The sequence below is a fragment of the Aethalodelphis obliquidens genome, unplaced genomic scaffold (genome assembly GCF_003676395.1).
Source record: "Aethalodelphis obliquidens isolate GAN/ISIS:26980383/991018 unplaced genomic scaffold, ASM367639v1 scaffold6, whole genome shotgun sequence".
Taxonomy (NCBI): Eukaryota; Metazoa; Chordata; class Mammalia; order Artiodactyla; family Delphinidae; genus Aethalodelphis; species Aethalodelphis obliquidens.
Genome location: NW_020837950.1, coordinates 16,077,373 through 16,149,461, shown reverse-complemented (window position 1 = coordinate 16,149,461; position 72,089 = coordinate 16,077,373). Strand labels below are relative to the sequence as shown.

At 34.4% G+C, this 72,089-nt stretch overlaps 1 long non-coding RNA gene across 1 annotated transcript; it reads left to right on the top strand.

Annotated features, from left to right (window-relative positions):
• The first annotated feature begins 38,718 nt into the window (after positions 1-38,718).
• LOC113618686 (uncharacterized) lies at positions 38,719-64,456 on the top strand. Its single transcript, XR_003432087.1, has 4 exons — positions 38,719-38,875; positions 48,698-48,702; positions 59,445-59,449; positions 64,444-64,456. It is a non-coding gene; the product is annotated as an uncharacterized LOC113618686 (long non-coding RNA).
• The last annotated feature ends 7,633 nt before the right edge of the window (positions 64,457-72,089 follow it).

Below are 72,089 nucleotides of genomic sequence, written 5' to 3'. Positions count from 1 at the left end.
AGAGATATGTACAACTGCCTCCCTTGAAGTATCAGAAAATGTTCACAGAAAAACTGGTGTTTGTGTTGAATCTTAAAGGCAATTCATGGATTTTATGACTGAGTTTAAAAAGAAAATTATTTCAGGTTAGAGGAAGTACCATGTGAAGTAGAATGGTGGAAAGATATAGGCTAAGATCACTGTAATCAAACAGTTGGTTCATGAAGAAACAGTGGAGATCTTTAATCAAGAGTTGACAAGATCAAATCTCTTTTGGTAAAAGGTAACATGGAGAGCATTAAAGAAGAGTTTGTAGAGAAATAGGAGTTTCTGGCAAAAACAAACAAAAAACAAAGAAAACAAAATAAGATAAAATGTTAAAAGGATGCTGCATTGACCTGTCAGAATTGAACCTACTGAGAAAGTGGCATGAAGTGTACAGAAGGTTGAAGGATTTAATGATCATCTAGATTTTAAGAACTAAGGAGATGGATGAGTTGTGATTAACTGTGCAGATGGCAATGCTATCAACTAATGAAACAAACCAAAATAGTAATGATGATAATAATAATGATAATGAAAACTATGAGTCTGAAAGGGAAAATTATAAATTGGAATTTGTGTGTATGCTAGGAATTTCTGAGATGCATCCATTCAATAATTTCAAAAGTGTATGTCTATTAAACACGTATTGTATGCTAGGTGCTGGTTTTTTTATTTATGAATAAAACAGGCAAGATGAGATATTATAGGTTAGTGGATGAAGTAGGTAGTAAGCAGATTAACAAACAAATACACAGATAGCTGGAACTTGGAGCATTTTCTATGAAGAAAATTAATGGGATGCCATCATAGAAGAACTGAACTGATTTATTTAGATAAGGATGTCTTATCTCTGAGCAGGGAACAGCTGAAAACACAGGCATAGGCCTTGGAAGCTAGGTCTGAACTGAACATACAGATTGGAAGATCATCAACATATAGCTGGTAATTGAAATTGGAAAGGCTTCTAAGAGACAGTGTGACAAAGTAGAAAAAGCCATTTAGCTAATGATAAACTGAACTGATTAACTGGCCATATTTATTTGTTTCAACAATACTGTAAAGAAACTGAGGCTACATTTATAGGCTTTTAGAAGGGATTATGTCATAGTAGGGTTTATGAAAATGGATCTATATAAAGAGAAAAATGAGTATTCCCAAGCCAGCCAGTAAATTGACATCATAGACAGCATAAAATATTGAGGTTCCTTTTTCTGGTTCATTCTTTATGACATAAATCTAAAATTAAATAATGTTCGTAAGATATAGTATAACTGTAAATGGTAACAATTTACTGGCATATGTAAACATGACTGTACATTCTAGGAAATAAAATTTTAATGCTAAAAATAAATTCCTTGGGAGTAGCTTATTTCTCACTAATGAGTAAAGGTAAACCCAAACTAATGCAATGATTTCATCTTCATTTTTGTTGATAACATTAAACTCATTATTAGAGAAAGAAGTAGCATATTGTGAAATGAAGTCTTCAAATGATATACTCAAATAAAAATATGTTTATTCATATGGATAGGAGTTGGTTCTAAAACTCTAAATATTTTAATTATAACAGTACTTTAATCATATAAACATACAAGAACTTGTTCTTGTTACTGAATATAATACTCATTTTATTCAAGCAATCAAATGTGTTTTTTCATCTACTTACATATTGATGTAATAGCTGAGGTAATACCTTTCTTCTAAATATTCTTATGTTTGATGCAAAGAAAACAAAAACAAACAAAAAACTCTTATTTAAGGTCAGTTGTAAGTGAGGTTGCCTGTCGATTAAAAAGAAAAATCAATTCAGGCTATGTCAAACCAAAAATGAATAAGTTTTTGTACAGACCAAGACAAACCTGAAGAAGAGATTGAAACTAGTCACTAACCACTATTTTTAAAAAGCTATGTTAAGAAATCTAATTTGATCAGTTAGCAAGTGTTAGTGCCAATTTGAGTTAGTGCCCATGGAGAGAGTGGTTTGTTCATATTCAACTGCAGAGAATACTACTAACTGGTAATGAGATGTTATATAACCATAGAATAGGATGTGTACACTATACTACACTACAGAGCAGCATGTTTAACCTTCCTGCCAATTGTGTTGCAGAAATAAAACTATATGATGCATACATTAAAGATTTAAAACATGACTACCTATGAAATATAATCATTAATCTTTTTTTATTAGTCATTCTAATTTTCAGATATTTTAGGAAGTGTTTTGAAAGCAATGATCTCAACAGTTTCAGTACAATGAACTAAGACAATATGTGTCACATAAAATGCACTATCTGTTGGAAAATATAAAATAGTATGTTTCTGAAAATTACCTTTCCCCAGTGAAATATAGTTGTATTTTAAAGTTTTTATTTCAGTGTGTATTCAAAGTCTCTAAGAAATTAAATTCAAAATATATATTTACCTTAAAAATATGTTAGAATGGAAAAATTATTAGTTTACCTAATTACTATTAGTCAGTGTTTTAGTCTTCCTAGACTTTATAATTCTCCACCCAAGAAAAAAATTGAAAATACAAAAGAAAGGACTTTCATGATATTAGTCCAGGGAATGTAAGGCACCATGATTGACTAAAGAGAAGAATTTGGTTGGAAGAGATCACCAGTGTCCTTTGAGCTATAGTGTTTTGTATACAGTGACATTAAGTGGGATTTAGAGATGGTTAGATAGGTGAACTATTTGGTTGGCCAATTAACTCTGAAGACTTTTCAAAAATTAAGATCCTAAAACTCTACATGGGTTTCATCTGTTTTTAAGGCTATATTTTTTTCATTTTCTTTCTTTCTTTTTTCATTTTTTTACCCATCCAGAGGAAGAGGGGGACTGTATGTTGTTTTCAAAAGAAACCGATGTAGTAGTTGTCCAACTAAAACATGATTTTACTTCAATGCTGGCCAATACCCTTAATGGCCACTTATTTTTCCTACATTTCAGAATTATTTTGAGTAGTCAGGGAGGGAAGTAGAGTGCATGTAATTCCTTCCTACTCCTCAGTTTCTTATATAATTCAACATCCAGCAGTGGCTCTATTGTCTCTGGAGTCTTTGTTGGGCTAAAGATGCCACTTCCTTCGGTTCATGTTCCTTATTATAGAAAATATTTTAATTGCTGAAAGATAGCTATCCAATTACAGCATTTTTTATTCACTTAATCAAAAATTTCATCCAAGCCACCTGCGATTGCCCTGCTACACGTCTTTTCTACATCATTCCATATCTTACAGTTGAGGCACAACAGGTCTTCAGTTCTTTCAGTCTTTCTCTGGCTCATGATATGTTTATCGTGTTCATAAAATCCTCTCCAGAATGACCATAATGATATGCTCTCCTGAAACAGGAGAGAAGAGTGAGGTTCACTCCCTCCCCTCTGCCTAGCTTTGGGTATCCAGAGAAGATAGAAAACATCTTTCAGTGACTTACTTCTCACCACCCCTCACCCTATCATTCCTCAATATCTCTTCCCCAGGCAAGCACTGGTTAGATTACACAATGACCAGTCTTAGCAGTGCATAGGATCAGCTGCCTGAAATGCAAGGTGAGATAACTTTGAAATGCACCTCCCTATCCTCTCTACCAATCCCACTCAGACCTGAAGTCATCTTCTTTACTACAATTAACTGAAGTGATCCACAGTTGGTTCTTTTTCCTTAATTAGCAATTAGTAGGAACTGTAAGAAAGTAGGTGTGTATAACTAGCAACCCTAAATCTCCAACACCCCTTATCATTTCTAATACAAATGCAAGGCATGTACTCTTAACACCAGATACTTAAAAAAAAAAAAAAAAAAAGATAGAAGAATACAGACATCTCTGTTATCTTATTTATCCCCAAAGTGGAGAATATGAAAAACAGAAAGTTAATCAATATTTAAAATCATTGGGAAATAATTAGAAATCTTAATCATAATATGTTGTAAGCAAAATGTCTAGCATAAACATTGAAGTCAGGATTAAAATGACAATACATGTAGTAGCACCAATATTATTTAAAATGTTTTCTGGCTAGTTAATAAAATTAGTTAAGAGAAAGTTGTGAACAATTACAATTGAAAAGAAGAAATTTAATCATTTCTAGATGCTATAATTTACCTGAAGATACAAGAAAATATATTAAAACACTAATCCAAGATAATATATGAAAACACTATCCTAAACAAAATGAGGATTAAGGAAAGCTATGAAAGCAAGAACTTTCTTATAGTTTCCCCTATATAAAGAGCTACAGTTGTAAAATGTAAGGGGAAAAAAAATTGCATTTGCTACTGCATTAAAAGTATAAAATATCTAGGAATAACATAATATGAAATATACAAAGGCATATAAAGTACTCAGGACAAACACTCAGAGACATTGATGTTTAGAGTATAAATTGGAGCAATTTCTTTTGGGAACAATGTGACAATACATAGTACTTTTGAAACATACTTTTTTTTTTCCCCAGAATTTCTACTTATGGTAATTTATCCTACAGACATACATATGTGCAAAAAAAGTATGACAAGTTTATCCATTACAGCACTATTTTTTATGGTAAAAGACTAAAAACAAATTAATTGCTTGTAAGTTAGGGGAAAGTAAAATAATTAATGGTACTTTTTAAAAATGAAATAAATCCATTAAAAAACCAGTCCTTTAGGGCTTCCCTGGTGGTGCAGTGGTTGAGAGTCCGCCTGCCGATGCAGGGGACACAGGTTCGTGCCCCGGGCCCGGAAGATCCCACATGCTGCGCAGCAGCTGGGCCCGTGAGCCATGGCCACTGAGCCTGTGCGTCCGGAGCCCGGGCTCCAAAATAAAAAAAAAAAAAAAAAAACGCAGAAAAACTAAAAAAAAAAAAAAAAAAAAAAAAAAAAACAGAAAACAGTCATTTAGGTTACCTGATAAGGAATGACCCAAATATAGATTTTGGATGTCAAAGATTTAGAGTAGCTAGGAGTAGAGCATACTTGTAATTTTAAAAGGTGTACAACCACACATGCACACAAACACATGCATTCATATATATGCATAGATCCTCACTTGCATACATGCTTGTATATGCATTAGATTCTTATGGATAGTTATCCCTGAAATGAAAATTGCCTACCCAAGAAGAGGCTGGGTGAATGTATAAGCACCACAGTATTTTTAAAGTGGGACTCTTTGTAAAGAACTAATCACTGGTGTCCTAACATATCCATGCATGCAAAAAATTAATCTCATAACTTTTTTTTTTTTTTTTTTTTTGCGGTACGCGGGCCTCTCACTGTTGTGGCCTCTCCCGTTGCGGAGCACAGGCTCCGGACGCGCAGGCTCAGCGGCCATGGCTCACGGGCCCAGCCGCTCCGCGGCATGTGGGATCTTCCCGGACCGGGGCACGAACCCGTGTCCCCTGCATCGGCAGGCGGACTCTCAACCACTGCGCCACCAGGGAAGCCCAATCTCATGACTTTTAATCTACAATGACTAGTTTTGTACCATCCTAAGGAGAAATGAGAAAATAAGTACTCCAATTACATTCTCTGCTCTGTGATTCAATGAAGAAGTCTGATTTAGAAGGCTAGAATGTATGAGAGGGATATTTAAATTATATATCATTTGATACTGTTTGATTTTTTAACACTTGAATATATTTATTCTTTTTACAATTTCTATTTTGTGGTCTAAATACTGTGTTTAGTGAACAAAGAAGTAATCTCATCCAAAGAACTGCTTCTACAACCCAGAATCTTTTCACAGATGTCCCTACACGGCTTAATGACTTTTAGCAAGTCCACACAACCAATTTCTTGGCCCACAGTCAACTGGGTCATGGTTATAAAGCAGTTCTGATTATAGATCTTGCCTCTGTGATGAACACTGAAATGGTGGATGTGTCCTAGAATTTCTTTTTGCACATGGATTCTGAATAATGAACAATGGACCATTTTCCTTCGCTCCTTCTTCACTTTGAAGCTGAATGTAACTAACACAATTTAAATCCTAAAGTGGAAATAATGTTGAGATAATTGACAAATGAATGACAACTATAGTTCTTCACATTACAAAATAGTACATTAAACAAATTTCTCTTGTGAATTCCTTTATTCTTTAGTCATATTTGATCTCTCTTCTTTGTCCTTGGATCTTTAAATCTTAAAGGCAGTTACAATACTTGACCTAGTAATAATGATAGTTCATGTTCTTCAGTCAAATACTGGGTCTATCCTACTGGTAAGGGCAATACTTTGATGGTTTCTTTTGGAAAACATACAGTTAAATCGGAGTGCAAGAAAGCATTAAACTTTAGAATCAAAATCTACCCTGAATTTCTCCCTAGCTTGTGCTTTATTAAAACTTTCCTTGATTATAAGCATTATTACATTTGTTGTACAAGCAGACTAACACAATATTCATATCCATTCTATGCCATGATTTAAGACCATTTCTTATAAAAATGGATGCCCACTTTTCCTATCAAGTCAAAAAATTTGATCAAAAAATACATAAATGTTTAAAGGGGAAAAATGATAAAACTTCATGAATATCATTTAAGTTACTTATTTAAGCACATATTTAATTAGCATGTGTTAACTTAGAAAACCTGCTTTTGTACTTTACCTTTCATAAAATAATTTTATTAAAATCATTTATATATATGATGCCTTCAGTATCACGCAAACATTTTTTGGTGTCATCCCACAGTTTTTAGCGTGCATTATCCTCAAAATGTCTTAACATGAGATACAGCACTTGTGGAAATCATATATTATGCTGTCACTGAAAATATATTCCAAATCCATAAGTACCATTAATAGCACGGTTTTATTTTTTCATTCCTCATATATATATATATATATATATATATATATATATATATGATCTCAAAAATGTCAACACTGACTATTTTTTTATAAATAATCTTTTAAGATTTGTTTATAATATTACACTACAATAAATGTGTGGTCACATGCCCCAGGAACATCACTATGTCTTTGCTAATTCCTTTGCCTTCTATTTTACCTATTTCACTGGTTAACCTTTTTAAACATCCAGGATTGCTTGAGCTTATTTTAGTATCTTCTAAATCCAGGATATTTTAGTCTAATGTAAATTCTGGGCAATATGAAATCCCTTATACTTAAAAAAACAAGGCACATTATTCCTCTCTGAAAGGTAATTTTTAGGAGGAAAATATATATTTGCATTATATTTTTAAATATAGTGAAGTTATTTATTCACTGCTACACTGAAAAATCAAGCAAGAGTATGATGTTTCAATCATATTTTTATTAGTCACAACAATTAATAAATATCTGAGAGGAGACAACTTTTACTACTGTTTCATTTTGTTTCGTTGTATTTAATTTTTTATATTGCCTTTATGACTTTTACTAATTGGAAATGTCAAAAAAGATATAGGATTGCAGCTAAGAAGTTACGCTGCACCATATTTTAAAGTTTTCTTAAGAAGCTCCAGTACTGTCTCATTGCTCCCCAGTGTTTAGGGTCTAATGCTTTCTGCTTTGTGTAGTTCAGTTGATGAGAGATGAGAGATAAGAGATGAGAGAGAGAGGGAGATTGAGATTAAACTACTTCTAACACTTTTTATCACTGATTAAATGGTTTCCAGTCAACTATGAAGAGTTGAAGAGTTGGGTTGTTAACAGAAACTTTAGATTGCAACTAAAGTTGCAGTGAGAAGCTGGATAAGAGATAATCTAGCCTTGTGGAATACCTGGAAAATAACCCTGTTTCAAACATATCACTTCCCAGAGGAAGAAAGGAAAAGGAAGGTGGCTTGGGAACATAGAAACAAAAAACAATATATTGCCCTTTTAAATGGCAAAGAACTAAGCAAAGGCAGCATCTCTTACTTCTTACCCACAGCACTATTCACAAATTAATTTTAGTTTAAATATATAAGCAGAGAAAGACCCTACACATGGGAAGCAATCAACCATTTATATCACAGGGTCCAGCACTGGTGCATAGTGAAACAATGGATTCTTATTTTTGAATACAAGTAATTATTTTTGCTTTACATTCCTATGCTTGATGAAAAGCAATGGCAAAGATTTTCCCCCAAATTCTAATAGTTTCTGAAATGTGGCACTTAATTTTATATAAGGAAATAAAAACCTTTGATAATATAATACAGTTGTCTAGACAGATAGACATATAAAATTTTTTTAGTAGAGTTTTGGATTTACCAAAAAAAAAAAAAAATGCAAAAAAAGACAGTCTTGTCATATTATGCATTTCTCCCTGGGGTGCCCTGAGCTCCTAAATGATGTTTTTTAATTTGCATACATTAAGGCTCACTCTTTGTGCTGTAACTGTCTATAGGTTTTGACAAATGCATACTGTCATGTATTCACAATTACTGTGTCAAAGAGAATAGTTTCACTGCCCTAAAATTCCCCTGTGCTTCACCTATTCAATTGCCTTCCCCTTCCACCAAACTTCAAGCAACCACTGATCTTTTTACTGTCATTATAGTTTTGCCTTTTCTAAAATGTCATATAACTGGATTCATACAGTATGTGGCATTTTCAGAATGAGTTCTTTCACTTAGCAACAATATTTAAAATTTATCCATGTCTTTTTGTGAATTTATAGCTTATTTTTTGTCACCAAAAATTATTCCATTGTATGAGAGTAATGCAGTTTGTTTATACATTCATCTATTCAAGGACATCTAGGTTGCCTTCAGGTTTTGGCAATTAATAAAACTTCTGTGAACATGTGGGTGCAGATTTTTGTGTGAACATGTTTCCAAATCCATTAGGTAAATTCCTAGGACCATGATTCTTGGAGTATATGATAATACAACATTTACCTTTGTAAAAAAACAAACTGTCTTCCAAAATAGCTGTACTATTTTGCATTTCTACCAGCAATAAATGAGAGTTCTTGTTTCATTTGATGCTATCCAATTTTTTAGATTTTAACTATTCTAATAAGTCTGTAGTGGTATCACACAATTTTGAGATGCCCTAATAACAAATGAGGTGAAGCATGTTTTCACGTGCTTAATTGCTATCGGTTCATCATTTTTGGTGAAGTGTCTGCTCAGATATTATGTTCAGTTTTTAACTGGTTGTTTGCTTTCTCATATTGGAGTCTTAAGAATTCTTTATATATTATACTTTGAACACAAGTGCTTTATCTTTTATGTGTTTAGCAAATATGTTCTCCCAGTTAGTAGCTTATTTTTTGTACAGCAGAAGTTTTAGCTTTAATAGAGTCCAGCTTATCAAATTTTTTTCTTTCTTGGCTTGTTCTTTTGGTGTTGTATCTAAAAATCAACCACCAGAAGACATCACTTAGATTTTCTTCTATATTTTCTTCTAAAAGTTTTATACTTTTGTGTTTTTTACTTAAGTCTATGCTCCATTGTGAACTAATTTTTGCAAAAGGTATAAGGTCTTCATCTAGGTGATGTTTTGCTTATAGATGTCTAATTGATCCATAACATTTGTTGAAAAGAATATTCTTTCTCCAAAGTATTGCCTTTGCATTTTTGTCAAAGATCAGTTGACTATATTTATGTGGGTCTATTTCTGGACTTTCACTTCTGTTCCATTGATCTATCTATTCAATTACTATTCATTCTGGATTACTGTATCTTTACTGTAAGTTTTGAAATGGGGTAGTGTGAGTCCTACAACTTTGTTCATTAGTTACAGTATTGGGTTATTTATTCTAGGTCCTGTGCCTTTCCCTAGGAACTTCAGAATAAATTTGTTGATGTCTTGACTTGAGGCTACAGAATTCTGCATCCATTTTCACATGGCTTCTTTGTTTCAGTCCTTTCTTTCTCTTCTCTTCTAAGGACATTGTCATTTGACTTAAGGTCCACTTTAACCCAAGATGATATAACCTCTAGATCTTTAAAATAATTACATCTTCAAAGACCCTTTTTCCAAATAACATCACATTTCAATCTTTTTTGGGAGCTACCACTCAACCCACTAAAGGAAATATTCCCTCTCCTTCTGTGTTTTGCAAAACATTGTAGAGAATTGGTTTCACTTTACCTTAAATGTTTAGTGAAATCCATTAGTGAAACCACCTTGAACTAGTGCTTTGTGTTTTGGAAAATTATTAATTATTGTTTCAATACCTTTAAAAGATAAAGGCTTATTGGAGCAGGAGGGAGGGGCTGGGTGGGGGCGGAGTCTGCAGGGCAGAGCCGGCAGAGGCTCTGCCCTGGGGCCAGAGGAGCAAGGACACTACAGAGGAGGTATGTGCCACCAATGCAGCTGCTGCTGCTGCCACTGCTTGCTCTTCTCCAGAGCCGCCACTGCTGCCACCATTGGCATGGGGACCCTGGTGACATGGGCTCAGCAGAGGGGTGGAGGGAGGGAGGGCCCAATTAAAAACAAAAAGATAAAAGCCTATTTTTTTTTTCCTTGTGCAAATTTTAGAATTTCACGACTAAAGAGTTGGTTAATTTCATAAAAGAACCTGAATAGCCAAAGCAATCTTAAGAAAGAAGACCAAAGCTAAAAGTATCATGCTTCCTGACCTCAAACTATACTATAAAGCTATAGTTATCAAAATAGTATGGTAGTGGCACAAAAACAGATATATATATCAATATCAATGGAACAGAATAGAGAGCCCCAAAATAAACCAATGCTTATATGGTCAATTAATCTATGACAAAGGAGGCAAGAATATATAATTGTGAAAACATAGTTTTTTCAATAAATGGTGTTGGAAAAACTGGACAGCTACAGGCAAAAAAAAAAAGAAAACAGACCACTTTCTTACACCATACACAAAAATAAACTAAAAAATAAAGTCTTAAATATAAGACCTGAAGCCAGGTCTAACAGGCACATGAAAAGATTCTCAACATTGCTAATTAGCAGAGAAATGCAAGTCAAAACCACAATGAGATATCACCTCACATCTCTCGGCATTAGTATTGTCAAAAAACAATAAATAACAAGTATTGGCAAGGATGTGGAGAAAATGAACTCCCTTGCACTGTTGGAAGGAATGTAAATTGGTACAACCACTATGGAGAATAGTATGGAGGTTCTTTAAAAAATGAAAACACTAAACCAAAAGGTATAAGTGCCCCAATGTTCACAGCAGCATTATTTATAATAGTCAAGCTATGAAAGCCACCTGTGTCCATGTATAGACAGATAGATAAAGAAGATATATAATACATATAATATATATGTAATGAATAGTAGTCATTAAAAAAACAATTAAATCTTGTCACTCATGACAACATGGATGGACATAGAGGGTATTATGCTCAGTGAAATAAGTCAGAGAAAGAAAAATACTGTATATTTTCACTTATACGTGGAATCTAAAAAACAAAACAAATGAACAAATATAACAAAACAGAAACACACTCACAGATACATTGAACAAACTAGTGGTTGCCAAATGGGATGTGGTAGGGGATGGATGAAATAAGTGAAGAAGATTAAGAGGTACAAATTATCAGTTATAAAATAAGTCACAAGGATATAATTTACATCACAGGGACTACAGTCAATAATACTGTAATAACTTTGTATGGTGCATAATCTATAAAAATACTGAGTCACTATGTTGTACACTTGAAACTATTATAATGTTGTAAGTCAACTATACTTCAATTAAAAGGAGATTGGTTCATTTAATCTAAGTTATCAAAAATGTGCTTATAGAATTGTTCATAGTGCTTCTTTATTACCATTAAAAAAAAAATTTCCATGTAATCAGTACTGATTATCTCTCTTTCATTTCAGATTTATATTTATTTATTTTTTTGTCTTTTTTTTTTTTTTTTACGTGGGCCTCGCTGCAGAGCACAGGCTCCGGACACGCAGGCTCAGCGGCCATGGCTCACGGGCTCAGCCGCTCCGCGGCATGTGGGATCTTCCCGGACCGAGGTACGAAGCTGCGTCCCCTGCATCGGCAGGTGGACTCCCAACCACTGCGCCAGCAGGGAAGCCCCATTTCAGATTTAGTTCATTATTTTCTCTGTTGAGAAACTGCTTTTTCAATTTCATTGATTTCTGCTCTGAATTTTATTTTTCTTCTGGTTGTTTTAAGTTTAAATTGTTTTTCTCTCTCTAGTATGCTAAGCTGGTCATTTAGATTAATGATTTTAGATATTTTTCATTTTCTAATATACACATGTAGTTTGCCTCTAAGTATTGCTCTTGATGCATCACAAAATTTTTGATAAGATGTATTATTATTTTTAGTTAGTTCAAAATAATTTATAATTTCCCTTGAGGCTTCTTTGTCCCTTTTGTTAATTTGAGGTATATTATGCAGTTCCCTCAAATTTGGGGATTTTCTTTCTCTCTTTGTACTGTTAATTTCTCACTTAATTCCAGTGTAGTTTGAAAATATGCCTTGTAATATTTCAGTTAAAAATGCTAACGTGTGTTTTATAGCCTGTAATGTGTTCTGTCTTTGTGAATGTTTTACACAGGCTTAAGAAGAATATATATTTTGCTGTTTCTAATAGAATATTGAACAAATCTTAATTTGATCAAATTGATTATTAGTGCTGTTCAGGCCAACTATGTCCTTACTTATTTTCTGTTTGATCTATCAATTAATAAAACAGAAGTGTTGTAGTCTCCAACTGTAATATTGGACTCTCTGTTTATCATTATGGTCATATTAATTCTTCATGTATTTTGATTCTCTGTTGTTAGACATACATACATTAAGTATTGTTACGTCTTTGTGGAGAACTGACCTCCATATCATTACATAAAGCCACTCTTTATCCCTAATAATTTTTTTTATTCTGAAGTCTGCTTTGCCTGAAATTGATATAGCTACTCCAGCTTTCTTTTGATTTTAGTGTCGGAATGGCATATCTTTCTCTATCCCTTTAGTTGTAACCTGACTACTTATGTATAAAGTGGGCTTCTTATAGATATAAATATATACAGTAGAGTCTGTTTTTCAAATCTACTGACAATCTCTGTTTTTAAATTGCTGTATATGAAGTATTTACATTTATGTGATATGGACATAGTTGAGTTAATCCATCACAGTTGTAACTGTTTTCCATTCATTGCATTTTTTGTTCTTTCTTTTTTATTTTCCCTCATTTTTCTTAACATTATAGTATTTAGTGGGTATTGGAGTTATCTTGTAACAGAATATTTCCAATTATTCCCTCCCATACCATATGTCATTGCTGTTATTCATTTCATTTATGTATATGTTATAATCATCCAATACATTGTTACTGCTATTAATTTACATAAACAGTTGTATTTTAGATCACTTAAGAATAACAACAATGACAAAAAAAGATTTCATTTTCCCTTCTTTTATCCCTTCTTTGAATCTCTCCCTTTATGTTGATCTGAGTTTCTGGCCCATATAATTTTCCCTTTTCATGAAGAATTTTTTTTTTTTAAACATTTCTCACAGGAAAGAATCTGCCAACAATGCATTTTCTGTTTTTGCTTGTCTGAGAAAATTTTTATTTCTCATTCACTTTAGAAGGAGATATCACTGGATAGAGAATTTCAAGCTACAGGTTTTACTGTTTAACATTGAAAAGATTTCATCCTCCTCACTAATTGCTTGCATTGTGTCAAACATGAAATCTACCTTAATCCTTATCTTTTGTTCTTCTATAGGTAAGGTGTTTCTTTCTCTGATTTCTTTCAAGATTGTCTCTTTGTCCTTAGTTTTCTAGAATATGGAAATGATATGCTTAGATACACATTTCTGGGGGTATTTGTCTTGCTTAGAGTTCTCTCAGCTTTCTTAATTTATAGTCTTATGTGTCATTTATTTTAGACAATTCTCAGCCATTATTACTCCAATTATTTCTTTGCATACTTCCAGGACTCGTATATGCCAGAGAAAAAAACTGGAAGTTTAAAATAGACACTTGGGGCTCTAGTAAATCACAGTAAGCTCATGTCTAAGTTCTAAATGATTTGTCTTTTCTTCATTACACTATATCAAAAGACATTAATTCTTTAGACCTAAGATTAAGGTTAAGTTTCTTCAGTTAGTAACATAATGGTAGTATTTAAAAGTTCTGTTCAGTACATCAAGCACTAATTTCATGTTGGAACTATCTAACCCACCTACCTCAACAAATTTAAATTCAATATTTTAAAAACAACCAAAAGGTAAATATATTCTGTTTGAAGGCTTTATCTTAGTGTATAAGTATTTATTATATTTTTCTTTCATGGACATTGATGAAATGATTGAAAGAAATCTTTAGAAATATGATATCATAGCATTAATATATTTTCCTCTTATATAATAAATAGCTGCAGAATGGATTAAATTCACCAGTTTACTTACTTCATAATACCTTTATTGAAAGTAAATCAGAAAACCAGATTGCAAAAACAATTTAACTTGAAAACCTTGTTTTCTCTGTTTTCTGGCCAACAGCTATATCTAAACAAATTAAAATTGAAACTGGTTTAAATACTCATTTTTCTATTTTTCTTTATGCTTTTGATTTGAGAAGTTCTTTTATTAGTTCCCTGATTAATGACTCTAACTTAAAGAATCAATGTGTGCCATTGGAAGTGCTGTTGTATAATTGGTTCATTTTTCAAAGATGGCCAGATCCTTGTTTTTTCCCTCCTCCCTCTCCTCTAGGAGGAAGGAAAATAAGCATTCTCTCTTTTTAAATTTATTTTTTCCAAATACTTACTTATGTATGGATATTCAAGGCACATTTATGCTCAGACAATCAAATTAATTTTATCTATTGTCAAGTCACATTAGTAGCTTCTCAATATCCAAAATAGGTATGAGACTGTTGCTCTTCAGATACAGAATATTTGCATTTAAAGTGACCATATGTCAAGTGCATATATTAAGCAGAAATGATCAAGAATGGAATTAAAATAATTACTTAAAGAGGAAAATCACAATGATGCTTCTAGTTTGGGAATTTCCATTGCTTAGACATCTGTTTATTGTACCACACCCAAATGAATAGAACTTATATGCTATGTCATTATTCTTAATGTAGTATCCTCTCACCTAGACAACTGTTTTCCAAATATTACAGGAGGTTAAACCAATTTAGTTCACTTAAGTGCACATTTCCTACCAGTTAATTTAAAAAAGACTTGGTTTGTATTAACCCATTATCATAAAAAGTACAAAGGTTTAAAATTTTTTTAAAAATCAGAATTTTTACAGAATTCATTCTTAAAGTGTTTGGAAAGATATGAGAAATCTCTGTACTTTCCACTCAATTTTGTTGTGACCCTAAAACTTCTATGAACAATAAAGTCCATTAAAAAAAACAATTTTCTGATTCTTAAAATAGCTATTTAAAACTTATGCCAGAATAGTACTTGGAAAACATAAAAATATATTTTAAATGTCATATGTAAATTGCAACTGTATGCAAATTGCATTGGTAAACTAGTTATGAATCCCCAAGATAAATAATTCAAACTTAAAACCTTATACTTTATTATAAATTCACATGTATAAAAGGCCTATTTCAGTTATAATTGTGTGTATGCATGTTTTAATTTTTTGAAAATATATTTTTAACTTCTGCAAAGTATTTATTTAGTTTACAAAAAAATTATACTGTGTTTAGGGATTACTTTTAGGTTCTAGACATTTTTTTTGTCCATGCATGAAACCACATGAGCTTTTTAAATGCAAACAAGTTGAAAACATACACCTCACTTCATTCAATATTGTTTTATAGTAGTGTATGTTACCTTTGATAATTATCTTTCTCTTAGATTCAATATATTTGAGTGTGCATAATGGCTTTTATCTCCACAAACTTGTAAGAAACAAACACTCTTTCACAGTTTTGGAGCTCAAAATATATGCCTTATCTGCACAAGACAAAATATTATATTCTAGTGAATTCTTATTATAAACATGCACTTCCTAAAAGTTTGTTGAGTTGAAATACATAATTATTATATAAATGTAAAAAGGAATATAGGTGTTCCTCCAAATCTGTGTTACCCAAGCTTCAAAGATGCTTCTCATAACAGTATTTTAGTTTAGTTCTAGCTAAATGAGCAATATTCTACATTGCCAACACGTAGGTAAATATGGGGTTGTGTTTAGCATACACTCTGAATTTCAAAATACCTTCCTCAAATTCATGTGCAGACCTCTTAACCTCCTCAAAGTGTTGCAATACTGTTTCTGGAAATCAAAAATGCACTGCAGGATAAACCAATAGTTAGATTAATAATGTAAAGATCTTCTGCAAAGCAGCAATACCAAATATTTAAATTGAAAGGAACTTGGTAGTTGATATTTCAAAAATAGCATTGAAGTCTTCATAAAATATCAGAACTATAATACCTCATAACACTAATTGTTTTGTGATAATATTATTTTTATTTTGAAAGAAAAATGGGGATTAAGACATTCACTTTAGTATGTAGTTCTTTGCAGATGGTCTCAATCTGGTCTTGTTTAAAGAATGTTTCCTGTATTACAATGAGCAGGAAATAAAAAGCAAAAGCAACAACTATAAAACATCAAAAACAAAAACAACAACACAAAAAATCTCCCCAAATCTCACTTCTGACCTATGTTGAATTTCTTCCAGCATTCTTTCAGCAATTCTACAGAGTATGATAGAATATACATTGCACGTGAGACTGACTCAATGGGTTTAGGTCTGGAAATCATGAAAATTTCCCTCATGTCACTTTTCACTTTTCCCCTCAAAAAATAAATACCAAATGATCTCATAATAAGTAGTTAATCTGAATAATCAATAGCAGTGGACAAAAATTATTCCATACAAGTTGATGTCTTCAGCGAGTTTCACTGCTGAGTTCTTTTAAACCTTTAAGTAGCAGATACTTTATCATTAGAATAAGTTTGAGGACAGAAGAAAAAATGGAAAGCCGTGATTTTTTTTTTTTTTTTTTTTGCGGTACGTGGGCCTCTCACTCTTGTGGCCTCTCCCGCTGCGGAGCACAGGCTCCGGACACGCAGGCTCAGCGGCCATGGCTCACGGGCCCAGCCGCTCCACGGCATGTGGGATCTTCCCAGACCAGCGTACGAACCCGTGTCCCCTGCATTGGCAGGCGGACTCTCAACCACTGCACCACCAGGGAAGCCCGCCGTGATTTTTTTTTTAAACCAAGTTAATCTTGATTATGTAGACTGATTCTTGCAACACAAAGAACAATCTCATTTACAAATTCACATATATATTAAAAAATAGAGTAACAAAAATAATTCAATGGTATATTCAAAGAATAATTCACCTTTGGTTAAGGTTTATTTTAAGAATGTCAAGATAATTTAATATTAGGAATTCTACTAATATAATGCATTGCATTAATAAATGGATAAGTAACTTTTTTCACAACTTCAATGAAATTCTTACAATTTATTAAATAAAAACCCCCAATTTTTTTTTCTTTTCTTATTGAAGTATAATTAATGTGTAATATTATGTTATAGGTGTACAATATAGTGATTCACAATTTTTAAAGATTATACTCCATTCATAGCTATTATAAAATACTGGCAATATTTTCTGTGTTGCACATTATATCCTTGTAGTTTATTTTATACATAATAGTTTGTACCTCTTAAACCCTTACCACTATATTGTCCATCTCCCTTTCCCTCTCCCCACTGGTAACTGCTAATTTGTTCTCTGTATCTGTAAGTCTGTTTCTTTTTTGTTATATTCACTAGTTTGTTGTATTTTTTAGATTCCACATGTAAGTGGTATTATACAGAATTTGTCTTTCTCTATCTGACTTATTTCACTTAGCACAATACACTCTAACTCCATCCATGGTGCTGCAAATGGCAAATTTCCATTCACTTTTATGGCTGAGTAGTATTCCATTGTGTGTGTGTGTGTGTGTGTGTGTGTGTTTGTGTTTGTGTGTGTATATATATATATATATATATATAGAGAGAGAGAGAGAGGTTGTTTCCATATCTTGGTAATTGTAAATAATGCTGCTATGAACATCAGGGTGTGTGTATCTTTTCAAATTAGGGTTGCAATTTTTTTGGGCGGGGGTTATATACCCAGGAGTGGAATTGCTGGGTCATATGGCAGTTCTATTTTTAGTTTTATGAGAAATCTCCATACTCTTTTCCACAGTGGCTGTACCAATGTACATTCCCAACAACAGTAATACTAAGGTTCCCTTTTCTACACATCCTCGCCAGCATTTGTTAACTGTGTTCTTTTTCATTATAGCCATCCTGAAAGATATGAGGTGATATCTCATCGTGGTTTTGATTTGCATTTCTCTGGTGTTTAGTAATGTTGAACATCTTTTCATGTGCCTGTTGGCCATCTGCGTAACCTCTTTGGAAAAAATGTGTATTCAGGTCTTCTGCCCATTTTTGAATTGGGTTCTTTGTGGCTTTTTTTAATACTGAGTTGTATGAGGCGTTTATATATTTTGGATATTAACCTCTTATTGGTCACATCATTTGCAAATATTTTCTCCAAGTCAGTAGGTTGTCTTTTCATTTTGAAAGGTCAACAATTTTTATGATAACTATTAGAAAGCTCTCCTTCTGCTTAGCACTACAGGAAGATTATATGTATATAATATATATGACATAATATATAATTATATTATATACATATAATATATATAATATATGTATATTATATATATATATATAGTGTATTTTATCATGTTTTGTATTGCACAGCCCTACTACTTGGACTGCAATTTGATACCAGACCCCAATGTAGCCATCAAAAGAAGGCTAATGACGTATGACGTGGTCTAGTGTGGGGTTCAAGCCTAGACCAGACTTCTATTCTAGATGGCAATGCATAAATCAAATCAAACTGTTTTTAACATAACAAATATAAGAAATATAAAGTGAAAAAAATTTGTGAGAAGATGAAAGGTATACAGAATGCAACATGCAGAAACTATGTCCTGAGTGTTCATAGGCATAGTGCAGAGGAAATTTCAGTAGTGATAATGGCAAAAATAGAAAGAATGAATGATGTAAATTAAGCCATGGGTTTGACAGAGCCACTGGACTAAGAAACAATCACAATTAGAATTAATATTGAGATTCCAGAACTGCTGTCAGTCTCTTAAACCTTCTCTTACATAATGAAACATTTCAGTTTTTTGTCGTTTGTGTCAAAAGCTGCTAAAACTATTTACTATGCTCCATTTATTTATTGATTCTAAAAATTTAACTTAATGACTTGTTCTTTGCCAGGCACAATTGTAGGCATTGGGGATGCAGTGATGAACAGGGTTAAACGTATATTTCATGGAGCCTGCATTCCAGTGCGGTAGACAGACAGTAAAAAAAGTAAATGTATAAACAAGTATCATAACGTAGCACATGATAAATACTATGAAGAAAATATGGCAGATGCTGTAAAGCAAAATTGTGAACTTTTAAAAAAATGTCCCTCCCCATCTCCTTCACAGTATATGACCTTTACGCCAAGAATTGTAAGAAATGTCTTTGCTTGGAGTTAAAAATATGGTTCACTATAAAAAGATTATAAAGGAAAATAAAGAGACAATATTCAGTTGCCAACACACTGAATAGAAGTTTTGGGGGAACCATTAACCTCACTTAGATTGTTGCCTTGAAGGAAGGTATTTGAAATCACTTTATGACCTTTTTCCTTCCATCAAAGTGCCAGGAACTGAGGCCTGGAAACATCTCCTAGACTCCTCCTACCATCTAGAGAAGATAACCTTCTTCCTGTGATGATGGAACCATGATTTCTGCCCCTTATGAGCAAAATAAGTATCAGATGCATGGCAGTGAAATTAATAATAGTAATAATAATAATAACAACAATAATAAAAATGCAACAACAAAAAAAGGAAACCTCTAGAGAGCCTGAGAGTTGAGGAAATTAGCGAAAGGGAAAGAGAGAGGGAGGAGTGTAAATTGGGCCAATCTGGCCCACTTTTTTCTCCTCTTTGGGCTTCAGCTCAGGGGATTAGACAAATGAGGAGTAAAATTCAAACCTCTCATATACCCATCCACACATTAAAATTCTGGAAAAAACAGCTGCCCTCTGGCTTCCACAGTGCATGCCCATAGTGTAGATATAGATCAAACTATGGACACACTGGGGTCAGACGAAGTGGACCGCAAGGCTTGTCCCTTGAGTGCGTGGACATGGAGTTGAGAGCTAGTGAATGTAGCATGGGACTCACTGCAGCAGGATAAGGTAGGTGTACCACAGTGAGAGGTAGGGTATGGAAACAACCAGGACTCAGCCACAGGAGCCAGGGTGAAGCCAAGACAGCTGGGAAGATTAATGGGCTAACCAAGTTGAGGGACAGTTTCAGACCTCAGACACAGATGCCAATCAGGCAAGGAGTGACCGGATGGACAAAAGGGTCATGAGGAAGCAGAGAAAATCAAGCCAACAGACCTGCTCTTACATCTTCTGCAGGTCTGTGTGAGGTACAGCCTTCCCCACATCATACAGGGATACCGTCTCAGAAAAAGGAGCTAAGGGAAGAGAATCTCACTTGAAAAAATGAACCTTGAGGCCCCAGAGACTCTCAGTGCTAATAAAAGGACAACTTGAATATACTGGTTCAAGGATTATTTTAATCTTTGAAATGAACACAGTGTCTTTCGTTTATGAAAAGTATAAATGTCTTATGGCTGATAATAATGTGGGTTATTGGATAGTAATTTAAAAAATATTTTTTATAGTACATACTTAAAGTTAGCAGTTTTCTTCTCCATCCCTTTCTAGTTTTTATCTTTGTTTTGTTTTGTTTTTTCCCCCCATGAGGCTCAAATACAAAATAAGAGTTTAAGGCTTAGTCTCTTTTCTATTATCCCATTTAAATTTATTTAACACTATTGTTATTTTATGCTTCTTTGTTTATGACCTTATTTATTCATAGTTATTTATTCAAGAAATATTTACTAATATCATTTTTGCAAAGCACCATGCTGGACTCTGAATATAGGCAGTCATGAATAAACCATGGTGCCTCCTCTCACAAAGCTTATATTCTGTATACATGTTAGATTGTGCAAATAATTGATTGTGCAATTAATTATTAGAATACATTAGTGATAAGAACAATAGTTAATATTTATTAAGTTCTGACAAGACCTCTTACGCAGTCAGCTAAGCACTTACATACATTATGTTTTTAAATTATTATTAAAACTAATGAAGAAGCCAAGCCAGCCCTACAGGAAGTTACTTGAAGAAATATAAGATTCCATGAAACACCACTGAACTAAACTTATAAAATATAATTTGTCTCATTTCCACTGACAGTCAATTCTCAGGAACACTGTGAGAAACACAGGTAGTAGTGGGGAGTTTGTGCAGGAAAATAACAAAAACTTCTTTCTAGTCAAATTTATCTCTTTTGAACACCTTTGTAGGGATAATATGTAGATACGTTACCTTAAAGCTTAGAGTCAGCATTTTTTCAAAGTGAAATAGAATAGTAGTCTGTAAGAATTTATAATTGGATTTTTCCTTTTCCAAAAGTCAGATATTTTTGAGGTATAATTTAAACACAGTAAAATATATTCCATTTAGCTGTATATTTGTTTCATTTATATATATATTTATATACATTCAGTATAAACACACACACACATATACATTTGATGTATACACACACACACAAATACACACACATAAAAGTTCCCTTGCTCATCTGTGTTGTCAATTCCCTTCCCTCCACCCCTATTCCCTAGGATCACTAATGTGATTCCTGTGTTTTTAGTTTTGCCTTTTCCACAAGAGCATATAAATGGGATCATTCAGGTTATAGTCCCTTTGGTCTGACTTATTTCACTTAGCATTATGCTTTTGAGATACCTCTATTTTGTTGCATGTAATCATTAATCTTTCTTATTCTGTTGTACCAATGTATCATAATTTGTTTACCCATTCACCATTTGATGGACATTTGGGTTATATTCTATATTTAATGATTATGGACAAAGCTTTCATAAACATTCACACAACAGTCTTTGTGAGGACATGTGTTTTTATTTCTCTTGGATAAATACCTTGGATTAGGATTATTAACGGATCAGGTGGTTAATATTTAATTTTATAAGGCTATATAATTTTGAAATCCTATTAGCAATATATAAAAGTTAAATTTGCTCCAAATTCCCATCAACAATTGGTAGTGTAATTTTTTTACCTTTCTGAAAGGTGTCTGTTATTCATTTTGATGATGGCTCAAAAAATTATCATATTTCACCCAACTTAAACTGGCAATTTTTTTTCTATAATTGTAACTATATGCAATTAGGATTCAAAGAGGTACTTTGAAACTTTTTAAGAATTTTTTCCATTAATGTAAATTGAATATTATTTTAAATGAGAAAAAATTGAATAAATGCATGTATTTATTGTTTGCTACTCAGAAATATTATTAAGTTAACCATCTAAATTTATGCTCTTTAATGTGCCCTGTAAAAAGTTATTAAATTTGGAAGATCACAAAAGAAAGAAAATTACTGGAAAAAGAACAAGGGTACACAAAAGTGATAAATGTTTTGCCACTTGTACTCTTAACCTTGTTTCAACATATAGAATTGGCTTAGTAAGTAAATCTATGTCTGTATAAATTTTCAGCAAAGTTTTCCACCAATATACAAAATAAAAGTTTATGATTACAGCCAGTTTGAAGAAATGTCGAAGTTCTCATACAAAGGAATGCCAGGGTACCCCATGATCTTTTAGTTCCCAACCTTTGCCACCCTACTCTTGATTAATGCAGCTAAGGTGAAATGCTTATGGTTATTGAAATAAATCTGGTCTATAGGATGGAGGAGGCTTGGGAAGTCATCTCTGAGTAAATGCACTGTAATAAAAGAATTCTCCAAGAAGAGAGAAAAACGTGTTATTTCTGTAAGACAAAACAACACCAAAAACTTCCTAATAGTTAACATTTCTCTTCATTTTCCCTTTCATAATGTATCTAAACAAAATTAATTTGTGGACTGATGTTAGAATAATTTACTTAAGTGCCATGATTAAAATACTATCAAATAATTCACCATTGTCTGATTTAGCAAAATGCGATATATGAGAGATGTCATGCACACTGTACCCTTAACAGGAAACTCACTTTAATAACCTTTTAAATGCCATGAACCACCCGAAATCTTGTTAGAATGAAGATTCTGATTCAGTATGCCCAGGTAAAATCTGAGAGTCTGCATTTCTACCCAATTCTTAGGTGGTGCCAAAGCTGCTTGTCTATGAGTCATGCTTTGAGTAGCCAAGCAATGGATCACATCTTCCCTACTCAAAGTCTTCATAATTCTCTCCTCTCTCTTGTATTATTATATTCCTCCTCTCTAGTGGATGATTCCTATCAACATAGAAGCATGATGTTATTTCTCCGATCTTCATCAGGATTTCACACCCTAAACTCCACCTAAACTATTCTTGCAAATTCGGCAGTGGCTTTCATGTCTTCAACCCAGTCTTCAATTCTTTCTCCTCACCCTATTGGATCTTTCATATGTATTTGATTTCTCCTAGAAATGCTTTTGTCACTTGGCTTGAAGCAGTCTCCTGCTTTTTCTTTCTACTTTATTGGCTCCTCCTCAGATTTCCTTGCTTATTCCTACTCAGCAACCGAACCACTGAATGCTGGGAAGCTCCAGTTCAATCCTTGGTACTCTTCTTTATTCACACCTACCCAGTTTCATTGATTTAAATATCATCTATTTCACAAATGTATATCACCCGACAATACTCTGAACTCATGACTTAAATGTATAGCATCCTTAACATTTCCCCTTCTAACAGACAACTCAAAAGTAATGTGCTCAGAAATATATAAATATATATTTATATAGTGATCACCAATCTCTATTTCTCCCTTCCTCCACTGCACAAATTCTCCCTTTCCCACTTAGTAAATGGCAATTCCATTTTTCCATTTGCTCATTCTAAAACACTGAGAAATTATCCTGGAATTTCTCCGGGTTTTTTTCAAAGCTTCCTTTAACCTATCAACAAATTTGTACAGCTCTACTTTTACCATATATCTAGAATCTGAATATTTATCATCATGTGTTTAGTTAACATTTTGGAAATAGCTGTCATCATGTCACACATAGGAAAACACAATAAGCTAAGTTTGTTCTCATTACTTGTAATTTAATTTTTATGGTCTTTTATCAATACAAATGCCTGCATCTTTTAAACATGTGATTTATGCTGTCACTCACCTACTCAATATCCTTCAAGAGTTTGGCTTCCCACATAATTCATAATTAGATGAGAACTGAAGTTCTCATCTTTGTCTAATAGGATGTACATCATCCTACCCCATTGCCTATTTAATCTCACCACTTACTTCTCTTTGCTGTCACACCAGCAGCCCTGATGATCTTCAAACATAGCAGGCATATTCCTGCCTCAGGTGCTTAATCTGGAAAGCTTTCTTACATATATGTGCATGATTCCCTCAGTTTTTTAAAAAAAGTTAAATCCCACCCACTAAATTAACGTTTCCTTACTTCTATGTTTAAAATTGCAACATACCTTCCTCTTACACATCGAGACTCCATATACTGTATTCCTTTTCTGATTAAAAAAAAAAAAACTTTTTGTAGTTCTTTCACCATATGACACACTACATGCAGTCTTTTTCTTATTTTTTTTTAGTTGAATGTCTCTTTCCCTCTAGAATGTAACCTCTATAAGAACAAGACTTTTTATCTGCTTTGTTTACATCTCTATCCCCAGGCTGGCACATAGTAGATATTCAATAAGTAACTGCTAAATAAATAAATGAAGAGAGTAAGGGAGGATAACTGATGACTGCTTCAACTTTAAGTGAAAGTATGCCACTGTAACACTGGTTTGTAAAACATATTCATTTCTGGTAATAGAATACAAATATTTAGTAATTTTTAAATAGAGGGCAATTAGCATTAAAGTCATATGAAATACTAAAAAGAAATAGTAATTATTGAAGAACTATGGCAGAATAGTACTCACTGTGGAAATGAAACACCATTGTCGCCTAGAATTATGTAGGAACTGAGAATCATATTTGACAGTAACCCTTTGCAAGGAATCTATCCTCAAAGAATAACCACATCTATGCATCAAAATATGTGTGCAAAATGTGATTATTACACCATAATGTGAAATGGCAATCAACTGGAAACAAATATTCCTTAAAAGAGGAGTAGGAAACAAAGTATATTTTTTTAAGTTTTTTAATTTAAATTATAATTTTTTTTTATGTTAGAGTATAGTTGATTAACAATGATGTGCTAGTTACAGGTGTACAGCAAAGTGATTCAGTTATACCCATACAAGTAGCCTTTCCTTTCTAGATTTTTTTCCCATTTAAATTACTATAAAATATTGAGCCGAGTTCCCTGTGCTATACAGTAGATCCTTGTTGGTTATCTATTTCAAATATAGTAGTGTGTACATGTCAATCCCAAAGAAAGGATACTTGTATAGGTATAACTGAATCACTATGCTTTACACCTATAACTAACACATCATTGTTAATCAACTATACTCCAATATAAAATAAAAATTTTAAAAATTTAAATAAAAAAGTATGTTATTTATGTACTATGAACACCATGTCAGTCATTAAAGAAAAAATAACACCTACATGGGCTGAGAGGGAAAATCTATTATGTGGATACACAGAAAAGAAAAAAAAAAACTATATAAAAGTATGATGAGATCCAAACTCTATTAAAATGAAATATTTGTGTAATATGTGTGTGTTCATGTGTGTTTGTGTGTGTGTGTACATACACCTATTGAAGTCTCAGTCATGTTTATTTCTGTGGGGGAATTAGAAATGTGACAGACCAGGGTCATAAAAGACTTAAAACTTTTGTTCTATATAATTATGTATTTCATGAATCTTTTATAGTTAGATTGCATTCATGAATTACTTTTACATTTCTTTTTAAAATAGCAGAAAATGTCAACCTAGGTTCAATGTGTCAGAAACATTTAAATTTCAATAAAATTAAAGAATAATGAATGTACTTACAAAGAGCAATACGTTTCTAAGACTTGGAAAGAGAAATATTTTTCAGTGTCTGGAAACTGCTTATTTTTCACATGAATGCTTAGAAAGTTTAAGAGGAGTGTAGAACAGGCAAAAAGCTATCATTATTTTTGCTACTGGTTATAGAATCTATCAAGTTTTATTCTTATCCTTTCACAATTTCCCTACTACATATATATACATAGCTTTGTCTATTTTAGTTTATTAATCTATCTCCATCCTTCTTCTTATCTCCATTAGTATAGATACACTCTTCCCATATAATCGACCCCTTTCTCAGTAGCAGTCACAATAAAGCAACCCTAACAGCAAATAAGGGAGAGGTGTTAATGAACTGAAAATAACACTTATATGACTTCCCAAAGAGCCGAACACTATAATCCTAACATCCCCAAAGAAAACTTACTCTTATAGTGCGAGAACATTTTGAACTGCTATGACTTTCCTACTCTCCAACATAATGGCTTCCAGATGGCTTCCTATTAGAAAATACTAGTCACGGAGGATAAATTTGTAATTCCATTCGGAGTTTGTGAACATCTTTGAATATTAATGTATATTAGTGGCAATTTAATATTTAAAGGTCATTATTTTACCCATTCTCAGTAATGCAAGTTCTTTTGAACTAAATGCCACCTCTTAAGACATTGTTTATGCACATAAAAAAGAAATACATGACATTTAAAATTGCATTATATCCAAAGTATTAATCTACTGTAAAGAGTACAAATAAATTTCAAGAATAACTTTTTTTTTTTTTTTTTTTTTTTTGTGGTACGCGGGCCTCTCACTGTTGTGGCCTCTCCTGCTGCGGAGCACAGGCTCTGGACACACAGGCTCAGTGGCCATGGCTCACAGGCCCAGCTGCTCCGCGGCACGTGGGACCCTCCCGGACTGGGGCACGAACCCGCGTCCCCTGCATCAGCAGGCGTACTCCCAACCACTGCGCCACCAGGGAAGCCCAAGAATAACTTTTAATTGCAATATTGTTAAGAATAAAAGGATTTGTGGCAAAAATTTAAGGAATTTCTATTAGTAAATTTCTTCACCCATCATATGATTCTATATGATACCTATGACTCAACATGTTAGTGGGTATACTAGAAAATAGGTATGGTAGTCAGTATAATGGATTCCCAAAGGTATCAGTGTCTCAATCTCCAGAACCAAAGGGAATTGACAAAGTGATAAATGCTGAGGACTTTGAAATGGGAAGATTAGTCTAGATTATCCAGGTGGATCCAATCTACCCACATGAGTGCTAGAGAACACAGAACTTTTCCTGATTGTAGTGAGAGGGAAAAATGAAAGAAGAAGAAAAAAGTCAACATTTCTGACTTTGATGAAACAGGGGGCGCCCAAGTCAATGACTGTGAGCAGCTTCAGACGGAAAAGGGAAAGAAACAGATTCTTCCATGGAGCCTCTGGTAAGGAACGCAGTCCTACTGACATCTTGATTTTAGCCCAGTGTTTCTGTGTTGAACTTCCCATTTACAGAACTGTAGGATACAAAATTTGTGTTGTTTAAGTCACTAAATTTGTGGTAGTCTTACAGAAACCATGAATAACTAGTACATGAGAATACAAAGATAAATAAGACACCCACTCTTCTTAAGTGAGTTAAGTAGTGTAATAATGGTATGTATTATCCTATTATTATAAATGAAAATGATGACAAGGAGGAGAAGGAAGAGTATAAGTAGTAGCATAGCATTCACTGAGTGGTTACTATGAACCAGGGATTTTTCTGAGTGTTTCACATAAATAAACCCAAAAGCAATACTTGTTGTTTCCTTATAGATACTGTCTCTTTTCTACAGACAAGAAAATGGAGGCACAAAGACTGTGTAACTTGCCAAAGATCACATACACAGAGGCCGGTAGAATTGGAATTCAAAATTAGGCACCTAACTTGTGAGGGGGTTGAAGTGTATCTTAAAATAAAAATAAAATTTTGGCAAGTAGACAAAAGGCAAAATGGAATTCCATTCAGAGTTTGTGAAATCCTTTGAGAAATTCCATTTCTTGGTGATTGAAAAAACTCCCTTTAATGAAATCAGACAAATTAAAGTAGGGCGTCGCTCAAATATGCTCCAATTACCCTGACTGATAGGGTCGTGAGAGGTGAACTATTACATAGATTTGAGCACTATCTGTCCCTATTAGAGTAGACTCTAGCAAAGGGAAGAAGCAATGCATAATTAAAGTACCATATGTATTTAAAATGACTAATTATGGGCATTTTTCAAATTGATTTTTAAAATGTGCGATGATAGAAACTGGTTAAGGAGGTTATCTTTTGGGGGGTTTGTTGATTGGCAGAGGTTAGCAAGTGGTTGGATGCTAATGACACTGAAAGTGAAAACATGGAATTAAGATCAGATGTGCCAAAGAGTTTGCATGCTTTAAGCTGAGATACCTGCAACACAGAGAAGTACATATGTGAAGTAGGTAGATGATATATATCTCCATCTATCTCAAATAAAGGTCACTATCTGGGAATCATTGGCACATATATCACATTCAAAGTTGCCTAAATCCCCTAGAGAGAGAAGGAAAAGAGAGAGAAATGGTCAGGATAGAATCCTAGAGAATAGCACCAATTAGAGTGTGGAAGAGTAGAAGTATACAGGAGTTTGGACTGTGGTTGAAAAACCTCTAAAGAGTGGGAGCAAGCCATGAAAAAGAGTAATTTCTTGAGAAAGTGGTTAGTTCAGTTAAGGGCTGCTCTGATACGTAAATTTAAGTCTGAACAGCTGAACAGAGGTGATTGGGTGCCTTGGAATCACTCCATACTTGATAGAGTGATGGAAGTATGAGCAAGAGTTCATGGGGGTTGCAACATGAATGGGCGGCACAGGAAATGGAAACAGCATGTACAGGTCTATCTTTTAAGAAGTTTAGATATGAAGGGAATAAATGAAGTGGAACCGCTGCCATAGAGGAATGTGGGGATCAAAGGAGGTTTCATTTTGTTTGGTTTTCTTTCAAAAATTGTAGGAGTTAAGATATGTTTCTAGCCTACTGGCAAAAATACTGCAGACATGAGAAGCTTATAGAACCAGTGAGAGGATGTCTGAAAAGGTGAAACTGCTGAGAATGTAAAATGGGAGAAGCATTTGTGGACAAGTTGACTTTGACAGGAGAGGAAACATTCCTCCCTTTTAGCAGTTGAGAAGAAAGCATCAATAACACAGACACAGCAAGGGTAGATTTTGGATGGGGAGAGGGAGTTCCTGTGTCAATCCCTAAAAAGAGTAGAGAGCAGGAGGGAATTTGAGAGGTGAACAGACTGCTGTGGACATGTGGTTCAGTTCAAGACTGCAGTGATTGGGACAACCCATGAGAGAAAAAGACTGTCCAATCACAGTGTGAGGGAATTCACAGAACTTCGGTCCTTCTTAAAATTATTGGTATGGCAGTCATGTTGCTGGACGTGTCACTTTTAGAAACTTGTTCTGTAGTGTTTAAAATGTCCTCTTTTAAGTGATAACTATCATGGAGGATTCAAGTAAAATGGCATTCAATTATTCCAAACTTCTATTTAGTGAGAACAAATTAGTATGAATATATATCATTATTTTTACAATCAGCTGAGATGATCAAACTGAATGAGAACAGTGTGGTAGTTACTTGGAGAAAGAGGTAGTGTATATAAGAAGAAATGCTTCAGTGGGTTGTTTCTGTAATCCTAAGATTACCTATGAGAAGGGGAAACAGAAAAAGAGAACTATTTTCCATTCTGTTGAAGCTTAAACCAGGAAGACAATAACTAGAAGGCAGTTTGGTACTATAATTCACAAGTTGTGAATCCATGATTTATAATGGTATATAATAATGGTGGAATCCATATTTCTATGATATTAGAAAGAACTGAAGATTTGGACTCAATATTGCTTGGAAATTAATAACTTTTATACCATTTTTGTATTTCTATATACTATACATCATATCATACTATATTCTTTATAATTATAACTTGCACTAGAAAATGCTAAATACTACTCTAACAATCACAGTTATTGTATTAGAGCACCTCACATTATATTACCTTTCTGAGAATTCTGAGGGCATGAATGTAACACCTCATCTGAACTTCTGTTTCTCTGTAACAAACATTAAAACATCTTGCTATCACCAGGTGCATAGTTCCAGTATGGAGTCAATTGATTCATCAATTGCAAGGTCATCTCTTACCGTTTTCATTATTCTCATTTCTATACTTGGAATTCAAGAGATGGCAGACAAGTTAGAATCAATGAACTAAATTCATTTTCTCGAAAGGAACTTTTTTTTTCTTCATAACAAAATACACTCATGCCCATGATTTTAGAATCTGTTTTCTCGACTCTACCCTTCAATGTGATAGTATTGGAAATAGAAAACTGGGAGGTAATTAGGTTTAGATGAGGTCATAAAGGTGAGGCACTCAGGATGGGACTGATACCCATGTAAGAAGAGACTTTAGAGAGCTTGTTCTTACTCTCTTTCTGCCATGTGAAGACACAGCAAGAAGACGGCCATCTGTAAGCCACAAAGAGAGCTCTCACCAGATTCCAACAATGCTGGCACACTGATCTTGGACTAGCAGCCTCCAGAACTGTGAAATAATAAATTTATTTTGTTCAGGCTACCTAGTTTATGAAATTTTGTCATGGCAGCCCAAGCTAAGACACCAAGCATATTTCCTTATTGCTCCTTGGGCGTGTGGGATGTGGCAAGATCTCAGAAAAGATATCTGTGATGCACCAGCAAAGACTGGATTCAAGACCCGAGAGCTCCAATTATTGAATATACTTATTCTCAGTCATTTCCTAAAAGTAACAGAACTACTGAAACAAAAGACACCCGATTAAATGAACCATGTGCATCCCAGTAATAACCGTCATGAACAAATATCTAATGACTGGAGAAGCTTTATGCAATGCATATCTGAGGTGATGGACTTAGACTTGATAATAACTGTTACTTAATTTCTTACTATTCCACCAGACTGTGAGTTTAGAATCATACTTTAAATGACATATAAACTATCAAAATTTAACTTTTTGGTATGCTTGAATTTATGGATTATGAATTGAGATTCATATTCTTCTAAATTATATTGATTGGTTAAAATATATGTTTATTAAATAAATATTATTTGTTGGGTTTATCCTTCTGTAAACCATTAAATATGGCAATATTTGGGATATAGATAACAGACTGATAGATATGCAAGTATACTATGGATAATATTAAATCAGATATAGAAACAATAAAATGATTAAGCAATTAACTTATCAATTTCATGCTCATATTTAGCATTTTAGTGTAATATTTCTATTATATGTAATTATAGCTTGAACCAACAAATTTAGGTTATTAAAAATTAGTTTAAAAGAGATAATCAAGTAACAAAAAAATACATACTTAAATTTAACCATTAAAATAACAGCAAAAATACATTCTTTAGTAAGCACTGAGATCAATATAGATAAAGTAAAATTTTCCAAAAGTACTGGCTAAGCTATATTTAATAATTTAGGTTTAGTAGAACATTCCATTTCCTGAGAATTCTCTCAATGGTGTCATGTGTGTCCATAAACACACATATATATTCACCAGTAGCATCTATACACTCATCTAGGTATACATATATTCATATACCCATAATGCTTTTTTATTTTTTATATAAAATTCTAAAACACTGAATATAAATATGCAATAATTGTGGGTATTTTCACTGAGAAACATAGATATAAAAATTAACATGCCTGTAGAAATTCACAGAACTAGAAGTCATGCTCTACTTATTTAATCAGATATCTTCTTAGCTGTTTGACTTATACGATGTCATTTAATAAACCTGTGATACATTATCCATATATATAAAACAAACAATATAATCTTAAATACCACTCCATTAAAATACATATTCCTAAATTGGAGGAAATACAACTTTAAAACATATGCCTCACAACTTTCCTCTATTCATACAGTGAATACACATCTTGTGCCATGTGAGATGTTTTCATCTCCAACATAATCGATTTTATTTTAAATATGAATTTGTGAGTTCTTTCTTACAGTAAGAATGCTCCCAAAATTCTACACAGGAAAACAATGAAATGGCATTCTAATGCATGCTAACAAGAAAAGTTAAAATAGTGAACTTAATATCTCACAAGCCATTTATAAATAATGAAACAATAGCACATTCAGAGCACATTCGGGGAAGGCAAACACATCATAGTCTTAAATAATAAATAAATAAAAAGGACTTTAAGGGCTTAATTTATAATCTTTCACCCTCATCTACTGTGTATTCAGCCACACAACCCAATAGTATTGACAAATCTAATTTTCTAAAAAGCTGGAGGTTGTTTTTTGGTGCAACAGTGATAGGAAGGTTTTCCAGTGGGCTTCTAAATCCAGTGAGTATTGTATTACAGCAATGAGGCAGCATGCACAATGAAATGCATTCTGGCCAAACAATTCCCTTTTATATCCTTAATAATGTTATGTACCTTAATAGGGTAAATATCATTCTAGATCTTTTATTGATTTTCCAACTCATATATTAAAATGTAGACCTCAATCTCAGTCAAGTTTTGAAGTAATTAGAGGTAAGCAGAATTGTGTGAGGTAGGAGATTGAATAATGGCATTAGGAAAGTATTGGTTAGTTTTAAAAGGTATAATGAATACCATGGGTAGAAACTTCATTTTAAATCTGAAATCATTAAAAGGTTGCCCAAGGCCATGTTTGTTTCACTGTTTGAAACAAAGGCCGGCACCTGTTAAATCGTCACTACAAAAAGCTATAGAAATAATACTTTAAAATATGATAGTGGTAAAAAAGTTAATATGGGAACTTAGTGTGTTAAAAGTTTGTTACAGGATCAGCTGAACCTTCAGGATTTTATAACAAAGAATTTCCTTTTGGTGATACTTGAAACCATATACTATTGACCATTAGTTCAATCATATTACAACCTGAAAGGAAGTTATATATTATATTAGCTAGTAGGTCAAATAACAAACATATCCATTCAAAATACAATGTTAGTATTCAGGGATTCTGAAATAAGCATTCAAAAAAAAGACTGAAAACATCTCTGCCATAATTTACATACAAGATTCAATCATTTAAGAAAGGAGACATAACTTGTACTTTAAAATTTCTAATAACACAGAGAAAGTATTTTACTTTTTCTACTCATCAAACCAGGGAAAAATACAGCAATATTTATCGAAAAAGGAGAAACAAAGATGTGCTCTACAGAACAGGTGAATCACAAGGAAAGAAAGAATGGGGTTCGATCAGCACAGAAGCATAAAATTCGACAAAGATTTATCAAGTGTATACTACATCTATTCTAGATTAGAAGGATGCTGCAGTAAACAAAACTGGCAGCAAGATAGAAAAAATAAATATAAAATATTTTAGAAGGAGATAAGCATTATGAAGGAAAATAAAGCATGTAAGAGAAGCACCACTTTTCAATAGCCTAATCAGGAAATGTCTCTCAGATAAGGTAGTGGAGCAATATGAAGGAGATAAGGAGGTGAATCATGCTGATAACCATGCTGATATCCAGGAAAATAATATTCTAGGGTACAGCAACTGCAAAGGTTCTTACAGTTTTAATTTAGAGATTGCCACATAATTTATGTGTAAATATATGTACAAATATAAATCTTTTAAAAGAAATTATTAATATGTATACTTTTACAGTATGAGGCATTCTTAAAAATGAGCAATTGTACCTGGGAATTTGGTAATATTATTTAGCAGCATCTAAATTTATTTTGCAATATATATGTGTATTGAATCATTATGTTGTATACCTGAAACTAATATAGTGTTACATGTCAATTACATCTCAACTATAAAATAGGTCAAAGAGAAAAGTGATTGTCCCTAAATTAATAGAATATAACATAAATATGAGTCACATATAAATATAGTAACTTGACAATACAGTTATTAATTATACCAGATTATTCAAGATGGTGTTTCATATACCAAGCAATTCACATGTATCCTATTATTTCTTCCATATCAGAATATAACACAGAGGAATTCAAGTGTATGCCTATTTTTCAGGATCCTTCTAATTTTCGTCATATATCTATATATATATATATATATATATATATAATTTTTTCATCATTCTATTCGAAGCTTCTCATTCCCTTCTGTGCTTCTAGTAAAGCTAACAAAAAGCAAGTACTGAATAAACAGTTTTCAAATTAATATATGAATGGATAGATGCATGCATGTATGAATGAATTAAGGAATGGGTTAACTGATAACTTCAGGTGGTGTGTAAACTGTCCCAGAAACAAAAGCAGTATATGTATATATAGTATATATTCTGGAAAGTTCACCATGATTGAATGCCCAGAATTATATAAGTAAATTATAAAATTAAATGATATAATCAAAGTATATAACTATTTACCTAACAGAATTACATTTTATAAAAACAACTGTCACAGAATAAGGTAGTTTTTGTAGTTATACTAATTACAGAAGTATATATAATTTTTCAAAATTGTGCGTTAAGTGAAAAAATACAAACTGTCACAACTAAATTCTATACTCTGTATCCACTTTGTGTATGTCAGAAAAAATGGTGAAGTAAGGATCTCTAAAAATTCCCTCCTCCATAAAAGCAACAAGAAAACTAGCAAGAATTATCAGAATCATCTTTCTCAGAACTCTGGAAATTAACCAAAGGCTTGCAACAATCTAGGAATGTTAATTCAAGAAAAATGACTGAATCTTTATAAGAATTGTGAGATTTATTGTATTTTAACTTGCTCTAGTCCCATTCCCCATTCTCCAACTGTATGTGAGCCTTGAAAACTAACAACTTGCATTCACGGTGAAAACTGGCAGTCTTGCATGAACTGGAGGGAAAAGACTAAGGCTGGAGCTCCTTCAACGCTCATTCCAAGAGAACTGACATTATTGTATCTGTTTGTGGTTTCCTGAAAGACTCCACTGGCAAGGCTGTTTGTATTTGACTTGGCTTAGAGATCACTCTATGTGAAAAGCCTTTCTCCCAAGGGTATTTGTCAAAAATAATTACAAGCAACTGTTAAACGTCACAGCCTAAGACTGTAGATAAGAGTTGGGGCAAATAACTAACTAACAACAACAGCAACAGCAACAGCAAAAGTCTGTAAAGAAAAATCTGGGTAATGAAGTGTTCACAGAGGCTTCATGAAGCTCTACATATTCATGGGAATCTAGAACGACACATACACACAGAGGGCATCTTGCCCACCCAGGACTGTACACAAGCTGAGGACAATCTGAGAAGGCCCTAGTCTCTCCTCTCTAGCTAAGCTTTAGGATATACATCGAGTAAGAAGTCAAGTCTAAGGCAGAGCTGTCAACTGCCAGCGTGAATATTGAAGGCATGACCTCCATACATACAGAATTTGTTCACAAAGTTTGGGAAACTTACTGGCTCCAGGCAGTTAAGAAACCTTCTGTGTTATCATTAGCTGACCACTAAATTAACTAAACAGAGACTACAGAAGACACACATGACAAAGAATACAGACTTGACAGAATTATTACAGTAAAGTCACTAAACAAAAAAACAACTAAAATAATCAGCAATAACAAAAACCTTGGGGAGGAGTTGATGTCAAGAGTAGCCACCTCACCTAAATAAAAATGTCCAGTTTTCAGCCAAAAATTACATGACATGCAAAAACAACAAGAGAATATGGCCCATATATAAGAAAAAAAAGTATTACATAGGAACTGTCATGAGGAGATGCAGTGTTGAATCCATTAAACAAAGACTTTAAATCAGTTATTTTAAATACTTTCAAAGACGTAACAAAACGTCTATTGAACTAAAACAAAGTATCAGAATAGTGCTTCATCAAATAAAGAATATCAAGAAAGGGATAGAAATTAATTTTTTTTAAATGAACCAAAAAGAAATTCTGGGGTTGAAAAGTCTAATAACTACAATGAAAACTGCACTAGATTCACAGAAGATTTGAGCAGGCAGGAAAACAAGAAAAGAGTGAACTTGAAGATAGGTTAATTGAGATTATCCAAGCTGATAAATAGGAAAAAAAAATACTAAGAAATCTACAAAAACAGAGCTAACAAGTTCAGCAATTTTGCAGAATGTAAGACCAATATACTAAAATCATTTGTATTTCTATATATTAGCAATATACAACTTGAAATTAAAATTAAGAAAATAATTCCAATTATCATAGCTTTAAAAATAATAAAATGCTCAGGAATAGTTGAACCAAATTAAGCAGCAACTTGTATTCTTTTGTATTCTTAAAACTACAAAATATCATCAAAAGAAACTGAAGAACACCTAAATAAATGAGAAGACATGACTGGAAAATTTCATATTGTTAAGATGGCAAATACTCCCCAAATTGATCTAAAAAATTTATGCAGTGAGAAATTAGAATAAAGATAAAAACATAGATCAATGAAATAGAATTGAAAGTCCAGACATAAACCCTTACATTTATTGTCAGTTGATATTCATCAAAGGTGCCCAAGGTAAAGCAATGGGGAATGAGCAGTCTTTTCAAGAAATGGTGCTAGGACAATTGGATATCCACATACAGAAGAATAAATTGAGACCCTTATGTCACATTAAGTACCAAAATTAAGTAAAAGTGAATTATATTTCTAAATGTAAAAACTAAAATTAAAAAGAAAACTTAGAAAAATATAGGAATACATGTTTATAAACTTGTTTTATGCAATAGTTTCTTTGATTTGAAACCTAAAGCACAAGAAAACCAAGAAAAATCATTAAATTGAAAGGCATCAAAATTGAAAACTTTTGTACTTCAAAGGATACTATTAAGAAAGAAAAAAAGGCAAGTTGTGGAATGGGAACAGTATTTACAAATTATATATCTGGAAAGGGTCTATTTTCCAGGATATATGAAGGATATTTACAAATCAGCAATAAAAAGACAAATTACCTGGTAAAAAATGGGCAAAAGATTTAAATAGGCAATTCTCCAAAGAAGATCTACAAATGTCCAATTAGCATATATCAAAGAACAATGGCCAAACTGCTATGAAGGATTCAGTTGCAAACCTGAGAATTTAAGAGTCTGATGATATACATGCAATTAATATTGTCCATTTATTTTCTTTCCTAGAATTATCAATCTTTTAACATTTTTTTCAATAGCTATCTTCTAACAATAAATAAAACTCCAGGATTACAGGAATATATAGGTCTGTTTACATTTTACTTCCTGAGTATATGTTATGGTACATGTTCAAACATTTGTTAGCTAAATATGTGAACCAGAACAAGAGTCTCATCACAATCAGGATGATTTGGGGAATCACAATAACCTTCATATAATCAAAACTGGATTACAGGCAAGAGGTCAGTTCCTCCCAACTTGATATATAGTTTCAGTGCAGTCCTAGTCAATACCTCAGCAAGTTATTTTGTGAATATTGACAAACTGATAATAATATTTATATGGAGAGGCAAAAGACACACAATAGTCAATGATATTGAGAGGAAATAAAAAAGGAGGACTGATGCTACCCAATTTCAAGACTTACTATAAAGCTACAGTAATCAAGACAGTGAGTATTGGTAAAATAGACAAATATATCAATGAAATAAAACAGAGAGCCTAGAAGTAGACCCCCATAAATATAGTCAACTGATATTTGACAAAGGAGCAAAGGCAATACAATGGAATGAAGACAGTTTTTCCAACAAATGATGCTGGAACTACCACAAACGCATGTGCAGAAAAGATGAATCTAGATGCACACCTTACCACCTTCACAAAAATTAATTTAAACTGTATCAGAGATCTAAATGTGAAATGCAAAACTATAAAATTCCTAGGAGATAATATAGAAGAAAACTTACAAGACCTTGGCAACGGTGATTTCTTTTTACACAGGCTAACGTCCTAAATGCAGGCATCTTATGTGGTACTGTCACCTATGAATAAAGATTAATTAAATAAATAATTGATAAATTGGACTTCCTTAAAATGAAAAAAACTTCTGCTCTGCAAAGACAATATCAAGAGAATTAGAAGACAAAACATAGTCTAGGAGAAAATATTTGCAAAAGACACATTTGATAAAGACCTCTAACACAACATGCAAAGAACTCTTAAAACTCCACAGTATGAAAACATGCAACCTGATTAGGAAATGGACCAAATGCCTTAACAGATACTTCACCAAAGAAGATGTACAGATGGCAAATAAGTATATGAAAAGATGCTCCACATCATATCACTAGGGAAATGCAAATTAATGCACAATGGGGTACCAATATATACTTATTAGAATGGACAATATCCAGAACACCGACACACCCAATGGTGGTAAGGATTTGAAGCAACTGGAACTCAAATTCATTGTAAACTGTGGCACGTCCAGACAATGGGATTTTAACACTAAAAAAACAAGCTATCAAGTAATGGAAAGTATGAGGAATCTTAAATACATTTACTAAGTGAAAGAAGCTAATCTGAAAGGCTACATACTATATGATTCCAACTACCTGACATTCTAGAAAGATAAAACTATGGAGATGATAAAAAATATCCGTGGTTGTTAGGGGTTGGGTGTTGGGGAAAAATGAATAGGCAGAGTGAAGAGGATTTTTAGGGCAGTGAAATTATTCTGTATGATATAATGATGGATATATGTCACTATACATTTGTTCAAACTCATAGAATGACAACAAGAGTAAACTCTGAGATAAACTATGGACTTTGTGTGATTATGATGTGTCAATTAGGTTCACCCTTGGTAAAAACTGTACGATTCAGGTGAGTGATGTTGGTAATAGAGGAGGCTATGCAGGGGGTATATGAGAAAGCTCTGTACCTCACTTGCAATTTAGTTTAATCCTAAAACTGTCCTAAAAATAGTCTTAAAACTGTTACATAATGTAACAATGTTTTGTTTTTAAGAAATGTAACTATGAACTATTTTAGAAAGGTTAGCATTTATTTAGTCTCTCATTAATTCCCTGTGGGACCTTAGAAAATTCTAGAAACCGCCTTTGGATTCATGTTTTTCACACAAAAGAGAAAATGAATTCATAGCTAAAAGCTATCTTCATACCTGAATAGTCTCTTTGTTCTACATCCTTCTTTAGAGCAAGCCTCTTTTTTTTTTTTTTTCCAAAAAGGCAGACAGCCACAGGTAGCACCTCATTTGGAGGTGCCTGGAGTTTGGAAACTTGACTACCCTAAGTTCTCCTACAAATGAACCTTATAGAGCTTGTTTGGGATTCTAAAAGGAAAGGAGAGCATGGCTACTGGTATACCCTAAAAAATGACTAAAGAATGATCCTCCTCCATCGGGAATCGTTGTCCTTTTCGACAGAGCATACTGTAGCTATGGGAGAAACATACGCAGTAGTGAGGAAGGGGACAGCTGCCTAGCCGGCCAAATCAGCCAAATCAACCCTGGAGAGCAATTGAATGACAGATGTCACAGCCAAATCCCCTCATATCTAAGCCTCCGTTTAAAATAAGTCTCAGAGGGGCTTCCCTGGTGGCGCAGTGGTTGAGCGTCTGCCTGCCGATGCAGGGGACACGGGTTCGTGCCCCGGTTCAGGAAGATCCCACATGCCACGGAGTGGCTGGGCCCATGAGCCATGGCCGCTGAGCCTGCGCGTCCGGAGCCTGTGCTCCACAACGAGAGAGGCCACAGCAAGTGAGAGGCCCGCGTACCGCAAAAAAATAAAATAAAAAGTCTCAGAATTCCAAACCCATCAATATAAATAAGAAAAAGTGATTTTCATCCTTTTTTTTTCCCACTTTTTTCTATTCTATTAGATGACTTTACCTCTTATTTGACTAAAGCCTCACAAAGTTTGCCTTTCCCGGTGAGTGTTCCATATTCTGGATCTATCTTTTGTCATGGTTTTTACGTTAAAATCATACTGCTTTACCTCCAATTCCCTATAATCAATTGAAATATTAATCATATGACTTTCATCTTAATGTCTAGCATAACATATATAAACTTTCATGAACCACCTCTGCATGTATCTCTATTTTCATCCTTCTCATGTTCTGTGGTACAGAAATAGAACTCTTAAAACTCAGTTTCCCAAAACATCCACTATATATTTGCATTTCCTTTGCTCACATTTCTCCATGTGCCTGTGCCTGCATATGCTCCAATATGTCATAGTTTCTCACTTTCAGGACTAAGCTGTAAAAACTTTTCCTTAATATTCACAGGTAGATACGAATAAATGACTTCTCATTCCTTAAATCCAACAGTATACAATGACATATATCCTCATGCTATTATATTATGTTAATTAATCTCCCTTTTCAAGATTATAGAGACTTAGAAGATGGTATTTTGTCATGTAAATAGTTGGCTTATTAACACTTGGCATTAATAGGTACATAGTAAATATTTATATGTTTGTGAATAAATAAAATAATTAAATTCAAAAGCAATTTGATATGCTAATTTATTCTCAAACATGTTATTTATTTATTTGTTTATTTATTTATTTATTATAATGTTACAGATACTTTGTAAGATGTAAAACTTGTGCCCCAATAGAATGGAAGGTACTGAAGATAAATGACAGAAAACATCACAGGTCCACCTCTGAAACATTAATAACTTACATAAGCATGAAAAAGCAGAAAGCCTCATCATTATTAGAACAACTAGAAATATACATAACAGAAAATATTCTCAACACGCTAACTCTAAGGTTAAAAGAAAAAATCAACACTGGGAGAATTTATCATGTAGTTGGTGGGACTGTATTTTTAAGACAACTGCTCTTTTTCTCCTATGATCATTTCATATTGAATCTCAATTTTTAGATATCAACATATGCATTTTACAACTGAGTTGGGAAATAATAAACAGAATTAGTTTGGTTCTGTATAAGAAAGTAGCCACAGACATTTTACTGACAATCACCCATTTCACCACAAAATGTGAAGAAATTTCTATGTTTGGCATCCTGCATATAATTCTGGGTAGTTCTGAAAAGAAAAGTAGTACTTAACAGAAAGTTTCTATGTTCAGTGTATCTTCAAAATGCCCCTTTTTCAGGTGCCATCTGCTTTTTGACTTTTCAACTGAAATAAAACCAGTTTTTAGAGATCCTGATACGTCACATGTGTACCTATTGACATTTCTTCACAATACATCAATATATTTACCTTGAAGGCCATGGAAGATACTGAAACAAGATGGGGAAATAGGAAATATTTAACTTTGACAGACAATTGCCCTCTGGACATGTGAATATCATTTCAGGTCTGGGCAATGATTATACAATGTTAGATAAATATTTACATAAACACTGTTGGGTCCATTTTATTAGTTATGCTTTTTTATTTGCTTTTTTACCTATAACTCAAAGAATATCATGCATTTCAAAAATCTTCTTGTATAGCATTAGATACTAGATGGAATATTCTTTTTTTTTTTTTTTAAAATACAACACTTTTTATTTTTATTTTTTATTTTTATTTTTTTTTTTGCGGTACGTGGGCCTCTCACTGCTGTGGCCTCTCCCGTTGTGGAGCACAGGCTCCGGACGCGCAGGCTCAGCGGCCATGGCTCACGGGCCCAGCCGCTCCACGGCATGTGGGATCTTCCCAGACCTGGGCACGAACCCGTGTCCCCTGCATCGGCAGGCGGCCTCTCAACCACTGCGCCACCAGGGAAGCCCTAGATGGAATATTCTTTTCCCACAAATGTTGTGACCGCCTGCCCTCTTCTCATCGAATTGTTGGCTTACACTTCCCTAAAGAAATGTTATTTCAAACAACTAGAGTAACTTTTTGTTCTGATGTACTTTTCTCCCTGAGGGAAAGCAATATCCAGAAGTATAAAAGAAAGTTTTGAAAACTTTTGGAGCAAGGAAGCTCTGCAAGGCATGTAGATAGCGGAACTAGTGACTCCTCTCTATTCCTCACTCCCCAGGATGTGTGCCCTGTGTAGTCACAGAGGGACCTATTAGTAGAGAGACACAATCTCTACTTGGAGTTCCTACTGGTGTCTATTAGCTGGATGCTGAATGGCTATGAAGTTATTTCTCTGTTTTACCCAAACTCTGCTTCTGTCATGTCTTCTGTTACCGTTTTTGAGAGCAACTCCATGATGTGTTTTAGCTACTAGTCATTTGTGATGTTGTTCTCTACAGTGGTCCCCGAGCTGTTCATCACACTTGAGAATTTCCTTCACATGTGCCATTTATTCATGTATGTGTGGGGTATACCTCAGGACACAGTTTCATATCATATTCCTTTGTACCTCAGCTTCAGAGACATAGGATTTAGTATTAGGAAATATAGCTACATATGATATAAGACCATCCAAGTCAACTGAACCAGAACCAAAAGACATATTTTTATTTCTCCATCAACATAATGTAAGATTTATGATGACAGGTATTTTGTTAGTTGACAGATTGCCAGTGTTTAAAACAGTGCCTGTCATATAGTAAATGCTTAATAAATATGTTTAACAAATATATTTCTAAACTTCTAAACCAAAATATTTTTCTTGGTCTCATACCATTTATGGATCTTATAGTATTACACAGAAATTTCATTTTGTTTATAGTGGTACTAACACTAAAATGAGCAAATACAGTAAACTCCTACATACATGCTTTCTTAATGTTGTCTAATTGTGTTCTGATTTGTAATTATATTCACATGCATTTTACAGCAGTTGGCTAAATAATTCAAGTAGGAAAAGTTATCTGAATATCTTCCATACAGAGTTAGCTTAATAAATAATCATGAGATGTTAGTAGTATTTTTTTAAATTCTCTAAACGCTATGTTTTGGCATGGCTTATTGTTGGCCTATCTAAATATGTCATACAGCACTTTTTGGTGTAATCACTTTCATATCACACAAACAATAGTATTTATCAGGTCAACCTTTTCAATGACAAGTATCTATTGCTGAAGTTATTTTATTTATTTATCTTTAAATATTTACTTATTTATTTATTTGGCTGCACCAGGTCTTTAGCTGTGGCATGCGGGGTCTAGTTCCCTGACCAGGGATTGAACCCAGGCCCCCTGCACTGGGAGCACAGAGTCTTAACCGCTGGACCACCAGAGAAACCCCTGCTGAAGTTATTTTAACAGAGCTAAGAGAAAATGAATCTAACAAAATATGCTGCAAATTCCTTTGATGGGACAGATAAGTCATGAAAATGTAAATATATTTCTTATTTTCATTAAAATGTAGTTTACATAACGTGAAATGCACAGACCTGACATGTGCAGTCTGATTAGCTCTGGTGAATGAAAACACCTGTGTCACCCACACCACTATCTAATCATTATATTTTTGAATGTTTGTCACTCCCTAGATATTTTTATAGTTTTTTTTGAAGGCAGAAATTATTTTTCTTTAAAGCTTCTCAAGAATCTTTAAAATGTCCAGAGCCCCTAGAATAGCCAACTTAAGATATCATAGTCAGGTGGTGACTGATGGTTTCTCCATTGCTAAAGCCTCAGAACGATACTGGCATAATCTATGCCTCCAAAATTTTTCTTGTATGAAAGTTGATATCTGATGTCTGTCTTTCAAGAAAGAAAAGTGTGTGATCAGAGAACAAAGCCATCAAAGCATTGTTGAGTCACAATATTATTATTGCATTGTAGGTAGAATAAGTAGAAACATATGCAGAATCTATGTGAAAACCTTTCTTGCATTATTCTTTGAAACCAGGCCCTCCTGATTATCAGTTTGAAAAGCTGGGATCATGATGAATCTTACTGGTATTAAATGAAGCTCTTTCACAACTGAAATGGGCAAATACCCCTCAAGAGGAAAAATATTACTTGGAATTTTTTTTTTACCAAAGTCAGATCATCAATATTTTACAGAGAAATCCTCAGTAAAATGCTTTAACTATCAATTTTTCTTGGTTTGTGGTAGGTTTATGGTATAAATTGTTTAACATCTACTAGTTGTTCATGTGGAAGGCTGTGGATATTCAAAAATATAGCTCCTGGTACAAATATTATATATCTGAATGATATATAATATTAGAAAAGTATAGTTCTGCTCATCCAAAGATTTTACTTTTGAATAGGAAATTATAGTAGTGGATGATTTAACTTCAATAAAATAGGTTCCTTAGAATGAAAAGATTTGTATATCCATTTGAGTAACTTAGAGGAATGAAAAAGACCAGCTAACAAATGTGGTCTAAAGCCCTAGAAAATGATACATCCTGTTAGTTCTCTTCCTCTTTGATAAGAACAGGTGGACAGAGAGGCTTTCCCTGCCCTGCAAACTTTGCTAAAGCTTACGAATAATGACAAATTAGGCAATTATTAAAATTTAATGCAACCAAATTTCTCAATTTTTAATTTCTATTTTGGCATATCCTCCACTCACATGTTCAGTGATCCCATGTTTCTATTCTATTGTCACAAAACATATTTTTGGGTCCTTTATTCACACTTTTGTGTAGAAATGAGGTTAGACTATTGTGAACTATACTGGTGTTGGAACTGTAAAAGAACTTGATTTAAATTGATGAAGTTCTAGGAGCATGTTAGTCATCATCCTGTACTTGAGAAGGGTCTCTTGAGCCTCCCAGAGCTTTCACAGCACTTTTTAAATAACATCATTTAATTAAATGTTTACATAAATCAATCAAGCCAAAAGTATGTCAAAAACACAAGGGGAGATATGGGAAAGCTCTTGACAAATAATTGAAAACATGGAAACTCTCCTGAACTAGTAGTTTGTATGTAAGTATGTGTGTGTGCGTGCCTGTAGACCTAACACATCTTGCTAAATATTAGCAGTATCACAGTAAGTGTTTCAAAATAAAACTGAGAGGGAAATGAATAAAATAATCTCAATGTTTTCCAAGAAATATGAGAAAATAATGGAATGTTACTGAAATAAAGGGCAACTTGAAATGTATCCAGATATTTATAAAATGAAGTAATAAAAAGTCAGAAGGGACTCTAGTAAAGAAATCACATGGCCAAATCACCAAGGGAAATAAAATTTAAAAGATGAAAGTAACACATACAAATCTGCAAAAGGGGATTAAATCACCGTATGTTCTCCAAGCCCTCATGTTTGGCTGTCTGCAAGATATTTCTACTTGAATATCCTGCTGACACTTAAAACTTAACATGTCTATAGCCAAGCTCATTATTTTCTCTGTGTTCCCACCACTGTCAATATCATCATTACACTCCTGGCTCACCAGGCTACACTGACTGTGTAGATTAATTTATGGACTATTTTCATCTTAACTATATTAATTTTTCTATATCAAAGAAAAATTGATATAGACATGCTACCTGAAAATATAATTTTATTTCTTCCTTTGAAACCTGGAGGTCTTTCACTTATTTTTCTTGCTTTATTTCCTTAACTAGAACTTCCAGTTCAATTTTTATCCTGTTCTTGATCTTTCAGAGAAAACATTCAGTCTTTCACCATTGAGTATGTTAGCTGAGGGTTTTTCACAGTTGACCTCTATCCGACTGAGAAAGTTCCCTTGTGTTCCTAGTTTGTTTAGTGTTTTTACCATGTAAGTGTTGCACTTTGTCAAATGCTTTTTCTGCATTAAATGATCATGTGTTTTACCATTTATTTTATTAATATGGTTTATTCCATAAGTTTACTTTATGTTAAACCAAACTTGCATTGCTGGCAAAATTCCTACTGGTCATAATGCATAATCCATTTTATATGTTGCTGGTTTGTTAAAATTTGGCTGAGGATTTTGTATCTCTCCTCATAATGGATATCTGACTGAAGTTGCCTTTTCCTGTGACATCTTTGCTTATTTTTCTTAGTAATATTGATCTCACAGAATGAGTTAGGAGTGTTCCCTCCTCTTTATTTTCTTTGAAATAATTTGTGCTGTAACTTGTTCTTCATGTGTGTGGTAGAATTCACAAGTGAAGTCGTCTGGGGCTAAGCTTGCCTTGTGGGAAGTTTTTGATTACTAACTCAATTTCTTTTCTTGTCATAGGTCTATTCTGACTTTGGATATGTTCTAGGTCAGTTTTGGTAGTTTGTTTCTTTTAACAATGTGTCCATTTAATCTAGGTTATTTAAGTTTTTGGCATACAATTGTTTATAGTATCATCTCAATCTTTTTTTTAATTTATGTGAGATCAGTAGTGATAATCCTGTATCAATTTAGATTTAAGTACTTGAGTCTTCTTTCTTTATTTCTTGGTGTGTCTCACTAGAGATCTTATAATTTTTTGATAACATCAAAGAACAATCTTTGGTTTTGTTGATTTTCTCTAGAAATTGTTTCAAACAATACAAACTAGTAATTCAAAATTATATCTAGGACTAAGCAAAGAACACACTTTTCTTTTTTTTTAATAAAACTATCAATATTGTGGATATAAAGATTATTTGGCTTTTGAACTTCCTTTTAAAGTTAGTTGAGGAAAATCAGAAAAGATAAAACTTACAATGATAAGTTGAAGTCTGAACTAAAATATTTAATTAAAAAAAAGCTGAAACTGGAATTTCAATAGTGATAAATTCACCATTAGATAAAAATGAGACCAAAACAATCTGACCTACTTGAAAAATACTAAACACAGCCTTTGAAAAAAAATTTAAAGATAGGTTAAACAAATATTAGAAAATATTATAACACAAATGACAGATAAGTGATGGTTATAAAAAGGGCATTTAGAAATCACGAAGAAAAACTCAAATTTATCTCAGAGAAAACAGGTAAAACATACATGAAAAGACAAATCCCAGGACAGAATTCAAAATGAACAATATAACATAACAAAATGCCCAACATTTTCAGCAATCAGAGAAATGCAAATTAAAGTAAAAGTGGGATATCATTTTATACTTAGTAGATTGGCAAACATGAAATAGACAACATTTATTTTTGTCAGGGATCTGAATAAAATGTCTGTGTTTATGTACCATGTCAAAAGTATGAATCATTACATAATTTTGGGAAAGTAACTCGATAACATTACATAACATGTCAGAAGTATGAATCATTACATAATTTTGGGAAAGCAATTTGATAACTTCTACTACAACTCAATGTAACTGTGTACACCATATATCATAAAATCAATCCCATAATGATATGATACCTACATTTATATATATGAGAATATTTGTATTTACTGCAACCTATTTATAATAGAAAAAAATAAGTAAATTATTGTTGATAAAAAACATGATTAAACAAACAATGGAACATATACTCTGGTGGATATTATGCAGCCACTAACAATAATTAATTAGAGGATTATGCCTAATTGATATGGTGAAATTTCCACGGAGTTAAAAACTAACAACTGGATGTTACAGAGTAGATAGAAGTATCTGTTCCCACCTGTGGTTAGAGAGTCAATAATTTACAGGAGCTAGGACTTCCCTGGTGGTCCAGTGGTAAATAACCCTCTTTCCAATGCAGGGGACATGGGTTCGATCCCTGGTCAGGGAACTAAGATCCCACATGCTGCAGGGCAACTAAGCCCACGCGCCACAACTACTGAACTTGTACATCTCAACGAGAGAGCTCACGTGCCGCAAACTACGGTGCCCACACACTCTGGAGCCTGCACACCACAACTAGAGAGAGAAAACCTGCACACCACAACTAGAGAGAAGCCTGAGCACCACAATGAAGAGCCCATGCGCTTCAACAAAAGATCCTGCATGCCTCAACCAAGATCCCACGTGCCGCAGCTAAGACCCTACGCAGCCAAAAAAAAAAGAAAAAAAAATATACAGGAGCCTAGACAACAGGTGAGGATGGCTGTTCCAAGATTTGACTTCTATGAATTCATGACTTGTTTTGCATAGTAGGGTAAGACAAAGCCCAGAAATATAACGGTTATAGATAGTTCTTACAGGGAGTGGGATAAAAACTAGACCAACACATCACATAAACATTCTCAAGAAGAAGGCAGGTCAAAATAGCAATATTTTTAGTTAACTACTTTTATGACACTACAACAAGCAGTAAGAGGAAGATCTCACACCCTTCATCTAAAATTATTCCAAGCATAGTGAGTTTCTTCTTTGCTATTGGTCTTACAGCTCTCAAGTTTTCTAACAGGTATAAACTTCAGTATGAGCAGAGAGGGTTTAAAAGTGTTTTCTAGGCCTTTCTCACCTTCTGAGATGGCCCACAATCTGTCTGTGGACTGTTTCTCTCTAAATAAATCCACTTCTTACCGATCACTTTGTCTCTCACTGAGTTCTCTCTATGATGAGACATCAAGAACCTGAGTTTCATTAAGTTCTGAAACCAGGTGTGTGATCTCAGTTGGAAGACTGTGGGTTTAGGCTGGGTTCGAGCCCGGGCACGTGGGTTCAAGTCCCAATCTGAGGTGCATGGTTTCAGCTGGGGCTCAGGCCGGAGGCAGCTGACGGTCGGGGTGGGCCAGCTGGTCTCCGGGGGCACAGGGTGCCGTGTGGCCAGGGAGGAGGCAGAGGCCACAACACGCCCACGGGAAAGGCATAACAGAATGTTCCATCCCTGGAGCACTCTGGTCCTCTCCCTAAAGCAGCCTCCATTCCTGTTCCTGAAAATGCTCTTTCCACTCTCCGTTGTCTCTTGAAAATTTATTTTCTTCCTGTCTTTGAGAGAAGCTAGGAGGCCCTTCTCTCATGGGGTTACTGGGAGGGCAGGTTGTGGAGAGGGACAAGGTATTCCTGGCCTTCTAAGCTTTACCTGTGCTGGCCTTGTCTTCGTGGCAGCAGCCCGGGCTAGGGGCCAGGTCTCCAGGTATGTTACGAGCCATCAGGTTTTTGTGGGCTACCCCCAGGTCTAAAGACCACACTATGCAAAAGGTTTATGAGTGAATGTTGAGAGCATAACTATCTCATATTTGAGGAACTTTCTGGTCAAGGAATTTTTCATTAAACATCCAACAACTATTTATTGTGTAGTTACCATGTCAGGCTTGGTTGTAGCTCTAGAGGGATTTCAGAGAGCAAGACACACAAATCTCTGCCTACCCTCATTAGAGTGGCAGGAGATAGGCAATAAACAAAAGAGAAAAAAGTGTTCTAGCTTCGGACAAATTAGTAAAGAAATGGTAGAGGACATGTCATGTTTTACTAGAAGTTCTATTTCAGATATAAAATATCTATAAAAGCTAAATAAAGTCTTCTCTTTTAAAAACTTTGTATTAAAGATGTTAATTACTAAAACTAGAAGCAGAATTCTACTTTCCAGCATTTGTAAAAATGACATAGAAATGTTAAAGATAAGTAACAGGCAAATCCAAAAAAAAGAAAAAACATGATTTTTTTTTTTTTCTCCAGTGAAACAGTAAATGAAATTTAGAATGAGGTCATTTTTAACTTATCTTTTTTGGTCAAAAGTTTTTTATTTTTTTAACTTGTAAATCTCATTGTTGCCAAAGTTGAGGGCAAAAATTGGTATGGTCTTTCTGGAGGAAATATTGGCATTATATTTAAATGTTTAATATCATTAACCATCAGTTTTATTCTTAGGAATTTAGCCTAAGGCAGTAACAAAAATTATGGGCCAAGATTTACTTACAAAGATATTCATGACTTTATAATTGATTTATAGTTCCAGAAAACCCAAAATTAATGTTAATAAAAATAAGGAAATTCAATATTGTAGTTCATCTATAAAATATTAAAAAACAATTCAAAAATATAATGGCTTGGACAAAATTTATAAGGTAATGCTAAATTCAGAGAACTGATTTTATTTAAATTCATGTGTGCATGTATAGAATAAGTCTGGAAAAGATGTATAGAGTTATGGTTGTATTCAACTGAAGGTACTTTCTGTCTATTGTTTTTAATATTTTAAAAATCTCTTCCCAAGAGTACATACAACTTTTTTTTTTTTTTTTTGCGGTACGCGGGCCTCTCACTGTTGTGGCCTCTCCCGTTGCGGAGCACAGGCTCCGGCCGCGCAGGCTCAGCGGCCATGGCTCACGGGCCCAGCCGCTCCGCAGCATGTGGGATCTTCCCGGACTGGGGCACGAACCCGTGTCCCCTGCATCGGCAGGCGGACTCTCAACCACTGTGCCACCAGGGAAGCCCTACATATAATTTTTGAAATTATAAAAATGTTATTTGTGAAAAATGAAGATTCAGATTTGGCATCTCAATTCAAAATTCCCAACATCAAAAGGTTATTTTGTGTGATTTTATTTTCAGTGATGTCTCTTTACTGATGTTTAAAGTGGCTCTGGCTAGCATTTCCCTACCTTTGATAAGCTTTTCCTTTAGACCAGTTGAGGTACAGTGAATAATTTTTTTTTAGCGTATCTCATATTAAAGTGTGAGGCTTCCTTATGGAATTTAAAAGCCACAAAACTTTATAAACATAAGAATTACTTCCACATTAAAGGACTAAACGCAGCAGGATACTACTGTAGGCTCAGGGAAAGACTTAGTCACTGAATTGAAATGGAATACTCCCCCCAGGTGATTTAGAAAATGTCACAATCTTTTCAATATGATGAACTGAACAGGCTTAGGGAGATCAAGGTAAAGCCAGTTTGGAGGCTAAAAGGTGCAATCATCACAATTTGAACTTTTAATCTGAAAGACCTTCAATTTCCTCTCCCATCGGCATCCACGGGATTGCTTAACTATAGGATTCACCTAATTCCAGCTCAACTATTTGAAGGTACTTTAAAAGCATCTATAAAGCATTGGGACCATTCAAGAAGCTAACAGATTTGGGCATTCAAAGTCTCCGAATGCTAGCATCAGAGATTGTAACTTTTAAGTACCTTCATGCTTCAAATATAAGGATAGGCCCCCTTAAGATTATTGCCAATAAAGACATAAATGTCAAAATCTGTTAGACACTTATAGGACTGTTGTAATTGATGTTATGTGGATAAGACTGAGTAGACTGGTGTATGAAATTTGTGATCTTTCGGATGACAGTGTTCAACTGCTATAACTGTGACCCAGAATCCTTTAATTGGAACCATAAACTTAGCAAGTCAAATGAAATAGTGAAAAATAGCAGCCTTTCAGGGGACACAGATTAAGGATCAATGTGCAAGTCTTAGAAAAATACAATAGGCTGCAGTGACTGACAGGGATGTCCCATTTCAAAACATGGGTAAAAGAGCTCCCTCTGAAGCATAGAACCTGCATACAAAGACATAAAGGGATTTCACCAAATTGTCAGGAAAATGGAGTGTCAGGCACATTGTTAAACTCCAGAAAACTAGCAAAGAACATCTGTGTGGTTAAGATAAAGTTCTGCTTCAAAATTAGGAGACTGTGCCAATGACAGACAGAACATGGGAAAATGCCATTTGGACAAAAGGAAAAATGGATTCTAGGATTATAGGAAATACATGTACTAAAGAAAAATGCCAAACTATCACTCTATAGGTTCCCATGCAAATTAATTTGAATTTTTAGATATTTTTAGGGAATACAGAGAAGTAGGACATAGACTCTCTTCATGTAATTCTATTTAAGAATACGTACACTATTATTTCTAGCAATGAATCCATACAAATAAGACCTAATATTAAAATTTTATTACTTTTCAAATACATTTCAGGTACTACTTTAAAAGTATTCATGTGTTTAATCCTCACCACAAACCTGTAAGTATCACTGATTTCTCCATTTTACAAATCAGCAAAAAGGCAAAGAGATATTAAGTAATTGGTGTGATGTCATGCAGATAGTAAGTGGGAGAGTCGGGAGTTAAACCCAGGCAGTGTGATTTCACTGCCCACAGGCTAATCAACACGCTAGCATCCCCACTCTGAGGAGACATAATAAAGCCCGTCTTCACTCTGCCAGAATCAGTATCCAGCATCAAAATATACTGGCTGTGAGAAAAAGAAACTGAATTACTGAGAACCTGTTTGACTCTAGATTTCATACTGTCTGGTATGTGTAGATGTCATTATCTTTGATAATATCCAATTACTATATTACTTACATGGTATTTCTATGCACAATGTAGTACCTGCAGACACACACACACAGTCCTTACTTATTCTTTCCCCATGTTGTGCTAGCTCAGTGGTTCTCAGACTTAGAGCGTGTAAGAAATACAAGGGAGCCTTTTATATAAACACATTTTGATCTGTCTTATTCTAAGAAAACTAGATTCAGAAGGCATGAGGTCAATACAAGAATTTGCATTTTTAACAAATTCCCAGATAATGGCAAGACTGCTGATAAAGGGATCTCACTGACCAGTGTTCTAGCAGAAAACTCTCCAACATTTATCTTTCTCCAAGGACATTCATGACAATTTTTACTTCTGATTCTTCATGGTTGTTAAATCACAATATCTAAAATTGCCCTCTTTACATTTCTGAAAAATCAGGCCCAAGGTTCATTCATCAGGCAATGGTATTCATGTTTGCCTGTGTTTATTTTTGGTTAAGGCAAACAATGCATGAAACAATTAGTATCCAGCATGGCCTCATGTAATTTTTTTTAACATCTTTATTGCACTATAATTGCTTTACAATGTTGTATTAGTTTCTGCTGTAAAACTAAAGGGAATCAGCTATACGTATACATATATCCCCGTAAACCACTCTCTGGTGTCTCCCTCCCACCCTCCCTATCCCACCCCTCTAGGTGGACACAAAGCACCGAGCTGATCTCCCTATGCTATGCTGCTGCTTCCCACTAGCTACCTATTTTACATTTGGTAGTGTATATACGTCTATGCCACTCTCTCACTTTGTCCCAGCTTACACTTCCACTCTCCATGTCCTCAAGTCCATTCTCTACATCTCCATCTTTATTCCTGTCTTGCTCCTAGGTTCATAAGAACCATTTTTTTTTTTTAAGATTCCATATATATGTGTTACCATATGGTATTTGTTTTCCTATTTCTGACATACTTCACTCTGTATGACAGACTCTAGGCCCATCCACTGAATTACAAATAACTCAATTTTGTTTCCTTTTATGGCTGAGTAATATTCTATTGTATATATGTGCCACATCTTCTTTATCCATTCATCTGTCTATGGACACTTAGGTTGCTTACATCTCCTAGTTACTGTAAATAGAGCTGCAATGAACATTGTGGTACATGACTCTTTTTGAATTTTGGTTTTCTCAGGGTATATGCCCAGTAGTGGGATTGCTGGGCCATATGGTAGTTCTATTTGTAGTTTTTTAAGGAACCTCCATACTGTTCTCCATAGTGGCTGTACCAATTCACATTCCCACTAACAGTGCAAGAGGGTTCCATTTTCTCCACATCCTCTCCAGCATTTGTTTGTAGATTTTTTGATGATGGTCATTCTGACCAGTGAGAGGTGATACCTCATTGTGGTTTTGATTTGCATTTCTCTAATGATTAGTGATGTTGAGCATCCTTTCATGTGTTTGTTGGCAATCTGTATATCTTCTTTGGAGAAATGTCTCTTTAGGTCTTCTGCCCATGTTTGCATTGGGTTGTTTGTTTTTTTGATACTGAACTGCATGTGCTGTTTGTATATTTTGGAGATTAATCCTTTGTCAGCTGCTTCGTTTGCAAATATTTTCTCCCATTCTGAAGGTTCTCTTTTCGTCTTATTTATGGTTTCCTTTGCTTGCAAAAGTTTTAAGTTTCATTAGGTCCCATTTGTTTATTTAATTTTTATTTCCATTTCTCTAGGAGGTGGGTCAAAAAGGATCTTGCTGTGATTTATGTCATAGAGTGTTCTGCCTATGTTTTCCTCTAAGAGTTTTATAGTGTCTGGTCTTACACTTAGGTCTTTAATCCATTTTGACTTTATTTTTGTGTATGGTGTTAGGAAGTGTTCTAATTTCATTCTTTTACGTGTAGCTGCCCAGTTTTCCCAGCACCACTTAGCAAAGTGGCTGTCTTTTCTTCATTCTATTCTTACCTCCTTTGTCAAAGATAAGGTGACCATATGTGCATGGGTTTATCTCTGGGCTTTCTATCCTGTTCCATTGATCTATATTTCTGTTTTTGTGCCAGTACCATACTGCCTTGATTACTGTAGCTCTGTAGTATAGTATGAAGTCAGGGAGCCTGATTCCTGAAGCTCCGTTTTTCTGTCTCAAGATTGCTTTGGCTATTCGGGGTCTTTTGTGTTTCCATATAAATTGGAAAAGTTTTTGTTCTAGTTTCATGAAAAATGCCACTGGTGGTTTCACAGGGATTGCATTGAAACTGTACATTGCTTTGGGTGTTATAGTCATTTTCACAATGTTGATTCTTCTAATCTGAGAACGTGGTATATCTCTCCATCTGTTTGTATCACTTTGATTGCTTTCATCAGTGTCTTATCATTTTCTGCATACAGGTCTTTTGTCTCCTTAGGTATATTTATTCCTATGTATTTCATTCTTTTTGTTGCAATGGTTAACGGGAATATTTCCTTAATTTCTCTCTCAGATTTTTCATAATTAGTATATAGGAATGCAAGAGATTAATGTGCATTAATTATGCCCTGCTACTTTACCAAATTCATTGATTAGCTCTAGTAGCTTTCTGGTAGCATCTTTAGCATTCTCTATGTATATTATCATGTCATCTACAAACAGTGACAGTTTTACTTCTTTTCTGATTTGGATTCTTTTCATTTCTTTTTCTTCTCTGATAGCTGTGGCTAAAACTTCCAAAACTATGTTGAATAATAGTGATGAGAGTGGGCAACATTGTCTTCTTCCTGATCTTAGAGGAAATGGTTTCAGGTTTTCACCATTGAGAACAACATTGGCTGTGGGTTTGTCATTTATGGCCAATACTATATTGAGGTAAGTTCCTTCTATGCCTACTTTATGGAGAGTTTTTATTTTAAATGGGTGTTGAATTTTGTTGAAAGCTTTTCCTGCATCTATTGAGATGATCATATGGTTCTTCTCCTTCAGTTTTTAATATGGTGTATCACGTTGATTGATTTGAGCATACTGAAGAATCCTTGCATTCCTGGGATAAACTCCACTTGATTATGGGGTATGATCCTTTTAATGTGCTTTTGGATTCTGTTTGCTAGTATTTTGTTGAGGATTCTTGCATCTATGTTCATCAGTGATACTGACCTGTAGTTTCCTTTCTTTGTGACATCTTTGTCTGATTTTGGTATCAGGGTGATGGTGGCCTCGTAGAATGAGCAGAGGCGTGTTCCTCCCTCTGCTATATTTTGGAAGAGTTTGAGAAGGATAGGTGTTAGCTCTTCTCTAAATGTTTGCTAGAATTCAGCTGTGAAGCCATTTGGTCCTGGGCTTTTGTTTGTTGGAAGATTTTTAATCACAGTTTCAACTTCAGTGCTTGTGATTGGTCTGTTTATATTTTCTATTTCTTCCTGGTTCAGTCTTGGAAGGTTGTGTTTTTCCAAGAATGTGTCCATTTCTTCCAGGTTGTCCACCTTATTGGCATGTAGTTGCTTTTAGTAGACTCTCATGATCCTTTGTATTTCTGCAGTGTCAGTTGTTACTTCTTTTGCCTTTCTAATTCTGTTGATTTGAGCCTTCTTCCTTTTTTTCTTGATGAGTCTGGCTAATGGTTTGTCAATTTTGATAACCTTCTCAAAGAACCAGCTTTTAGTTTTATTGATGTTTGCTATTGTCTCCTTCATTTCTTTTTCATTTATTTCTGATCTGATCTTTGTGATTCCTTTCCTTCTGCTAACTTTGGGGTTTTCTGTTGTTGTTATTCTTTCTCTCATTGCTTTAGGTGTAAGGTTAGGTTGTTTATTTTGAGATTTTTCTTGTTTCTTGAGGTAGGATTGTATAGCTATAAACTTCCGTGTTAGAATTGCTTTTACTGCATCCCATAGGTTTTGTGCCGTCATGTTTTCACTGTCATTTGTTTCTAGGTATTTTTTGATTTTGTCTTTGATTTCTTCAGTGATCTCTTGGTTTTTTGGTAGCATATTGTTTAGCTTCCATGTGTTTCTATTTTTTACAGTTCTTTTTCCTGTAATTGATATCTAGTCTCATAGCATTGTGGTCGGAAATGATACCTGATACGATTTCAGTTTTCTTAAATTTACCGAGGCTTGATTTGTGACCCAAGATATAATCTATCCTGCAGAATGTTCCATGAGCACTTGAAAAGAAAGCGTATTCTCTTGTTTATGGATGGAATGTCTTATAAATATTAATTAAGCCCATCTGGTCTAATGTGTCATCTAAAGCTTGTGTTTCCTTGTTTATTTTCATTTTGGATGATCTGTCCATTGGTGAAAGTGGGGTGTTAAAGTCCCCAGCTGTTATACTGTCAATTTTTTATGGTTGTTAGCACTTGCCTTATGTATTGAGGTGGTCCTATGCTGGATGCATAAATATTTACAATTGTTATATCTTCTTCTTGTATTGATAACTTGATCATTATGTAGTGTACTTCTTTGTCTCTTATTATAGTCTTTATTTTAAAGTTTATTTTTTCTGATATGAGAATCGCTACTCCAGTTTTCTTTTGATTTCCATTTGCATGGCGTATCTTTTTCCATCCCCTCACTTTTAGTCTATATGTGTCCCTAGATCTGGAGTGGGTCTCTTGTAGACAGCATTCATATGGTTCTTGTTTTTGTATCCATTCAGCTAGTCTATATCTTTTGTTTGGAGCATTTAATACATTTACATTTAAGGTAATTATCAATATGTATGTTCCTATTACTATTTTCTTAATTGTTTTGGGTTTGTTTTTGTAGGTCTTTTCCTTCTCTTGTGTTTCCTGCCTAGAGAAGTTCCCTTAGCATTTGTTGTAAAGCTGGTTTGGTGGTGCTGAGTTCTCTTAACTTTTGCTTGCCTGTAAAGGTTTTAATTTCTCCATCAAATCTGAATGACATCCTTTCCGGGAAGAGTAATCTTTGTTGTAGGTTTTTTCCTTTCACCACTTTAAATATGTCCTGCCACTCCCTTCTGGCTTGCAGAGTTTCTGCTGAAAGATCAGCTGTTAACCTATGGGGATTCCCTTGTATGTTATTTGTTGCTTTTCCCTTGCTGCTTTTAATATTTTTTCTTTGAATTTAATTTTTGGTAGTTTTATTAATATGTGTTTTGGTGTGTTTCTCCTTGGATTTATCTAGTATGGGATTCTCTGTGCTCCCTGGACTTGATTGACTATTTATTTTCCTATGTTAGGGAAGTTTTCAACTATAATCTCTTCCAGTATTTTCCCAGAACTTTTCTTTTTCTCTTCTTCTTCTGGGACCCCTATAATTCAAATGTTGGTGCATTTAATGTTGTCCCAGAGGTCTCTGAGACTGTCCTCAATCCTCTTCATTATTTTTTCTTTATTCTGCTGTGCAGTAGTTATTTCCACTATTTTATCTTCCAGGTCATTTATCAGCTCTTCTGCCTCAGTTATTCTGCTATTGATTCCTTCTAGAGAATTTTTTATTTCATTTATTGTGCTGTTCATCGTTTGTTTGCTCTTTAGTTTTTCTAGGTCCTTGTTAAACGTTTCCTGCATTTTCTCCATTCTATTTACAAGATTTTGGATTATCTTTACTATCATTACTCTGAATTCTTTTTCAGGTAGACTGCCTATTACCTCTTCATTTGTTTGGTGTGGTGGGTTTTTACTTTGCTCTTTCATCTGCTGCATATTTCTCTGTCTCCTCATTTTGTTTAAGTTACTGTGTTTGGGGTCTCTTTTTCCAGGCTGCAGGTCCGTAGTTCCCGTTGTTTTTAGTGTTTGCCCCCAATGGGTGAGCTTGGTCCAGTGGCCTGTGTAGGCTTCCTACTGGAGGGGACTGGTGCCTGTGTTCTGTTGGGTGGGGCTGGATCTTGTCCTTCTGGTGGACAGGGTCATGTCCAGTGGTGTGTTTTGGGGTGTCTGTGAACTTATTATGATTTTAGGCAGCCTCTCTGCTAATGGGTGGGGTTGTGTTCCTGTCTTGTTAGTTGTTTGGCATGGAGCATTCAGTACTGGAGCTTGCTGGCCATAGGGTGGAGTTGGGTCTTAGCATTGAGATGGAGGTCTCTGGGGGACCTCTTGCCGACTGATATTATGTGGGTCTGGGAGGCCTCTCGTGGTCCAATGTCCTGAACTCGGCTCTCCCACCTTGGTGGCTCAGGCCTGACACCAAGCCAGAGCACCAAAACCCTATCAGCCACACAGCTCAGAAAAGGGAGAAAAAAAGAAAGAAAAAATAATAATAAATTTAAAAATTATTAAAATAAAAAAAATGAAAAAAAAAGAAGAGAGTAACCAAACCAATAAACAAATCCCCCAATGGTAACACGTGCTAAAAGCTAAAGTAAGATAAACATAAAAATCAGAAACAAATAAGTCACAGACAGTACATCCCAAGTCTACAGTTGCTGCCAAAGTCCACCGCCTCAATTTTGGGATGATTCATTGTTTATTCAGGTATTCCACAGATGCAGGGTACATCAAGTTGATTGTGAGGATTTAATCCGCTGCTCCTGAAGCTGCTGGTAGAAATTTCCCTTTCTCTTCTTTTTTCGCACAGCTCCCGGGGTTCAGCTTTGGTTTGGGCCCCACTTCTGTGTGTAGGTCTCCTGAGGACATCTGTTCCCTGCCCAGACAGCACAGGGTTAAAGTAGCAGCTCATTAGGGGGCTCTTGCTCATTCAGGCTGGGGGGTGGGAGGAGTACGTAGTTATAATTGGAATGCGGGGCGAGCCTGCAGCGGCAGAGGCCAGCGTGATGTTGCAACAGCCTGAGGTGCACCATGTGTTCTGCTGGGGAATTTGTCCCTGGATCACAGGACCCTGGTAGTGGCGTGCTGCACGGGCTCCTGGGGGCGGGTGTGTGAATAGTGACCTGCACTTGCACACCAGAGTCTTGGTGGCTACAGCAGCAGCGTTAGTGTTTCATGCCTGTCTCCGGTGTCCAAGCTGAAAGCCATGGCTCATGCCCATCTCTAGAGCTCCTTTAGGCAGTGTTCTGCCTTCTGTGTGCAGATGGAGAAGGAAGCCCCTCTCCTCATGCACCCCGAAACAATGGTCTCTTGACTCACAGGCAAGTCTAGACTTTTTCCCAGACTCCCTCCTGGCTAGCTGTGGCACACTAGCCCCCTCAGGCTGTGTTCACGCAGCCAACCCCACTCCTCTCCCTGGGATCTGAACTCCAAAGCCCAGGACTCAGCTCCCAGCCCCCACCCGCCCCAGTGGGTGAACACATAAGCCTCTCAGGCTGGTGGGTGCTTGTTGGCACTGATCCTCTGTGCAGGAATCTCTCTGCTTTGCCCTCTGCACCCCTCTTGCTGCACTCTCCTCTGTGGCTCTGAAGCTTCACCCCCACCCACCACCCATCTCCGCCAGTGAAGGGGCTTCCTAGTGTGTCAAAACTTTTCCTCCTTCACAGCTCCCTCCCGGAGGTGCAGGTCCAGTCCCTGTTCTTTTGTCTCTGTTTTTTCTTTTTTCTTTTGCCCTACCCAGGTACATGGGGAATTTCTTGCCTTTTGGGAGTCTGAGGTCTTCTGCCATCGTTTAGCAGGTGTTCTGTAGGAGTTGTTCCACATGTAGATGTAGTTTTGATGTATTTTTGGGGAGGAAGGTGATCTCCACGTTTTAGGCCTCCGCCATCTTGAAGGTCCCCCCTCATGTAACTTTTAAGTGAGTTCATATCATGAGGTTATTATCAAGTTCTTGTTATGTTTCTATTAATGCTTCACTGATTAACTCTTACCTTCTAGATATCTACTCTATTCCTTTTATATATATATTATACTCTTGGAATATTTTCCAGTGTGTTTTCCCTGTTCATTTATTTATTTCTGCCATTATTTTCTTTACTTTTGTTTACTCATCATACAATACTGGGGGAAAATAAACTATAAAGCAGCAGCCAACATGAAAAATAGGCAAAGAGGAAGGTGAAAGATAGTATGATCCACGACCTATCATAATACAAAACAAAAAAAATATACAACAGTCATAATCCTATATACAAAGAGACATTATGTACCTGTTGAATTGTCAATTCAATTAAATTTTATTGTCAGAACAAAAAAAAAAAATGAAAACTTGAAAACAGGCTTATGGAGTTAGAATAAGCAAAGGAACTCAACTTTTTTCTACAAGTCTTCTGAACTCAGATTCTGGAGCCATATACATCTGCAACCCAGAGTTCATTATAATGGGGTTATCAGATACTACATACTTGAAAATTCAACAGTAAGACAGAAAGAAAGGAACTGAAGGAGTTAGATTTTAACAGAAAAAGTGCATTAGATTTTAACAGAAAAAGTGCATTTTACAAACTAGATTTATGATAAAGAAAAACAGCTGAGTCAGATGAAGAAGGATATCCTGTACTTGATAAACGCTAAACTACTTCTCAGTCCCAGGCTGCCAAGACCACAGCATAATTATGACCTAGCGGCACAAATAAATTCAACTGAAAAAGCAAATAACTAAATTGGAAACCAAAGGAAATTATTAATAAGAGATACAAAAATAACATCATTTAATTATAAAGTATACTTAAACATCATGAAAAATATATATATCAATAGAAAAATAAAAGGTTTGGGTCCAAAAATTGTAACTCTCTAAGGAAGAAATAGAAATGTTCCAAATATCTAGTAATTATGTATGTGGTATTTTACACATCTCAAATAGTGAAAGAGAAAAATATTAAAGGATATAGCAACATTTGGCATTTTCATCTTCCCAGGATTTTCAAATAGTTCTAGATTAATATTTTGAACATGCCATCATCCATTAGGTCATTGAAAGGGCTATCTTCTTAGGAAATATTTTTCTGAAGTACCCAATTCAATGGTCTCTTGAAAAAAAAAAAGGAAATACATGTTTTTTCTAAATCATTTGAGGTATACTGTCAATTCTCTTTATTCACAGATTTGGTTTTTAAGAATTTGAATACTCACAAAAACTTATTTGTAATCCCAAAATCAACATTCACAACATTTTCACAGTCACTTGTGGACATGACACAGAGCTGCACAAAATGTGAGTCCCCCACAGTGCACTTTCCCAGTTGAGGTGGAGTAGGATGATGCTCTGCCTTCGTGTTGCAATTCTCATACTGTAAACAAGTCTCCTTTGTGCAGTCTATTTAGTACCACTTTACACTCTGTTTTTGTGCTTTTATGTGGATTTTATTTCTGAAAAATGCCCCAAGAGCATAGTATTGAGGGCTATTGTGCTCCTAAGCACAAAAAGGCTCTGATGTGCTTTATGGGAAGAATGCATGTTAGATAAGTGTTCAGGCAAGAGTTATAGTGCTGTAGTGTCTGAGTTCAATGTTAATGAATTAACAATACACACTAAATAAGGTGTTTTTAAGCAGAAACAGACATAAAAGTATGTATTGATCACTTGTCTAAGTGTTGTGAACAGAGGCTCTGCAGGAACCTAACCCTGAATTTCCATGTTTGTTAATTCAGTGTCCACACAACTTGATAGAACAGAACTACCATGAATAACAAGAATTGTCTATATCTCTAATTTTGTCATTTTCCTCTTTTCTTTCATTGTTTGTTTCACGTTTACAAAGTTCCTTATTTCACTTTGGAAACTGGATTTTATTTTCTACTCATGAAATTCACATCAAGAGCAAACAAAAATTATCAGGAGCAAAAACAGTGGAATTCTAAGTACAACTGCTGACCAACTGTATATCAATAATTTCTGGTGGAGGCTTAATCACAAGATTTACAATATAGACTTAGGGACAGAATGACCACTGTACTCAGGAGGTCACTAGGACCTAGACTAGTAATCTAACTAAATGTCCTGTACGATACCACATAAAACAGAGGACAGACTTCAGCCTGAATCTTGAGAATTAGCATTGTAAAATCACTACAAGGATTTCATCATTTTTGTTTTGCTTTCTTTTTTATTGTTCAGGGAATTAAACCTAAAGAAATGCAGATTCAGCACTATCATTCCTTTTGAAATCATATTTGATATGGCAAGAATCATTGTGTTGCCCAACAGGGATTATTATTTTAATGGTAAAATGACTGTCCACATCACAGTTTTGCAAAGTGAAGCCATCAGCTGTTTTGATGGTCCCTATGGAAGTTAATGTCAGAACTATTTTTTCCATTCAAAAACCTCATGATAAACTTGGGACTTTGTATATTTGAGTTACTGATATGAACATCAGATCCTTTAGGGTCTTCTGGGAATTCTATAATTTGATAGTAGGAGCCCAAAACTCCCAGGACAGTTTAGTTCTGAATTTATAAAGATGTATTTCCAGATGCCTTCCATTTCTTGATTTACATCCCAGTCTTCCCTAGGGCTTTAGAAAAGACATTAAGTAAAGGTTTTTAAATGGTTCCTGAGCATATCTCCTTTCTTCAAACAAATAAATGAATGCATCTTAAAAGACTACTGGAAGAGCCATTTAAAACACTTCACTGTTTAACAGAAAAACCTAACAAGATACTGTGCATCTCTGGGTGTGTTTTTAAAATAAGATGGTTTCTGTGAAGAATTCCACACTTAAGGGGAGTATTAGTATTCAAGGAGCATATGTTTTATCATTAATCATTAATGAGACCAAAAACACTTGCAGCAGGAAAGAATAAAGTGCTGATTTGAAGTTGAAAATTGAAATGACCATTTAAAAATGACATGAAGGCCAGAGCAAGTGAAGAAATTCAAAGGAATGTTCATAGGGCCACTTCTTTCAGGCATTTATCATTTGCTAATGTAACGCTTTGACCTAAATTAAACCTTTGAAATCCCATTTCCATTATTTGAACGCCCTTCCTATCCAGTACAATTTTAATAGAAAGATGACTTGGCCACATTATCTCCCATACTCCCTTCCCTTGAAATGATTCTCTCCCTTTCCTCCTCCCAATACCGTAGTCCTCTTCAACACTTCTATAAGTCCCAGTAAGCCAAATAAATGCCCTTTAACTTTAGCAGTTTCTTTTTAACCAAATCCCTTTCTCTGAATCTCTGGCTCATCCAGTTATATAGTTTGTAGAACTAAGTATAAATCTTCATTCACTGACGTTGTGTATTCATTTACCCTTGTAGAGAATTTAGAGCTCAATCACCAAGGCTAAGAGGATAAACTAAGAATTTAATCTAAAAAAGCAATTATAAATACATTAAAAAATCAGCTAAGTAGCTAAGACTATGTAATTGGCTAAAAGTTTTAAGTTTGATATTAAATAAATAATGGTAACTCTAAACACTGATGCTATGCAACCATTTACATTGGAATAGAGAGGGAGAGTAGGGGAGAAAAACAGAGATTAGGACCCAAAGAATTGATGGGGAAAACCCCATAAAAGTAAGAACAGTTCTAGCATGTGGCTTTTCAGAGGGACTAGCTGAGCTCCACGAGGGGGAAATGTCCCGGCTGCACCAGGATGTCAGGCTGTGTAGATCACCACACATAATACAATGTTAAACTGCTAACTGTTAAAACTGTTCCCAGGGAAAAGTTAGGAGTTTTGCTTCAGTTATGGAGGTGGAAGAATGAGAAGGCAAGGGTGGTTGATGAAGAAATTCAGATAAAACCCCAAAAAAGGGATTTTGAAAGCATGATGGGGTTCAGGTGTTCAGTGAGCAGTGGGGGAAGGAAAGAGTCAGGGTCAGGTCTTGAGAAAGTATTGCAGGTTAGGAGACAAAGTGATGAGTCATAACAAATTAAAAGAAAACAATGGGGGTGGGGGTGGAAGGCACTATTAAAGTATAAATCAGATTCTAATTTTTATGTATAAAAATGAAAAAATAAAAACATTTATAAAATGGATTTAAAAGTGCTACTATTAATAGCATTGGTGGTACTTTTCTGTAATAGAAGAAATGAAACTCAGAATAGTAATTGAGGTCCTAGTTTATGCCAAATGCTGTGCCAAACCATGAGCTACAATGGTGACTCAAAACAAAAATACATTCCCATCACATACTCTAGCTTATAGTCTCAGAGGGAGACATACTCAGACACACACAACACATACACCACATATAATCAAACAGGAAATTTACAACTGTGACAACTGCTGAGAAAAACACATGAGGAAGATAATATGAGAGCTTATAACAACAGGTTGCCTTGAATAGTCAATAGTCTTGGAAGAGTCACTACAGCAAAAATGGTATGGCTTTATTAGGCAAAGTGGAAAAGTACCTACATTTGAAGTTGAGGGGAACAGTTGATAAGGAAAATACACAGCAGATAAGGAAAATATAGGGATCAAATCTAGGTATCCTGAGGAATGTGTAGTTTTTATTTTATTCATAATTCAATCTGGTTGTGTCATTTACAGAAAACTGAAAAATGCTGACTTTAAGCCACTTCCATTAAGCTACTGATATACTGCTCTTCAGCCCATTTTCCCTGACCAAATTTTAGTTCCCTGAAGAGCATGTGGCACAATTCATGGAATTTTTGTATTGCCACAATTGAAATATGTTTTTCCTAGTGTTTATTTAAAGTAAGGACTATTCTGAAAGTTGATGCATACATTTTTATATGATGTTAGCAGAAATAATTTGCCTTTACTAGGTGAAGAAAATCTTGCTCCACTCAAAAGTCAAGTATGCTACTTCTCAAAGCATGGTCAGTGACCATCTTCCCCGCAAGATGGTCAATGATCAATTGCAGATTAATTCATTTTTTCTCAGCGAGTACTCAAAAGGTGCACTCAAGAGTGTACTTTGTCAATGCATACTCAAAACACAATTACTGCCCACAGGTCACTTATAGTTCAACACATGATTGGCATTCTTGACAAAGAAGGGTAGGATAAAGGAACCATATGCAGTCATGCTCAATTATGTCTTATTTAAATCAGCACAAAACTGCTGTGGCATGAATCATTTAATTGTCATTTTACAGATTTGGAATCTTAATCTGGGCACATTTAAATATTTTAACAAATACTCCATAGCTAGTAAATAGTGAATGTATCGTAAGTTCAAATGTCACAGTTGATTATTTATAGAATAAGTAGAAAATGCATATGATAATAATTTAATAAAATAAATCTAAGTATAACCTCGAGTAGTATTACGTGTTTGATGTTGTTACTTCAGGAAATTACATATAATTGAAAAAAACCTTTTGAAACAGAAGGAGAAAATATTTTTGCAAATATGAAAATATTTAAAGAAGACTTTCCTCTTTGTTTTACTTCATTCAATATCTCTTCTGCTTTTCTTTTTGCACATTTCTATATTGTATCAAGTGATCTATGGACTAAAAAAGGAAAAATAAAATATTCCTATAGAATCATTCTAATCAGTAGTGTAAATTCCCCAGCTTATTTTAAATGAATCTATACTTGAAGACTAGTTGTTTATTTGATAGTTTGATTCATTCATTTTGTGACAAGTAAAGCAACTATATCTATGGGTTAGGGCAGACCCCTAACCTCAATAAGCTTACTCAGAAACCAAATAGGTTATACACATATTTAATAATTGAAATTATGGGAATAGTACTATGAACTACTATCTAGTTTTTACAGTACAATTCTGTTAGCTAACAATGAATGAATATTTTTAGAAATGTAGAGAAGCCTCTTGAAATCTATTTTCTCATAGCAGTCAAAATAATTTTAGCCCAAGACACCAGGGTGTGTGAACTAGTGATCAATCTATCTCCATATTATTTCTCTCTCCAGTGTACTCCCTTCTCCTCTAACTGTATTCTCTTTAGGCTGGTTAATAATAATAATAGCTGTTTGTTCATAGTTGATCTCAATCCAGAATTCCTCTTGGGGTGTATCTGCAAGTGTATTTGCCCTTATTATGTTCTGGCAGAATGTGCTAGTACTTGATATTCTTCCATGACTGTGACTCCTGGGTAAAGAATAATCTTCAAGAACAGGGAAAACTTTTTTGCAACGAAACATAGATCATGAGTATGACTCCTGGGTAAACAAGAATCTTAAGGAACAGGGAAAAACAAAACAAAACAAAACAAACTTCTATGGAACTATGCATAGCTCTGTGGTGACTAAGGGCCTTTATATCAGCCTGTGAGTTGATACACCACATTAAATATTACAACTGATCATGTGATCATTACTTGGTGAAAATCAGCAAATAAATATGGAATTCTAAGGACTATTCAGGTTTTCAGAATAATAAGACACATGATTACAGTTGGATTCAAAGAAAATAACCAGTTAAGTCTGTTTCTTCTACAGGAAATGTCCATTTCTTTATATATTTTTTTACTAGATTATTTAACAAAAGTATACCCTCATCCACTAAGTAAATTATATTTTTCAGAGAATGTAAATCATGTTGAAATGTTACATTCTTGACAATGAACATGTTTAATTGAATAATAATACAAATATTTAAAACTCTTCATAGTAGAGTTTCTGTTTTTGTTTTTGGCCATGCTGCGTAGCATGGGGGATCTTATTGCCCCAACCAGGGATCGAACCTGCGTCCTCTGCAGTGGAAGTACAGAGTCTTAACCAGTGGATGGCCATGGAAGCCCCGAGTTTCTGTTTTCAACCATTCGCTTTTCATATTTTCATTTTCTTTATACTTTATCACATGTCCTGAACTTTAATAGAAGTAAAGTGCACCAACCAGCAAGCAACACCCATGTGTCTGGCACTTTGTACATTACATTTATTTTCTCAATAATATATTGATTACAAATATTTGATAGCAATAAGAAAATTTTAAAAGTACCCTTTAAATTGACTAACCTGGTTTATTTCTTTAACAGGTAAAACATATATGATATACAACATATTTAGCTAAGTGCATATCCTGAAATCAATTTTATTTCCACAGATGGTACATTTTGAGGGATTAGACAGTCAAATACCTCTGTTTTACTCTCCAGCTCACACATCAAGGGCTCCCTGTTTGCTATTTAACTGAGGAGTCAGATCTCGGCTGAAATGTATAAAAGTATTATGTAAACTAGATTGTTTTCATAGAAGTTTATTCTAAAATTAACTTTTATATTTCCTCTCAATCTAGTTCAGGAGAAGTGGTCTATTCCCTTCTTGGAGAGTCCCTAAATCTCATTTTTTTCCCACTTGAATTGAGTTGTTTCAGATTATACGTGGCTTCAAAGAAAACCAGTTAAGTTCTATTTATTCTACAGGCAAATACATTTCTTTATGTGTGTGTATTTGAACACACATATACGTATATATGTATCTTTTTTTGTTTACTAGGTTCTTTATTTCAAGCATCTTTTCTGACCACAATGGCATGGAACTAGAAATCAAAACAAAACAAAACAAAAAAGAAACGAGAAAAAACAATTATGTGAAGACTAAACAACATGCTACTAAAAAAAAAAAAAGGGTCAACCATGGAATTAAAGAGGAAATTTAAAAATACCTTGAGACAAATGACAGTGAAAACATAACTGCACAAATCTATGGAATGCAGCAAAAGCAATTCTTAGAGGGATGTTCATAGTGATACAGGCCTTCCTCAAAAAATAAGAAAAATATCAAATAAACAACCTAACCTACCACCTAAAAGAATTAGAAAAAGAAGAACAAACAAAACCTAAAGGCAGCAGAAGGAAAGAAAAAAAAAGATCAAAGAGGAAATAAATAAAATACAGATTAAAAAAAGGAATTAGAAAAATCAATGAAACCAAGAGTTGGTTTTTTGAAAGGGTAAACAAAATTGACAAACCTCTGGCCAGGCTCACCAAGAAGAAAAGAGAGAAAACCCAAATAAACAAAATAAGGAATGAAAATGAAAGAGGGAAATTACACCTGATACCACAGAAATACAGAGAATACTATAAACAATTATATGTCAACAAATTGGACAACCTAGAAGAAATAAAGTTTCCAGAAACATACAACCCACCAAAACTGAATCAAGAAGAAATAGACAATTTGAACAGACCAATAACTAGAAGTGAAATAGAATCTATTAAAAAAACAAACAAACAAAGAAACAAACCCCAAAAAAGAAACAAAACCTCCCTGCAAACCAAAGTCCAGAAACAGATGGCTTCACTGGGGAATTACACCAAACTTACAAAGAACTTATACCAATCCTTCTCAAACTCTTCCAAAAGACTGAAGAGGAGGGAATATTCCTAAAGTCATTCTATGAAGCCACCATCACCCTGGTACCAAAACTACACAAAGACGCTAACAAAAAAGAAAATTATAGGCCAATATCTTTAATGAATATAGATGTAAAAATTCTCAACAAAATATTAGCAAAATGAATACAACACATAAAAACGATCATACACCATGACCAAGCTGGATTCATCCCAGGGTCACAATAACGGTTCAACATATGCAAATCAATCAATATGGTACACCGCATCAACAAAAGAAAAGACAAAAACCACATGATCATCTCAACAGATGCAGAAAAAGCATCTGACAAAACTCAACGTCTATTCATGACAGAAACTCTTACCAAAGTGTATACAGAGGGAACATATCCCAACATAATAAAAGCTATTTATGACAAACCAACAGCCAACATAATACCCAATGGTGAAAAGCTGAAAGCCTTCCTGCTAAAATCTGGAACAAGACAAGGATGCCCACTCTCACCACCTCTCTTCAACATAGTCCTGGAAGTCCTAGCCACAACAATCAGACAAGAAAAAGAAGTAAAATGTATCCACATTGGAAGGGAACAGGTAAAACTGTCATTATATGCAGATGATATGATGTTATATATGGAAAAACCCTAAAGACTCCACAAAAAAATACTAGAACTGATAAACGAATTCAGCAAGATAGCAGGGTACAAGATTAACATACAGAAATCAGTTGCATTTCTTTATACTAACAATGAAATATAAGAAAGGGAAAGTGAAAAAGAATCCCTTTTAAAATTGCATCAAAAAATCCTTAGGAATAAAGCCAACTAAGGAGGTGAAAGACTAATACACTGAGAACTGTAAAACACTGATAAAGGAAATTAAAGATGATTTAAATAAACAGAAAGATATCACATGCTCTTGGACCGGAATAATTAATAGTGTTAAAATGACCATACAATCCAAAGCAATCTACAGATTTAATGAAATCCCTATAAAATTACCCACGGCATTTTTCACACAGCTAGGACAAATAATCCTAAAATTTATATGGAACCATAAAATACCCAGAATTGCCAAAGCCATACTGAGGAAAAAGAATAAACCAGGAGGAATAACTCTCCCAGACATCAGACAATACTACAAAGTTACAGTTATCAAAACAGCATGGTATTGGCACAGAAACAGACATACAGATCAATGATACAGAATAGAGATCTCATAAATAAACCCATACACCTATGGTCAATTAATCTTTGATAAAGGAAGCTAGAATATACAATGGGGAAAAGACAGTCTCTTAAGCAAATGGTGTTGGTAAAGTTGGACAGCTGCATGTAAATCAATGAGGTTAGAACACACCTTCACACCATACACAAAAATAAACTCAAAATGGATTAAAGACTTAAATATAAGACATAACACCATAAAACTCCTAGAAAAGAACACAGTCAAAATATTATCTGACATAAATCATACCAATGTTTTCTTAGGTCAGTCTACCAAGGCAATAGAAATAAAAGCAAAAATAAACAAATGGGACCTAGTCAAACTTACAAGCTTTTGCACAGCAAAGAAAACCGTAAACAAAATAAAAAGAAACCTACAGATGGGGAGAAAATATTTGCAAATGATGCGACCAACAAGGGCTTAATTTTCAAAATATACAAACAGCTCATACAACTCAATAACAAAGAAAAAATACAAAACCCAATCAAAAAATGTGCAGAAGGGCTTCCCTAGTGGCACAGTGGTTGAGAGTCCTCCTGCCGATGCAGGGGACATGGGTTCGTGCCCCAGTCCAGGAAGATCCCACATGCCGCGGAGCGGCTGGGCCCGTGAGCCATGGCCACTGAGCCTGTGCATCTGGAGCCTGTGCTCTGCAACGGGAGAGACCACAACAGTGAGAGGCCCACGTACTGCAAAAAAAAAAAAAAATGGGCAGAAGACCTAAATAGACTCTTCTTCAAAGAAGACATACAAATGGTCAATAGGCTCATGAAATGATGCTCAACATTTCTAATTACTAGAGAAATGCAAATCAAAACTACAGTGAGGTACGACTTCACACTGGTCAGAATGGCCACCTTTAAAACTCTACAAATAACAAATGCTGGACAGGGTGTGGAGAAAAGGGAACCCTCCTACACTACACTGTTGGTGGGAATGTAAGTTGGTGCAGCCACTATGGAGAACACTATGGAAGTTCCTCAAAAAACTAAAATAGAGTTACCATATGATCCAGCAATTCCACTCCTGGGCATATATCTGGAAAAAACTATAATTCGAAAAGATATATGCATCCTTATGTTCATGGTAGCACTACTTCGCTACCAATAGCCAAGACACGGAAACAACCTAAATGTCCATCAACAGATGAATGGATAAAGACGACATGGTACATATACACAATGGAATATTACTCAGCCATAAAAAAGAATGAAATAATGTCTTTTGCAGCTACATGGATGGACCTAAATATTATCATACTGAGTGAAGTAAGTCAGAAAGAAAAAGAAAAATACCATATGATATCACTTATATGTGGAATCTAAAATAGGACACAAATGAACCTAACTACAAAACAGAAACAGACTCACAGACATAGAGAACAGACTTGTGGTGGCCAAAGGGAGGGCCGGGGGAGGGCTGGATTGGGAGTTTGGGACTAGCAGATGCAGACTATTATATATAGAATGGATAAACAACAATGTCCTACTGTATAGCACAGGGATCTATATTCACTATCCCGTAATAAACCATAATGGAAAAGAATATGAAAAGTATATATATGTATTTCCTCTATAAAAGTATATATATATATATATATATATATATATATATATATATATATATATAACTGAATCACTTTGGTGTGCACCTGAAACAAACATAACATTGTAAAACAACAATAAAAAAAAATGAAAAATAAAATTTAACAAGTTTTCGTAGGTTGATTCAGATTGTATACAGTGAAGATACAGTTATTATCTAATGGGTCATATTCATTTCATCAATGATCCAATGCTCTATAAAACTCTCCTTAAAAACTCCAACAAGATTATGCATTCCCTCAGTTCTACCTTTTGTAATTTAAACAAGCTATATCATTTCATATTCTATACCATATTTTAATCTGCTTTTCCTTTCCATTTTGTTCCCCCACCCCCAACCAAGAAAACTGTGAAGTCTTTGAGCACAGAGAATATATCTCATTCTCCTTTACTTCCCTAATATACAATATAATGCAATGGAAGGTACAATGATTTTGTATCGCATGGTTGAATAAATGAATGAGTGAATGAAGTTCATCTTTATGATTATTAGACAACTTTCACATAGGTTGTTTCAGATTAATTTATTGAGGTATTTTACTCTCTTCTGAGTGGTGAATTCCTCAGTGAGGGACTTGGAATGACTCATACAGAGTCAAATCCTGCACAAGGCCAAAGAAGTCCAGTGTCAAACATACATTCTCTTATTTGATCCTAAAAAAGCTGATTTTCAGCATGAGAATGTCTCATCAAAGTTTGATTCTGTTGCTTTGTTTCTTGCTTTATTTCCTTGTTTACTGTGCAGATAAGCAGAAGTAACCTAAACACCACTGAAATATACAGAAAAACAAATCTTTGCTGCTGAAAATGAATCTTGTAAGTTTATTGTTGGCAAAGACTAGAGAAAGGCTTTAGATAATCTATGGTATTTTTGGCTATCTCCCATGGGAAACCAAATACTATAATTTTTACAAACAGGTTTTCTCTAAACCATGAATATATTGTTTTCAGAACTGTTTGTATCATGGTCATTTAAAACTAAAGATCTTTTTTTTTTTTAATGGAAACAGTGGTATGCCAGTGAATGTCATAAAGGATCCTAGACAACTTGCTCATAATACATTGCAGAATACACTAAAATTATAGACTCTTTGTCTCTTCCTTTTTCACTCTTCCTGGATACTTTCTCCCAGATGTCTATGTCCTCTTACAAATAACTGTAAATCAGATATTAGTAAATCATTTTCGACATAGCCTCTACCACCGATTATCTTAAACTTCCCCTTCACTCAGTAACATTTTCAGTCTTTCAGCAAAGTTTCATTAGGTGGTAGATGAAAATTTATTATATTGTACCAATTCACACCA